Source organism: Mus musculus, chromosome 2 (genome assembly GCF_000001635.26).
Source record: "Mus musculus strain C57BL/6J chromosome 2, GRCm38.p6 C57BL/6J".
In the NCBI taxonomy this organism is placed as follows: Eukaryota; Metazoa; Chordata; class Mammalia; order Rodentia; family Muridae; genus Mus; species Mus musculus.
The window spans coordinates 176,753,915-176,814,862 of NC_000068.7; the positions used below are offsets into that span (position 1 = coordinate 176,753,915).

General features: G+C 39.9%; 1 protein-coding gene and 1 pseudogene across 3 annotated transcripts; one reads left to right on the forward strand and one right to left on the reverse strand.

The window, feature by feature from the left end:
• On the reverse strand, positions 522–1,816 carry Gm14390 (predicted gene 14390; annotated as a pseudogene).
• Gm14295 (predicted gene 14295) lies at positions 44,265–60,178 on the forward strand. Of its 3 annotated transcripts, XM_030245890.1 has the most exons (5): positions 44,265–44,804; positions 48,267–48,321; positions 53,448–53,574; positions 53,781–53,841; positions 54,996–60,178. In XM_030245890.1, the coding sequence occupies exons 2-5, from the start codon at positions 48,319–48,321 to the stop codon at positions 57,307–57,309; spliced, it is 2,505 nt and encodes an 834-aa protein (XP_030101750.1). In that variant the 5' UTR covers positions 44,265–44,804; positions 48,267–48,318; the 3' UTR covers positions 57,310–60,178. The 3 variants fall into 3 exon arrangements, with proteins under 3 accessions (XP_030101750.1, XP_030101746.1, NP_001191986.1); XM_030245886.1 differs by lacking the exon at positions 48,267–48,321; NM_001205057.2 differs by lacking the exon at positions 54,996–60,178 and having other exon boundaries at positions 44,686–44,804; positions 53,781–54,790.
• The last annotated feature ends 770 nt before the right edge of the window (positions 60,179–60,948 follow it).

Consider the following 60,948-nt stretch of genomic DNA (forward strand, 5'->3'; position numbering starts at 1 on the left):
TTGAACTCAGAAATCCACCTGCCTCTGCCTCCCAAGTGCTGGAATTAAAGGCGTGCACCACCACGCCCGGCTTAGTCGGGGCTTCTATTCCTACACAAACATCATGACCAAGAAACACTTGGGCAGGAAAGGGTTTAATCCAGTTTACACTTTCCACATTGCTGTTGATCTCCAAAGGATGTCAGGACTATAACTCAAGCAAGACAGTAAGAAACATCTCTTGTATCCCCTTGGTCTCCTTTGTATGATTATTTTCATGATGATGATTTAGAAATGCTTAAAGACTTCCCCATATTGAATGCATTCATAGGGTTTCTCTTTCATAATGATGAAGATTTGGGAAATCTGAAAAGGTTTCACCATATTATATTTCCAAATTTCTTTGCAGTATGGATTGTTTCATTGTGAAGACTCTAGAAATATTAAAAAAGCTTCACCATATTAAATACTCTCACAGGATTTTGTCTCTATTATGATTTTTGTGTGTGTCTTTGAATATGACTCATAAGTATAGGCAATGCCACATGCATTACAGACATAGGGTTTCTCACCTCTGTCTACTTTTATGTATTTGAAGATCTTTATGTACAAGGCTTTGTCCCTTTGATAACTTTCATAGGGTTTCTCTCAACTCTGTCTTCTTTTATTTACTTAGAGACTACTGTGACTTATAAAATGTTTACCACATTCTTATATTCATAGGGTTTCTATCCAGTGTGTATACTTTTGTGTTGGGAAATGACTCTTTTGTACAATGACTTTACCTAATTAGTGATATTCAGAGGATTTCTTTCCACCTCATGTTCTTTACGGATTTGAAGATGATTGTGATGTAGAAGGGCTTTAGAACATTGATGATATTCATAGGGTTTCTCTCCTGTATGTATTTCTTTATATATTTGGAGACCACTGCTTTGTGAATAAGGTGTAAAAGGACATTGCTAACATTCAAAAATCTCTCTCCTATACGTGTTCTTTTATGATTTTGTTCATGACTGCTTTTTGAAAAAGTATAACTACATTGGTTGAAGTCAAAGCATTTCTTTCAACTATATGTGCTTTTATGTGTGTAAAGACGATTGGTTTTTGAAAAAGCTTTACCACGTTGGTTACATTTAAAAGGTTCCTTTCTGGTATGTGTTCATTTATATACTTGGAGAACAATGCTTGCTGCAAAGGTTTTATAACATTAGATGCCTTCATTGAGTTTCTCTCCTGTATGTGTTCTTTCATGTCTTTTGAGGTTACCACTATGTATACAAGCTTTACCACATTGGTTACATTCATAGGGTTTCTCTCCTGTGTGTGTTCGCTTATGTATTCGGAGGTGACCACTTCTTATAAAAGTTTTACCACATTGGTTACATTCATAGGCTTTCTCTCCTGTATGTGTTCGCTCATGTATTTGGAGATTACTGCTTTTTGTAAAGGCTTTACCACATTGTTTACATTCATAGGGTTTCGCTCCTGTATGTGTTCCCTTATGTATTCGGAGATGACAGCTTATTACAAAGGCTTTACCATAGTGGTTACATTCATAGGGTTTCTCTCCTCTATGTATTCGCTTATGTATTTGGAGGTCTCCCCTTCTTATAAAAGCTTTACCACACTGTTTACAATCATAGGGTTTCTCTCCTGTATGTGCTCGCTTATGTATTTGGAGGTCACTTCTTACAGCAAAGGTTTTACCACATTGGTTACATTCATAGGGTTTCTCTCCTCTTTGTCTTCGTTTATGTTTTTGGAAGTCACCACTTCCTGCAAAGGCTTTACCACATTGGTTACATTCATAGGGTTTCTCTCCTGTATTTCTTCGTTTATGTATTTGGAGATGACTGCTTATTATAAAGTTTTTACCACATTGGTTACAGCAATAGTCTTTCTCTCCATTATGTGTTCTTTCATGCCTTTGTCTAAGACTCTGATATGCAAAGGCTTTACCACATTGAATAAACTCAGAGGGTTGCACTGCAGTACACTTTCTTTCATGCCTACAAATACAATTGGCATTCGTGAAATCTTTCTCACATTGATTGTACTGATGAGTCTTTTTATCTGTATGAATTTTTTTTTATAATTTGGCTTCATTGAAAAGAGCAATCTAATGTTAACATAATATGACTTTTACATTCAAAGGTTTTCTCCTTCATTATGGATTGTTTTACATCTTTGAGGATACATGGAATGGGAACAGTACTGATTATCTGGCTCACATTTATAGCATACTTTTAAAAGGTTATTCACATATTTGAAAAAAAACAGGAAGAACTCTGCATTCACAAATTTTTTTAATAATGAAAGTAATACTACATTTGGAACATGAACAATTGCAAACAGAAGAAAATTTCTACTACCCTAATTCTTATTGTGATTTTTCATCAGTTTGAGTTGGTATTTGTCCCCAATAATGTTGGAAAACTAATTATTTATAAACTTATAGCACATTTAGAATGTCTACTCAAAGTGTGGTATACTGCATATCCTCTAATCATTTTGGAAAAGTGAAAGGTGTGTGGCTTCCTTCAATGCCCCAATGCTCACAAGGCCTGTATCCATCCTAACCTATGACATGCATATCAAAAGAGAATAACAAATGAATAAGTTCCATTTTATATTCACACAGCTGACTTTTTTTCACCACAGAGATGTGGTACAGAGTTAAGGTTTTACCACAAAACGATTCTTGAATCTTATAAACTGTCCATCTTACTAAATTTAGCAATGTTATTACAAGTATTTCATTAAGCTCAGATATACTATGGATTATTTGCTTATTACTAGGTTTTAGACATATACTTGTCACCTAATCACTGTGTGTTCCTTTTGCAATAGCTAAGCGATATGAGACTGAAGAGACTTGCACTTGTGCAGCATGGCTCTACTAGGCTTGATTTAAACACTAATATATATATATATGTTAAGCCATTATTTCTCTGTCTTTGAATTAATGGAATGCCTTGCAAAGTATAATTACATACATTATAATTACATACCTGCTATAGACATATATGATTTTATTAAATTCAGTATACATCCATAAGTGAAAGGTGTGCTTATTGTACCCTAATGGTTTTCTTTACAACCTGTAGCACACGCTAAACTTTCTTTATAGGCATTTTATCATCAGCTTGAAGAGTAAAATTACCTTCCATGACTTCTAGAAGTTTGAAAATAGTCTTCACTTGTATGTCCTTCCCAAATGTAACCTAAACCCAGTACTAGAGAAAGTATGTTACATTATTGGAAATTAGGCAACATTTAAGTTACTAACTCCCTTGAACTTTAGAACCATGAGTGATTTATTCACCTTATTCTTCTTCATTCTCAATTGAAATTACAAAAACAAATAACAATAACATAGACATTTTACAAAGCAAATAAAAAAATCATAATATTACCTATAGCTGAGAGATTCCTATAGGTCTCTAGCATCACATCTTTGTAGAGATTCTTCTGAGAAGGATCCAGTAAAGCCCACTCTTCCTGAGTGAAGTTCACATGCAGGCCATCATAGGTGACTAAATCCTAAAAGATTTGAAGCGTGTGTACGTAAAAAAAAAATGTGATACCGGCAAGAGTGTAAATGTGTACTTCTAAATGAATACTTGCTGACTGCCCTGCCCACCCACATAGTACTTTTTATCTAGTCTTTCACAGTTGGACAACAAAAACTTAAGTAAATAAATGATCTCTGGGAACCTGATGCCATAGTATTAAGATGTTAATACATGGAACCATGCAGAATGTTGCTAGACCTTCCCTCATTTTTGCTCCCTGAGACCCAATATGCAAGAGTGCCCTTAGGAATCAGTTTCCTCTCACCTGTCCATGTTACCTGCAGATACAAAAGAACTTTTCCATCTCCCCTTTCTTTCTTGCAACATGTATCTGTCTTAGCCCACAAGTATGGGCAGACACACCCTCCTCAACCATAGTCAGTCCTCCTTAAACAGTCCATCTTAAGACCAAGCCCACTATCTCTTACCCTAGACACATTGCTCATAGCAGCCCACAGAGCAGCAAAACAATATCAGGGAAAGCTTCTTCTGTCCATTTCCATGTGACCAATTTTCAACTTTTCTTAAATAACTAAGGCAAATACATCAGGAACAATGTGATCTTGACCAATGTTACCTATACTAGTGTGTGTATAGAAATAAAATAAAATCATATTTCATGACTCCAATAAAAATAACTCAAAGTGACTCCTAAACTTTTATAATTCTGACCCTACAGATACTACTGATCTGTCTTCCAAACAGAGAGGCCCCATGCTCCAGAGCTCTCTCTGTAATTGTAGATGGTCAGAAAGTTGGGCTATGGCTCTATAGGTGCTCATGACCCTTAGTAATTTCAGGCAAAACCAGCCCCACTCCAGCCCATATACAAAACAATGCTTCCTTCCATATGCATCATGTTCCAATCTTTCCTATCCACTCACCCAGCACCATCAACACCTGAGAAACTTCTGCACGTCAGAAGCTCCTTTTGTAACCAAGAATTGAAGTTCTGTGAATCATGCCATTTTGACAAAAGGTAACAGAAAGGTAAAAGGAATCTAATCAAATATTTATGAAGGATGATCGCTGTCAGCTCCTTACTACTAACTTCTAAACTTTTCATAAAAATAATCACACAAAACTGAATACAGAAGGGTCAGGAATTCTAGAAATCAAACCATTGCATTTCCAATGCTGTCCTTCTGCACAAAAAGGCAATGTCTCTACATACACTGCATAGTGACATTTAAGTTCCATACCTTCCCACTCCCATGGCTACCGAGCCTCTGGGACCCCTGTAAAACCACACTCAGGAAGAGTCAAAGGACAAGGGTCTCTGCTATGATCACTACATGGACCAACAGAACCACACTCTGACCCACAGTCCATTTAGAACCAGCAGATCAGACTCAATTAGCTCTGCAGACTTGCTCCTCCTGTACTGTCAATGGAGATTACTATAATAACCAGGAAATGGCTTGTAGTCTTCTAGGCAGCCTTTAACACATGCATCTGAGGAGAATCCTGTAAAGATCTTGCAAGATACCTTCTTCTAGTGTTTCTGATTGTTAGGCGTGACCATAGTCCCTCATTAGCTTGGAAAACCCAGCTGGGCCTCAGGACACCAGCAGCTCCTTCACCATTGGATCACAGAGCAAATGACTCAAAGAGCTGAAACCTTCCAAGCTCTGCTGTTCCATCCTACATGTGGACATAGCCCTAGTCTGAAAATTTTACATGTAAAAGAATGTTCTAGTACTGCAGACCAAGTATTTTATATTTAAAAGGTCCAGGGTCCTTTCTTTTTATATTTAATTATGCATGCAATGTCCTGTGCAGCCATCTCTATTTCTTAATAGGAAAGTCTTGCAGCTGAACTGAAATAAAATTCATACATTAGCAATAATTTAAAAGTAAAAGTGACTATGTATTTTAAAGCTAGAAGCAGTTAATGGGAGAGAAAAGGGAAGACAAAGAAGAAATAAAAAGTAAAGGATAGGTTCCTTCAGGTCATTGCCAGCACAGACGCACCTTGGGCACAGAGTCTGCGGACACCCCCAAAGTCCCCAGAGGACCCCCCACAGGATCTTAAGACCTCTGGTGAATGGAACACAACTGATGCTCCAATCCAATTGCACAGGACTTGAGACAGCATTAATTAGGGAAGCAGAAAACCAGGCTGACCAGGGTCACAAGTCCCTTACAGTTGGCACTGGCACCAGCACCAGGGCACCTTGGGTGGGGAGTCTGCCCAAGTACAGGGGAACACCAGGGCCAAAAAGTGGGAGTGGGTTGGTAGGGGAGTTGGGTGGAGGGTTTGGGGACTTTTGGGATAGCATTGGAAATATAATTGAGGAAAATACGTAATAAAAATATTTTTTAAAAAATGTATCAATGCTAAAAAAATCATAATAGAGACAAAATCCTGTCAGAGTATTTAAAATGGTGAAGCTTTTTTAATATATCTAGAGTCTTCACAATGAAACAATCCATACTGCAAAGAAATTAAGGAATATAATATGGTAAAACCTTTTCAGATTTCCCAAATCTTCATCATTATGAAAGAGAAACTCTATGAATGCATTAAATATGGGGAAGCCTTTAATCATTTCTAAATCACCATCGTGAAAATAATCATACAAAGGAAATCAAGGGGATACAAGAAATGTTTCTTACTGTCTTGGTTGAGTTACAGTCATGACATCCTTTGGAGATCAACAGCAATGTGGACAATGTAAGCTGGATTAAACCCTTTCCTCCCCAACTGTTTCTTGGTCATGATGTTTGTGCTGGAATAGAAACCCTGACTAAGACAAAATGGTATCAGGAGTGGGGTATTCCTGTGACAACCTGACCATGTTTTGGGAGAACTGTGGAAGGACATTGGAACTTTGGGCCAGAAGATCCATTCTGTGTTAAGAACTCTATGGGATGTTCTGTAGGAGCTTGGAAGATAATGTTGAGAACAGTGCAGAAGATGGAGGCCTGGCTTGTGAAATTTCACAGCGAAAATTAAAGACTCTTTTCAGGGTCATTATAGTTTTGATTTGTGAAGTTTCTGGTTAGCTAGGGCTGAAGAATCAGCTGTGATTAACAAGATACCAGAACTCCTAGAGTGAAAATTTTGCATTGCTGGGGCTATTGATGCTGGTTAATTGGAGCTAAAAAATTAGCAGAGATTAAGAAGAGAACAGCATCATTGAGGTGGCATCTTCTGGGAAGTGTTTTCTGAGAGCACAGAGGAAGTGTTCTAGAGATAGCCAAGGTTGTATCTTGTGCTGTGGCTGCACTTGGTAATGTGTAAGAGTTACCCAGGTGGTACTGGTTTTGAAGGTATAAAGGGATCATGCAGAGCAGCTAAGGCCCAGCACTGTGAGAGGCCATGGAAGGCCATGGGTGAAGGTGCAGCCTCAGGTGCAATTGATGGCCCAGAAATTAAGGGGTCATGCAGTGTTTTGGAGATGCCAGAACCATGAATCACCACCAAGAACAGCAGCAGCAGTAAAGTACAGGCATCTGGAGCCTAGAGGACAAGCTGTGTGCTACAAAGGACAGGGCTGGAGAAGTGACCCAAGCCCTTGGAGGAGCCCAAAAGATCGTGAGTTGGATCCCAGACATTGGACAGTTGGAGTTTAATTTTTGCTTTTGATTGTGACTATGCCATGATAGTTTTCCCTCTTGAAGGGAGAAAATATTTTAGTGGATTCCATAGGTAACGGACTTTTAGTTGGAAAAAGCTTTGGTTTTTAAAGGATATTGAAAATTTTAAAAGGATTGAACTTTTAAAATGTAAAGATTGTGGGACTTTCAAAGTTGTGTATATCTTGGGGATGAAGAAGAAACTAAGGATTGAGGCTTAGTTCTGATGTGTTTGTGTGTCAAGTTGACAAGGTGTCAATTGTACTGGCTAGTTTTGTGTCAACTTGATACAAGCTGGAGTTATCACAGAGAAAAGAAGTTCAGTTGGAAAAATGCCTCCACGAGATCCAGATATAAGGCATTTTCTCAATTAGTGATCAAGAAGGAAAGGCCCCTTGTGGGTGGGACCATCTCTATGGGATAGTAGACTAGGGTTCTATAAGAAAGCAGCCTGAGCAAGCCAGGGTTAGCAAGCCAGTTAAGACACATCCCTCCATGGCCTCTGAATGATCTCCTGTGCCCTGACCTGCTTGAGTTCCAGTCCTGACTTCCTTGGTGATGAACAGCAGTATGTAATCATAAGCCCAATAAACCATTTCCTGTAAAACTTGCTTCTTGGTCATGATGTTTGTGCAGGAATAGAAACCCTGAATAAGACAGTGGGTATAAGGTCTTATTTGTAAAAATAGATTAGACAATGAAGATATAAAGAAAGAAGTATTAAAAAAAAGGAGGAACAGACAGAAACATTCCTTCCAAATATAGCTTCATTTTCACACCAATCAGGATTTAGGGATAAGGGCTTATGTAGATTACAGTGTCTACTGTTATAGAATAAGGGTCTTATACTTTAACCAATCATATGGATTTGTTCTTTGGTGGTAAAAAACAGGTGTTATGTTTTGAGGAGCACAAACAAGATGAAAAGCAAAAAGCATTGTTAGAGACAGTCATTATGACTGTTAGAGACTGTTAGAGACAGCCACAATACCCCATGCCTGGAAACTTGAACTTATTTTCACCATATGAGTAAATGCAGGGTAATAACAAAAAGGCAATACTTAGGGCCTGGTGTTTGTTTGGGTTTGGTTTGGTTTTTCTGCTTATTCCCAATTGAGTATTGGTTCTCATGCTACTCGTGTTAAATTGTTCCCAAATTGCATGATAATCCTGTATTGGGACACTGAGATTCCCTGCCCCAAGCTGATTGTAAATGGGAAACAAAAGTGCCAGCAGCTGATGGCTAAGCAGGAGACAAAGGTGGGACTTTTGGATTCATGACAAGGGGAACAAAGAGGATCTCCATGCCAGTAAAGGAATTGGATGCCAGCTTGAGAGCTGGGAAAGACAGAATACCAGCCTCATAACAGCTGGGAAACAGTGACTCCAGTATCCCCTCCTCTGATTGATTCTGGGGAAGCAAAGATGGGCTATAGATTTTAGTAATTCAGGACTATCACAGAGAAGCCCTTAGCAATGTGGGTGTTTGGGAGTGTCCCAACCAATAAGCTGATTTGGCATATTAAATAAAGCTGTTTGTCTTTCATTTCAGACTCCAAAGCACTAGCAAGCTGAGCTAGGAATTTACACAGGTGGCATCCTATCGGAGAGCAGAGTAACCAAGTTAGTCTACAGGAGGCATCACACCTATAGGCTGGAACTTAGTATTAAAACTAATTGGAAGCCGGGCATGGTGGCATATGCCTTTAATCCCAGCACTCGGGAGGCAGAGGCAGGTGGATTTCTGATTTCGAGGCCAGCCTGGTCTACAAAGTGAGTTCCAGGACAGGCAGGGCTATACAGAGAAACCCTGTCTCAAAAAACCAAAACAAAACAAAAACAAAAAACAAAAAAACAAAAATAAAACAAAAACTAATTGGAGATTCTCAAATGAATACCAAATGTTAAGGTGTGAAATTAATGGATGTGGAAAAGTGAATTCTTAGCAGATTTGCTGGTTTGGCTTAGCCATCTGGTTTGTCACCAGGCTGTGCAGGTTCACAACCAAAAGAAAAGTTGAGCTGAATTGGTAGGCATAATTCCTGGGTTCATGGAATGAGTTGGGACTCAGCAAAATCCCCAAGGCTGATCCAAACATCCTTCTTGGACTGGTTTTACCATGGGCCCTTCTCAAAGATTTCTGTCTGTCTCAGATAGTTTGAGATTAGAGGTGCAGTACAAAGATACATTCTGGTCAGAAACAGACAGAGGTAGATGGTAGAGACTGCCCAGAGCTATAATCAGAAAAAAGAATTGAGAGAAATCGATGAAATTTTTTAAATTGCTTTTAAGGATAAATGAGACAGTGGTAATTGTTTAAGAGTGTCTGTGGAGGGCCCTAATGTCTCCAGAGGACTCTCCACACGGCTGGCACACCAGCACACCCAGGTTCTTGAAATCACTGGTGAGTGGAAAGCTACATCAGTTCGAAAAAATCCAGATGTGGGAAGCCACATGTGCCTTTGCAGGCCACATGTGCCATTGCAGGGTAACCGCTGGCTACCATGCATACGTAGGCAGTAAAGTTTTTTTGCCAAGATGAGGTTTTGAGAATTAACCAATCAGATGAGAGAGAAGCTAACCAATCAGATGTGAGACATGCAAATGAGGTGGTAAGCATAACCCATGCATAACCAATCTGGGTGTGAGACACGCCTCTCCTAGGCCTATATAAGCAGCACCAGTTCTGGGCTTGGAGTCTCTTCACCTCTGCAATCAAGCTCTCCCAATAAAGTGTACAGAAGGATCCTGTTGCAGCATCATTCTTGCTGGCCAGTCGGGCACGCACAAGATCCAGAGGGTCTTGTGCTAGCAGGAATAGTGACAAAGGACAGCACCCGACCAGCGGCTGGGGTTACTTTTGGTTGGCGCCACCCCCCACGCCCCCCATGCCATCTTCGGCATGATCTTGGCAGAGGGCCCTAAGGTCCCCAGAGGACTCTCCATGCTCCAGGCCCCCTAGCACACCTGGGTCCTTCAGATCACTGGTGAGTGGAACACAACCTAAGTTACAAAAAAAAAAAAATCCAGAGGGTCTTCTGATAGTAACAACAGCGTCAAAGGAAAAAGGCAGGCCCTAGCACACCCAGAATCTTGGGATCACTGAGACCAGTTTATGCAGGAGAGCAGATGGAGAACAGAAGCAACCAAGCTTCTTGGACAGGGTCCCTTCAAGCCTTCATCCTCAGCAGGAAAACAAAACTGACAACCAGACCCCTGGACACCTTCCCTGACAGAAGAGAGTCGGCCTCTAGGGAGGGCTCTGACCTCCAGAATCAGGAGGTGAATCTGAGTTCCAGACTTCTGTGCACCTCCTCTGCAAGAGGAGAGCTTGGCGGCAGAGTGGTCTGACCACTGGGACACAGGAGACAGTTGGTCTCCCTGGAGTGCTGACAAGCTAAAGAATCACAGGAGGAAAAAGCTCCATTCAGGGACAGCTAGAACATCTAGCACCAGAGATTACCTGATGGCAAAAGGTAAATGAAAGAGTCTTACTAACAGAAACCAGCACCAATGGGCATCATCAGAACCCAGTTCACCCACCACAGCGAGTTCTGAATATGCCAAGACACCTGAAAAGCAAGATTCAGATCTAAAATCATATCTCATGATGCTCGTATAGGATTTGGAGAACCACATTAATAACTCACTTAAAGACATTCAGGAGAACACTGCTAAACAGGTAGAAGACATTAAAGAGGAAACACAAAAAATCCCTTAAAGAATTACAGGAAAACACAACCAAAGAGGTGATGGAATTGAACAAAACCACCCAAGATCTAAAAGTGGAAGTAGAAACAATAAAGAAAACTCAAAAGGAGACAACTCTGTAGGTAGAAACCCTAGGAAATAGATCAGGAACCTTAGATGCAAGCCTCAGCAACAGAATACAAGAGATGGAAGGGAGAATCTTAGGTGCAGAAGATTCCATAGAGAACATGGACACAACAATCAAAGGAAATGCAAAATGCAAAAAGATCCTAACTCAAAACATGCAGGAAATCCAGGATGCAACAAGAAGACCAAATCTACTAATAATATGTAGATGAGAATGGAGAATTTCAAATCAAAGGACCAGTAAATATCTTCAACAAAATTATAGAAGAAAACTTCCCTAACCTAAAGAAAGAGATGCCCATGAACATACAAGGGACCTACAGAACTCCAAATAGACTGGACCAGAAAATAAATTCCTCCCAACGCTTAATAAGCAGAACAAAAATGCACTAAATAAAGATAGAATATTGAAAGAAGTAAGGGAAAAAGGTCAAGTAACATATAGAGGCAGGCCTATTAGAATTATACCATACTTCTCTCCAGAGACTATGAAAGTCAGAAGATCCTGGACAGATGTTATACAGACCCTAAGAGAACACAAATGCCAGCCCAGGCTACTAAACACAGCAAAACTCTCAATTACCATAGACGGAGAACCCTAAGTATTCCATGACAAAATAATAATGGGAAAATACCAACGGAAGGACAGAAAATACACCCTAGAAAAAGAAAGAAAGCCTTCAACAAACCTAAAGGAAGACAGCCACAAGAACAGAATCCAACTCTAACAACAAATATAACAGGAAGCAACAAGTACTTTTCCTTAATATCTCTTAATATCAATAGACTCAACTCCCCAATAAAATGACATAGACTAACAGACTAGCTACAGAAACAGGACCCAACTTTTTGCTGCTAACAGGAAACCCATCTCAGGGAAAAGGACAGACTCTACCTCAGGGTAAAAGGCTGGAAAACGATTTTCCAAGAAAATGGTACAAGGGAACAAGCTGGAGTAGCCATTGTAATATCGAAAAAAATCGACTTACAACCCAAAGTTATCAAAAAAGACAAGGAGGGGTACTTCATTCACATCAAAGGTAAAATCTTTCAAGATGAACTCTCAATTCTAAATACCTATGCTCCAAATGCAAGAGCATCCACATCTATTAAATTAACTACAGTAACGGTCAAAGCAAATATTGCACCTCACACAATAATAGTGGGAGACTTCAACACAACTCTCATCAAGGAACAAATCCTGGAAACAGAAACTAAACAGAGACACATTGAAACTAACAGAAGTTATGAAAAGAATGGATTTAACAGATGTCTACAAAATATTTTATCTCAGCACCTCATGGCACATTTTCCCAAATCAACCATATAATTGGTCACAAAACAGGCCTCAGCCGATACAAAATTCTGAAATTATCTCACACATCCTATCAGATCACCACTGACTGAGGCTGACCGTTAATAACAACATATATAATAGAAAGCCAATGTTCACGTGGAACCTGAAGAACACACTACTCAAGGAAGAAATAAATTAAGAAATTAAAGACTTTTAGAGTTTAATGAAAATGAAGCCACATCATACCCAAATTGATGGGACACAATGAAAGCAGTTCTAAGAGGAAAACTCATAGCATTAAGTGCCTCCAAAAAGAAACTAGAGAGAGCACACACTAGTAGCTTGACAACACACCTAAAAAGTTCTAGAACAGAAGGAAACAAATTCACCCAAGAGGAGTAGATGGTAAGAAATAATCAAACTCAGGGCTGAAATCAACCAAGTGGAAACAAAGAGAACTATATAAAGAATAAACCAATTTAGGTGCTGGTTCTTTGAGAAAATCAACAAGATAGATGAACCCTTAGCCAAACTCACTAGAGGACACAGGGACAGTGTCCTACTTAACAAAATCAAAAATGAAAAGGGAGACAACAGAACCCGAGGAAATAAAAAACACCATAACATCCTACTACAAAGACTAAACTCAACAAAACTGGAAAACCTGGGTGAAATGGACAAATTTCTAGACAGATGCCAGGTACCAAAGTTAAGTCAGGATCAGATTAATGACCTAAACATTCCCGTATCTCCTAAGGAAATAGAAGCAGTCATTAATAGTCTCCCAACAACAACAACAACAAAAGCCCAGGACCAGATAGGATTAGTGCAGAGTTCTTTCAGCCTTTCAAAGACCTAATTCCAATTCTCCTCACACTATTCCACAAAATAGAAACAGAAGGTACTCTACCCCGTTCATTCTGTGAAGCCACAGTTACTCTGATACCTAAACCACATAAAGACCAAACAAAGATAGAGAGCTTCAGACCAATTTCCCTTATGAATATTCATGCAAAAATACTCAATAAAATTCTCACTAACTGAATCCAAGACCTCATCAAAACAATCATCCATCATGATCAAATAGGCTTCATTCCAGGGATGCAGGGATTATTTAATATACAGAAATCCATCAACGTAATCCACTATATAAACAAACTCATAGACAAAAACCACATTATCATCTTGTTAGATGCTCAGAAAGAAGTTGACAAAATCTAAGACTCATTCATAATAAAAGCCTTGGAAAGAGCAGGAATTCAAGGTCCATGCCTAAGCATAATAAAATCAATCTACATCAAACTAGTAGCCAACATCAAAGTAAATGGAGAGAAACTGGAAGCAATCCTGCTAAAATCAGGGACTAGACAAGGCTGCCCACTTTCTCCCTACCTATTCAATGTAGTACTCAAAGTCCTACCCAGAACAATTAGACAAGAAAAGGGGGTCAATGGTGTACATATTGGAAAGGAAGAAGTCAAAATATCACTTTTTTGCAGATGGTATGATAGTATATATAAGTGATCCTAAAAATTCCACCAGGGAACTCCTAGACCTGATAAACAGCTTCGGTGCAGTAGCTGATTATAAAATTAACTCAAAAAATTCAATGGCCTTTCCCTACAGAAAGGATAAACAGGCTGAGAAAGAAATTAGGGAAACAACACCTTTCACAATAGTCACAAATAACATAAAATACCTTGGTGTGACTCTAACTAAGGAAGTGAAAGATCTGTATGATAAGAACTTCAAGTCTCTGAAGAAGTGAACGAAGATCTCAGAAGATGGAAAGATCTCCCATGCACATGTATTGGCAGAATCACTATAGTAAAAATGGCTTGCCAAAAGCAATCTACAGATTCAGTGAAATCCCCATCAAAATTCCAAATTAATTCTTTAGTGAATTAGAAAGGGCAATGTTGGGAGCAAAATAAGAAGGGTATGGAGGGCCCTCCAGGGCCCTAGGGAGAAAGTGGGATAGGAAAAATATGCCCACTGTCCCGCCAAAGTTTCCCTATTCTCTAGTCAGTCAGGCATGGGAGGGTGCCTATCTACCTATCCATTCATCCTTGTGTAGGCATTCCTCTATCCCACTCTTCAGGGGGTGGTCAAGGGACAGCCCTGCCTGGGTACTCCCCTGGAGCTAGTTTGCTAAAGCCACCAGGGTTGTAGGATAGAGGGAAGGGGAAAGAAGTTCCCAACACTGACCAGAGTGCACAGAGGAACTTGAAAGAGCAGAGCAGAGACTCTATGTTTTAAGAGCTTTATTACAGAAATGCAGGGGAAAGAAAGAAGGTAGAAAGGAGGGAGGAACGGAGGGAGGGAGGGAGAAAGAGAGAGAGAGAGAGAGAGAGAGAGAGAGAGAGAGAGAGAGAGAGAGAGAGAGAGAGAGAGAGAAGGAAAGAAGGAAAGAAGACAAAAGGAGGAGAGAGAAGTGGTGAGAGAGGTGAGAGGACAAAGGGATAAGAGGTTAAATGAGCGAGGTGGGGGCTGAGCATCCCTTTTTATGGTCTACACTGTTGCTAGGTAACTGGAGAGGAGTCTAGCCTGAAGGTCAGAAGCTTGGGCCATTGCTTACATGACTACTGACCATACTTCTGTTGTGGGGGCTGTGGGATGTGGTACCTTAGGCAGGGGCCAGAGTACCAGGATCATGAGGGAAAGACTACCGACTACCATAACATGTAGGTGAATTATGACCATCAGGGTTCAGAGCTCAGCTAGACTGGAGACCAGCCTGCAATTCCCCACAGGGCAATTTTCAAATTTATCCAGAATAACAAAATACCTAGGATAGCAAAAATTCTTCTCAATGATAAAAGAACCTCTGGTGGAATGACCATGCCTGACCTAAAGCTGTACAACCAGGGAATTTTGAGAAAAACTGCATGGAACTGGTACAGCAACAGACAGGTAGATGAATGGAATGAATTTGAAGACCCAGAAATGAACTCACACACCTATGGTCACTTGATCTTTGACAAGGGAGCTAAAATCATCCAGTAGAAAAAAGACAGCATCTTCAACAAATGGTGTTGGTAATACTGGTGGTTATTACGTAGAAGAGTGTGAATTGATGCATTTCTATCTCCTTCTACTAAGGTCAAGTCGATGTGGATCAAGGAACTCCACGTAAAACTAGAGAAACTGGAACTTATAGAGGAGAATGTGGGGAAAAGTCTCAAAGATATTGGCACAGGGGAAAAATTCCTGAACAGAACAGCAACGGCATGTGCTGTAAGATCAAAAATTGATAAATGGGACCTCATACAATTGCAAAGTTTCTGTAAGGCAAAAGATACTGTCAATAAGACAAAAATGCCATCAACACATTTGGAAAGTATCTTTACCTATCCTAAATCAGATAGAGGACTAATATCCAATATATAAAAAGAGCTCAAGAAGTTGGACTCCAGAAATTCAAATAACTCTATTATAAAAAAAAAAAAAAAAAAAAAAAAAAAACAAAAAAAAAACGGGGTACAGGGCTAAACATAGATTTCTCAACTGAGGAAAACCAAAGGGCTGAGAAGCATCTGAAAAAATGTTCAACATCCTTAACCATCAGGGAAATGCAAATCAAAACAACTCACCTCATACCAGGCAGAATAGCTAAGAACAAAAATCAGGCGACAGCATCTGCTCTCAAGGATGTGGAGAAAGAGGAACATTCTTCCATTGTTGGGGGGGATTGCAAGCTGGTACAGCCACTCTGGAAATCAGTATGGTGGTTACTCAGAAAATTGGACATAGTACTACCTGAGGACCCAGCTATACCACTCCTGGGCATATATACCCAAAAGATGCTCAAACATATAACAAAGATACATGCTCCACTATGTTTATAGCAGCCTTATTTATAATAGCCAGAAGCTGGAAAGAACCCAGATGTCCCTCAATAGAGGAATGGATACAGAAAATGTGGTACATTTATACAATGGAGTACTACTCAACAATTAAAAACAATGCATTCATGACATTCTTTTTGGAGTTTTTCCTCCTCCTCCTCCTCCTCCTCCTCCTCCTCCTCCTCCTCCTTCTTCTTCTTTTTGGTTTTTCAAGACAAGGTTTCTCTGTATTGACCTGGCTATCCTGGAACTCACTCTGTAGACCAGGCTGGACTCAAACTCAGAAATCCACCTGCCTCTGCCTCCCAAGTGCTGGGATTAAAGGTGGGCTCCACCACTGCCCTGTGACTTCATGAAATTCTTAGGCAAATGGATGCATCTGGAGGATATCATCCTGAGTGAGGTAACCCAATCACAAAAGAACACACATGGTATGCACTCACTGATAAACAGATATTATCTCAGAAACGTAGAATATCCAAGATACAATTTGTAAAACACATGAAACTCAAGAAAAAGGAAGACCAAAGTGTGGATACTTTGAACCTTCTTAGAAAGGGGAACAAAATACCCATTGAAGGAGTTATAGAGACAAAGTTTAGAGCTAAGACAGAAGAAAAGACCATCCAGAGACTGCCCCACCCGGAGATCCATCCCATGAACAACCATCAAACACAGACACTATTGCTTATGTCAGAAATCTTTTGCTGACAGGACCCTAACATAGCTCTCTCTTCTGAGTCTATGACAATGCCTGGCAAATACAAAAGGGGATGCTCACAGTCATCTATTGGATGGAACACAGGCCCCATAATGAAGGATTTAGAGAAAGTACCCAAGGAGCTAAAGGTGTTTGCAAAACTATAGGCAGAACAACAATATGAACTAACCAGTACCCCCTACCCAGAGCTATGCCTCTAGTTGCATATGTAGCAAAGGATGACCTAGTTGGCTATCAATGGGAGAAGAGCCCCCTTGGTATTGTGAAGATCATATGCCCCATTACAGGGGAATGCCAGGGCCAGGAAGCAGGTGTGGGTGGGTTGAGGAACAGGGCGGGGGGGGGGGTATAGGGGACTTTGGGGATGGCATTTGAAATGTAAATGAAAAAATATCTAATAAAAAAAGTGGTTGAGTATACATGGAATAAGGTAATCCAGGCTTTGATCTCAAATGTAGGAAACAAAGGCATGAAGATAGAGTGATAACTTACCACAATAAATAATTAGAGGTGTTAATTTCTACACAATGGAAAATGAATCGAAAAACTGCCTTAAAGAAAAATTTAAAAGTCTATGGTATTATGGGAGAGAATCTATATTTGTGCTAATAGCAAGGAAGAAATTGCCTTGGACCTCTTCCAGAGTGATATAGCTCAGATGTGACAGGGGAAGACCCCCTGAAGATCTTGGCTACCAAAAATTAATGTTTGAGAAAATCCAACAGGCAGGCACCATGATTTGCTGTTTCCTACACATGGGAACAGCCCTGTAACTAGCCTAGACATGTAAAGTCGCTAGCCAAAACTTCAGCTAAAATTAGAACATATATATTATTGGTTATGGAACACTTAATATTCATCGTCATCCATCCTATGACATGAATGAAGATTTATTATTGATTAAATTAACACATAAAAGAATAGTTGTCTTTCACCTGCTCTAACGAGGAGCAAAAATTAATTCTTAACTGATCTGTGCTCCTTTCACATTCCATATGAATATCTTAATAGAACTGAAATCATTACTGTAAGATTCACATTTGCAGAATGTGCCCCGCCAACTAGATTCATTAGTTGGGATGTTGAGTTGACCTCTTTTTCCAGGTACCTGCCTCCTTATACTGTTTCCAGAGACTTGCTTCCAGAACAGTTTCAGAAATTGCTGCTGATTCAAAATGGACTTGATTCATCCAACCTTTCAGACAGATAACTGAACTTCAGTCAAAACCTGAGTGTTCTAAGCATGCAGAGACTGGAAAACAAATGCTTTCTTAATTCTAACCAGGTTTTCTAATTTTCGCACCCCTACTCACCCCTTTAAACTCAGCAGGACGACATTGTGCAGTCTTGTCATGCTGATCCCTGACTTTTGGGTGTGGTTATTTTATAAATTATGGTTTGGTTGTCATTTTAAGGGATGAATTAATATCTTTTTTTCTGTTCTAATTATATGAGATGTGTGTAGCCACATCATGTTTGATACTTACTGGTTTTAATAGTAATATATTTACTCCATGTCTCCATTATGGAGTATTGGCTTATAACTCATTGGGTATGATTAAAAATTTGGAACACTGGTAAGAGAAAGTTACCTTAAAACTGGTAACTCAGGGATGGAGTCATTCTAAACAACAACTAATGACATGAGCCAACCCAGGAAAGCAGGTCTCTAAACATACTTCTAAATGAAAGTAATATATTATGTAATTCTTATCCTAGAACTAAACTAATAAAAATGGATTAAAAAGAATATCTCTTTTATGAGGTATTAAAACTGTACTGTCATGCATTCATATATATGAACTTGAAAACAAACTTTGTAATGGCAAAGTAATGCTCTTGGTATTGATTTTAAAGAGAACAGATGGTTTGCACTGATAAAAACTGGGTTTTGCTTTCCAAAATTATGGTTATGCTATAATATTAAAAAGAAACTTAACAATAGAGATTCACTGCCAATGTCCCATTAGCTACAGTATTCAATTTGATCACAAGCTCAAGAGTGTTAACTCACCCATATTTGAAATTAAGAAAAAAATCAATTCCTATGCTTAGGCTCTTCCCAGGACAGAAGACCATCAACTTCTGGCTACCTGCAGAAGAATCTGGCTGCTTTAAGATTCACATTTGGTAAGATCCTTACCAAAATAGCACCAGGAGAGAGCTAGTCTCCCAGGAGTACTGAAACACCTGTGAGTACAGGTAAAACCATTACTACTGGTCACAGGGACCCTCCTGAAAGCCTCAGGACACAGAAACCTAGAAGCAGCCTGGGACAGGAGCCTTGTGGTTTCTGTCAGGAAGCCCTTAAAGAGGAAAAAAAATCCCTTAAAAAATTACAGGAAGCCGGGCATGGTGGCACACACGTTTAATCACAGCACTTGGGAGGCAGAGGTAGGTGGATTTCTGAGTTTGAGGCCAGCCTGGTCTACAGAGTGATCTCCAGGACAGCCAGGGCTATATAGAGAAACCCTGTCTTGAAAAACCAAAAAAAAAAAAAAAAAAAAAAAAAAAAAAAAAAAAAAAAGAAAAGAAAAGAAAAGAAAAGAAAAAAAGAAAAAAGAAAAGAAAAGAAAAGAAAAATTACAGGAAAACACAACCAAACAGGTAAACAGGTGAAGGATAGGAACAAAACTGCCCATAATCTAACACTGGAAATAGAAACAATAAATCATAAAGGGAGACAACCCTGGAGATAGAAAACAGGAAAGAGATCAGGAGTCATGGATATAAGCATCACCAACAGAATACAAGAGATACAAAAGAGAATCACAGGTGCAGAAGATACCACAGAAAACATTGATTCAACATTCAAGAAAATGCAAAAATGCAAAAAGCTCTTAACACAAAACATCCAGAAGATCTAGGACACAATGAGAAAACCAAATCTAAGGATAAGAGGTATAGCTGGACAGTGGTGACACACACACACGCCTTTAATCCTAGCATTTGGGAGGCAGAGGCAGGTGGATTTCTGAGTTTGAGGCCAGCATGGTCTACAGAGTGAGTTCCAGAACAGCCAGGGCTACACAGAGAAACCCTGTTCCTAACAAAACAAAACAAAACAAACAAACAAACAAACAAAGAAACAAAAAGATAGTAGGTATAGAAGGGAGTGAAGATTCCCAAATTGAAGAGTCAAGAAATATCTTCAACAAAATTATATAAAAAAACGCCCCTAACCTAAAGAAATAGATGCCCATATACATACAAGAAGCCTACCGAACTCCAAAGAGATTGGACCAAAATAGATATTCCTCCTGTCACATAGTAATCAAAACACCAAATGCACTAAACCAAGAAGTAGTAATAAAAGCAGTCAGGGAGAAAATGTCAAGTAACTTATGAAGGCAGACTTATCAGAAATACACTAGACTTCGCACCAGAGACTATGAAAGTTAGAAGATCCTAGAAATCCCATACAGATGCTCAGAGAACACAAATGCCAGCCCAGTCTACAGTCCGCAGCAAAACTCTCAATTACCATAGATGGAGAAACCATGATATTCTGTGACAAAACCAAATTTACACATCAACTTTCCACAAATCCAGGTCTACAAAGGAAAACAGATGGAAAATGCCAACACACGGAGGGAAAGTGCACTCTAGAAAAAGCAAGAAAGTGTTCTTTTGCCAGGCTTGGCAGTGCATGCCTGTAATCCCAGCACTTGAGGGGCAGAGGCAGGGGGATTTCTGAGTTCGAGGCCAGCCTGGTCTACAAAGTGAGTTCCAGGACAGTCAGGGCTATACAGAGAAACCCTAGTCTGGAATGAAAAAAAATGCTTTAAAGAAAATTTGAACACATTTGTGGCAGAGCAAACACTTAGATTCTTTTGAATGTGATCCATACAGAATTCTGGGATTGTTCATGCACATATGACAATTTTAGACCTGGGAAATAGGATTATACAATAAGGACACAGGAATTTAATGAAAGTACATGGGTGAGAAAAAATTTAAAGGTTTTGAACTTAAATTATAGGTCAAATGTTAACAGGGGATAATTGAAAAACCTTATCTCAGACAGATGATAGAAATTTATGTTAATTCAAGTTATATAATCATAAAGGGGACATATTTAGTGACAGATACATTAATCTCTATAGAAAGGAAAATTTAAGTATATAGTTGAATAAATAACTTAAGTCTTGATCACATGGAGGTATTTACCACCCTGCTTGAATCTGGAACTTTCTTTGAACATGCTGGCCTTAAACTCTGGGATCTGTTTGCCTCAATCTTCTGGGATTGAAGGTATGAACTACTTTTCCTGGGCCTAAGATTTTCATGGTCACTATGCCTCAAACTCTTCATGTCAAGATGCAATCTGAAACCTATGCCTTCTTGCCTCAGGATCTGGGTCACATGTGTAGCCTCCATTTCTGGGTTCTAGTTCATTCCATTTATAGTCTAGTTGACAAACAGGAATAGCCATCATGGGCACATGTAATAAAATAGCAACAGGACAGTAGAAGTACTGTGCAGCTCTCCTTTATTTTTTATAACATTTGAATCCTGTTGCCTAATCCACATCTCACTGTTCTTGTTTTAGTATTAAAATAATCGTTTAGCCATGCATGGTGGCACATTCCTTAATCCCACCAATTTGTAGCTAGAGGCAGATGGATATCTGTGAATCTGAAGCCACTCTGGTCTACACACTGATTTTCAAGATGTCCAATATGCTCTCACACTTCATGTGGGCAGCCTGTCATCTCTGTCACCATCTGAGTAGTACCCTGGCTTTCCTATTGACACCCAAAGGCCCTATTAATTTAGGGAGCCTCTATTTACTTACAAAGTAATGCAAAGTTTTGTTTTAGTTTTGCACCTTCCCATTTATTCACAGTGTGCTGCATGGCTCTTTTCAGTTATGAACTTTTGCTTCATTTTATTAAAGGCTTATTTTGCATTTGTTGCTAAGGCTCCTCCTCAATCACCGATGTAATAGTTCCACAGATTCAATATGAAGGCAGTCTTAGTTGGGTGTCCATTGTTGTGAAGGGGCTCCATGAGCAAGGCAACTTTGATAAAGGCAGAATTTATTTGGGTGTCTAATCGGTTCAGAGGTTCAATTCAATATCATCATTGCAAGAGGCATGCCAGCATTCAAGCAGACATGATGCTAGAGAAGAAGCTGAGAGTTCTCCATCTTGTACGAAAGTTATCCAGAAGACTGTCTCCCAGGCAACTAGGAGGATGTTCTCTGTGGAGAGCCGCAATAACATTTACCATCTTAAGATGGCGCTGGCTCCGCAGTGCCTTATGCCACCTAAACAAAGAACAAGCTATATGCACATGTGCTAAAAGCAAAAACCCGCCAAAAGTTACCAGCCCATTTCCAGGCACCAGTCCATCCCCCAGGGCACTAGCCCAACCCCTGGGGTGTTTAGCCTATCCCTAGGGTGCATGAGAATCCTGGATGTTGCTACCAGTTCTAGTTTAGACACGTCACCAAAAAGTATTTAAGCCACACACTTTCTGAGCCTTCTTTGTCTACCTCACTATGTTATTGAAGTAAAGTTAACCACGGAAGAACCTGGCGTGTCCTGTGTTTATTTCCTGTGGAACAGGGATAAGCTCAGGATAGTTCTCAAAGCCCATTCCCACAGTAACACATTTCCTCCAACAAAGCTATTCCTCCTAACAGTGCTGCTTTTTGAGCTAAGCTTATGCAAACACCACAGAGCCCATCATGCATATATGGGCAAACCATACTTAACTGTAGTCTATAATTCCTCTCTTCTTCTCAAACATGTTTACCCCTACAAATAACCCCATCTTTTTCTGTATCCATACATTGAAACATGCTGACCTCCTTTTGAACTTGGTCTTCTCACATGGTAAACATGAAGATCTTTTGTTTCCAGTGGTGAGGAGACATTTACAATTCTTGTCTATTAATTCCATGTTGATGTTTTAACATAATTTTTAGAATTTTTCTTTTTCCTTCTTGAAGTCTTCTCAAAGATTGGGCATCCTCTACACAGTACAGAGTATATTGGAGCTAGAGAGTTTACTCTTTATATAAAGCTCTTGCACTGAAAGAGCATAACATAAAAACTAGGCCTTAGGCCCAGGCTTGAGAATGTGACCTTTGTGAATCAATGCTCCCAGGTATGCTAATCATAAAACAGATAGCAACATTCCTTGTGACGCACCTGCTTCCTGGGTTCTGAGAGTGTTCATTCAAAGAAAATCACCATGACCCACCCTGACCATGGCTGGAATCCGCTATCCAAAAGTGCTATTGCTAGAGGTTCATTGTAACTGTCTTGACTTTCCACTTCCTTGTAATTCTTAACTGGTATTTTTGGTGTTTTTCTCCCCACCCCTTTGAGTTGTGGTTTCTTCCTTTAAATACCCCCTTACCCAGATACTCGGGGAGCCACGGTTCTCTACCCCTGTGTGGTTTATGACCGTGAGCCCGAGAGCACTCTTGATAATAAAAGTCCTCTTGCAGTTTGCAGTAAGACCTTTACTCATGAGTGATTTGGGGTGTCACCTCTCCTGAGTCAGAACGTGGGGGAGTCCTCACGTTGTGGTTCTTTCACAAGCATCAACACAGGGACCCAAGTTCAGATCCCAAGTACTCACATAAAATCTGAGAGTGGTAGCACTTGCTGTAATCCCAGCACTGGTGAGGCAGAGACAGGAGCAACCTCAGGGCTTGCCTGCAAGCTAGTCTACTCAGGTTCAGAGAGAGAACTGGCTGAATACAGAAGGTGGGGTCTGAATGAAGAAGGCACCCAGCCTTGATCCCTACATGCATGTGAACATGCAAGAACTAAACAGAGAGATAATGAAACTAACAGACACTATGAATCAAATAGACTTAACAAACATCTATAGGATGTTCCACCCAAACACAATGCAATATAACTTCTTCTCAGCACCTCATGAATTCTTCTCCAAATAGAACCATGTAGTCACCCACAAAGCAAGTTTCAACAGATAAAGAAAATTGAAGTGGGGCTGGAGAGATGGCTCAGCAGTTAAGAACACTAACTGCTCTTCTGAAAGTCCTGAGTTCTAATCCCATCAACCACTTGGTGGCTCCCAACTGTTGTGAATAGCCCTGGAGCTAATTATATTAGATGTTAATTCCATTCTCCTGTGAGTGGTTGTGAATAAGGAATGAGTCAGCACTCGGGTGATTTCCTGTAAACCTGCTTCCCACCTTCATTTGTAAAATAAAGGAGAGCTGATGATTGGGCAGATAAAAGGGAAGGTGGAGCAGAAGGTGAGAGAGAGAAGAAGGAGAAAATTTGAGAGGGAGAGGATGCAGAGGAGGAGGAAGAAGAAAAGCAGAGCAGAAAAGCACATGGCCTAGAGAAACCCAAGTTCTAAGGGGTCTCATAGATGGAGAAGATGGTTGTGTAGCAGTAGATCTGCCCAGTCTAAGCATACAACTTGTATTCATATTAACTGTGTTGTGTTATCATTGACAGGGCATATTTGGGTTGGAGATTTACCACAACATACAACTATCCAGAATGAGACCTGATGTCCTCTTCTGTTGCATCTGAATACAACTATAGTGTACTTACATATAATAATCAATAAAACTTCAGGCTGGAGCAAGCAGATTCTGAGCCATCATGGCTGATCAAAGTAAGCAAACTTCACTCCCAGCAACCAGGTGATGGCTCATAACCATTAGTACAGCGACATTGTACCCATATACATAAAATAAATAAATCTTCAAAAAAGAAAAAAAATTGAAGTAATAGTATCATATCAGACAATATGAATAAAGCTGGATTTCAATAACAACAGAAAACCTAAAGCCTAAATACACTTGGAGATTGAACACCTCAATGATCTCTGGAAATGAAAGAAAAAAAAAGATATTAAAGACTGTATAAAATTAAATGCAAATGAAGGCAAAACATACCAAAATTTATGGGACACAATGAAAGCAGCCCTAAGAGTAAAGTATATAGTGCTAAGTGCCTGTATAAAGTACCTCCAGAGCTCATATGTCTAGCTGCATATGTAACAGAAGATGACCTAGTCAGCCATCACTGGGAAAAGAGGCCCCTTGGTGTTAGAAACTTTATATGCCCCAGTACAGGGGAATGCCAGGGCAAAGAAGTGGGAGTGGGTGGGTAGGGAAGCAGAGCTGAGGAAGGGTATTGGGAACTTTCAGAATAACCCACCGAGACTAGTATGAGTAGGTGAGAGTGTGGACTACAGAAGCTAACAGCTTCTGGGATAGGCCCTGTTTTGGGCCTTCATCTTCTGCCAGGAGGCAGGTTCAAATGCCAGATATCAGTGCACCTTCCCTGCAAGAGGAGTGCTTGCCTGCAGAGAGTGTTCTACCCACTTAAACTCAGGAGAGAGCTAATCTCCCAGGTCTGCTGATAGACGATAACAGAATCACGAGAGGAATAAGCTCTAACTAGAGACAACTATAACAACTAACTCCAGAGATTACCAGGTGTCGAAAGGCAAATGTAGGAATCTTACTAACAGAAACCAAGACCACTCACCATCATCAGAACCCAGCACTCCCACCTCAGCCAGTCCTGGGCACCCCAGCACACCCGAAAAGCTAGACCCAGATTAAAAAGCATATCTCATAATGATGGTAGAGGACATCAAGAAGGACTTTAATAACTCACTTAAAGAAATACAGGAGAACACTGCTAAAGAGTTACAAGTCCTTAAAGAAAAACAGGAAAACACAATCAAACAGGTAGTAGTCCTTAAAGAAAAACAGGAAAGCACATCCAAACAGATGATGGAAATGAACAAAACCATACTAAACCTAAAAAGGGAAGTAGACACAATAAGGAAAACATAAAGTGAGACAACGCTGGAAATAGAAACCCTAGGAAAGAAATCTAGAACCATAGATGGGAGTATCAGCAAGAGAATACAAGAGATGGAAGATAGAATTTCAGGGACAGAAGATTCCATAGAGAACATGGGCACAACAATCAAAGAAAATGCAAAATGCAAAAAGATCCTAACTCAAAACATCCAGGAAATTCAGGACACAGTGAGAAGACCAAACCTACGGATAATAGGAGTAGATGAGAATGAAGATTTTCAATTTAAAAGGTCAGTAAATATCTTCAACAAAATTATAGAAGAAAATGTCTCTAACCAAAAGAAAGAGATGCCCATGAACATACAAGAAGTCTATAGAACTCCAAATAGACTGAAGCAGAAAAGAAATTCCTCCCGATACATAATAATCAGAACAGCAAATGCACTAAATGAAGATAGACTTTTAAAAGCAGTAAGGGGAAAGGTCAAGTAACCTATAAAGGCAGACCTAGTAGAATTACACCAGACTTCTCACCAGAGACTATGAAAACCAGAAGATCCTGGACAGATGTTATACAAACACTAAGAGAACACAAATGACACCCCAGGGTACTATACCCAGCCAAACTCTCAATTACCATATGTCTTAGTTAGGGTTTTACTGCTCTGAACAGACACCATGACCAAGGCAAGTCTTATAAAAAACATCATTTAATTGGGGCTAGCTTACAGGTTCAGAGGTTCAGTCCATTATCATTAAGGTGGGAGCATGGCAGCATCCATGCTGTCATGGCGCAGGCAGAGCTGAGAGTTCTATGTCTTCATCCAAAAGCTGCTAGTGGAAGCATGACTTCCAGGCAACTGGGGTGAGAGTTTTAAGCCCACACCCACAGTGATACACCTACTCCAACCAGGTCACACCTATTCCAACAAGGCCACACCTCCAAATGGTGCCACTCCCTGGTCCAAGAATATACAAACCATCACACCATAGAAGAAGAAACCAAAGTATTCCATTACAAAACCAAAGTCACACATTATCTTTCCACGAATCCAGCCCTTCAAAGAATAATAAAGGGAAAACCCAAACACAAGGGGGAAATTATGCCCAATAAAAAGCAAGAAAGTAATCCTTCAACAAACCTAAAGGAAGATAGCAACAAGAACAGAATGCCAACTCTAGCAACAAAAATACAAGGAAGCATAATTACTGTTCCTTAATATCTCTTAAAATCAATGGACTCAATACCCCAATAAAAAGACATAGACTAACAGACTGGCTACATAAACAGGACCCAACATTTTGCTGCTTACAGGGAACACATCTCAGGGAAAAATACAGACACTACCTCAGAATGAAAGGCTGGAAAACAATTTTCCAAGCAAATGGTCTGAAGAAACAAGCTGGAGTAGCCATTCTAATATCGAATAAAATCAACTTCCAACCCAAAGTTATCAAAAAAGACAAAGAGGGGCACTTCATACACATCAAAGGTTAAATCTTCCAAGAGGAACTCTCAATTCTGAATATCTATGCTCCAAATGCAAAGGCATCCACATTTATTAAAGAAACTTAAGATCCAAGCACACATTGCACCTCACACAATAATAATGGGAGAGTTCAACACCCCATTCTCATCAATGGACAGATCCTGGAAACTAACTAAACAGACACAGAGAAACTAACAAAAGTTATGAAAGAAATGGATTTAACAGATATCTACAGAACATTTTATCCCAAAACAAAAGGATATACCTTCTTCTTGACACCTCATGGTACCTTCTCCAAAATTGACCATATATAATCAATCACAAAAACAGCCTCAAAAGATACAAGATTATTGAAATTATCCCATGCATCCTATCAGATCACCACTGGACTAAGGTTGATCTTCAATAACAACATAAGTAATAGGAAGCCAACATTCAGGTGGAAGCTGAAAACAACACTCTACTCAAGGATAACTTGGTCAAAGAGGAAATAAGGAAAGACATTAAAGACTTTTTAGAGTTTAATGAAAATGAAGCCGCAACATAACCAAACTTATGGGACACAATGAAAGCATTCCTAAGAGGATCATACATCATGATCAATTAGGCTTCATCCCAGGGATGCAGGGATGGTTTAATATATGGAAATCCATCAACATAATCCACTATATAAACAAACTCAAAGACAAAAACCACATGATCATCTCATTATATGCTGAGAAATCAATTGACAAAATCCAACACCCATTCATGATAAAAGTCTTGGAAAGAGCAGGAATTCAAGTCCCATACTTAAAAATAATAAAAGTAATACATAGCAAACCAGTAGCCAACATCAAAGTAAATGGAGAGGAACTTGAACCAATCCCACTAAAATCAGGGACTAGACAAGGCTGCCCACTTTCTCCCTACCTATTCGATATGTACTTGAAGTCCTAGCCAGAGCAATTCGACAACAAAAGGAGATCAACGGGACATAAATTGGAAAGGACGAAGTCAAAATACCACTATTTGCAGATGATATGATAGTATATATAAATGACCCTAAAAATTTCACCAGGGAACTCCTAAACCTGATAAACAGCTTCAGTAGCTGGATATAAAATTAACTCAAACAAATCAATGACCTTTCTCTACACTAAGGATAAATAGGCTGAGAAAGAAATTAGGGACACAACACCCTTCTCAATAGTCACAAATAATACCTTGGTGTAACTCTAACTAAGGAACTGAAGATATGTATGATAAGAACTTCAAGTCTCTGAAGAAAGAAACCAGAGAAGATCTCAGAAGATGGAAAGATCTCCCATGCTCATAGATTGGCAGGTGCAGTATAGTAAAAATGGCTATCTTGCAAAAGCAATCTACAGATTCAATGCAATCCCCATCAAAATTCCAACTCAATTCTTCAATGAATTAGAAAGGGTAATTTGAAAGTTCATCTGAAATAACACAAAACCTAGGATAGCAAACTCTTCTCAATGATAAAAGAACCTCTGGTGGAATCACCATGCCTGACCTAAAGCTGTACTACAGAGCAATTGTGATAAAAACTGCATGGTAATGGTAGAGTGACAGGCAGGTAGACCAATGGAATAAAATTGAAGACCCAGAAATGAACCCACATTTGTTAAGCAGGGATGTTAAACTAGCTGAAACAGTTCTGAAGTTACCTTTTCTATAACATTTGGGTTTAACCTTGCTCTGCTTGCTCTGTCCCAGTCTGATCCTGAACTCAGGAATCTGTCTGCCTTTAAAAACATTAAAAAAAAAAAAAAGCTGAATGGGAGAATGGGATCTCCTGTGATCACCACTCCCTAAATCTCTTTATCTCCTTCCTTGGTATCTTTCTGACAAGTTAGCTACAAGACAAGTGCTTTTCTTCCTTTAGATTTGTGAAGACCCTCATGATTCAAATTGCATCATTATTTTTTGAGGAATTAACATGTTTTGAACCCATGTTTTTATATGTCTTTTCCAAGCTTTAAAGGGAAGTCCCAAAGGTCCCAGCATTTACCATTTTGCTGAAACATTAGCCACACCTTTGCCTCCTGGACTTGTGATCACCATGCAGTCATTAGCTTTAACTGGGAGGACATTGGACATTGCTTAAAGGAATATGTACATATTATTGTTTTGATTTGATTTGATTTGATTTGACTTGTTTTCTTTCTTTCTCTCTCTCTCTCTCTCTCTCTCTCTCTCTCTCTCTCTCTCTCTTTCATTCTTTCTTTCTTTCTTCCTTCTTTTCTCCTTCCAGAGATAGGCAAATTTCTGAGTTCAAGGCCAGCCTGAGTTCCAGGACAGTCAGGGCTATATATAGAAACCCTGTCTCAAAAAAAAAAAAATTTAAAAAAATTGAGCACCAACATCTAGGCACAATATTATTGGTAAAATAGTGCACCATTTAAACTGATTGGTCTTTAGGGAATGAGGTAACTAGAATGTCCCACATCTGAAGGTGTACAAAGGTCTATCCTGTGGAATGTGTCCCCACCCCTAGGTTGGTCCCTGCCCTGTGGTCTGAGGAATGTTAATGGCCTCTCCCTTCTGTAAGGGCAAGTGTTTCATGACCTTCCCAAAGTTCCTGAGCTGACCTTTTCAGGGTCATCAGCCTTTTTCAGCTTTTCCCTACTTCAACCACAGGAGTCCCTGACTTCAAACCATTGGATGGGTGTAAGTATCTGCTTAGTCAGCTGCTTGTTGGTCCTCTCAGGAGGCAGCCTTGCTAGGCTCCACCCTATAAGCACACTGTAGAATCAGTAACAGTGTCAGGCCTTGGAGACCCCCCATGAGAAGGATCCCAATTTGTTCTGGTCACTGAACTGCCTTCCCCTCAGTCTCTTTTCCTTTTTTGTCTCTGAAGTTCTATTAGAAAGGAACAATTCTGGGTCAGAATGTTTGACTTTTGGATGGCAATCCCATCCGTCCATGTAATGTCCAGTCATTATACTGTAGGTGGATTCTACATGTTCCCTCTCCCCATTGTTGGTCATTTCATCTATGGTCCCTCCCTTTGTGTCTTGGGATTCTCTCACCTCTACCAGGACTTTAGTACAATCTAGAGATCAAGCTTCCTTGATGATGATGACTAATCATTTTGATTTTTTCTAAAGCACTTAGTATAACAGCCTTTTTTAATACACAGAGAAACCTTTGCATGTGGAAGGTTATACATGTGGTTACAGCATCTTCCCAAATTTTGATGTGAGAAGGAAGCAACAAAAATACCTTTGATAATCAAACATATTCATCTGACTCTATGATTCATTTTGAGCAGAAAAACTTGATCATTGGAATTTCTTTAGAAATATTTTTGGGAATTCCTTTCCAGTACAAATATTTGAATGAAATTCTGCACACAATTGGTGGTATTTGATGAACATAAAGCATTTAAAATACAATGTCATGAGCAGGGTCATGAGGTAGAACTATGTCAAGTTTTCTCAGAAACCACCAAATTGATTTTTAGAGTGGTTGTATAAGTTTATAATCCTAACATCAATGAAGGAGTGTTCTCCTTGCTTCCCATTCATGCCAGTGTGTGTAATCTTTTGAGTTTTTTGATCTTAACCATTATGATGGTTATAAAATGGAACCCCAGAGTTGTTTTGACTTGCATTTCTCTGATGAGTAAGGGCTTTGAACATTTCTTTATTTTTCCAAAAACATTTTTTATAGATATTTTCTTCATTTACATTTCAAATGCTATCCCCAAAGTACCCTATACATTCCCCACGTCCTGGTCCCCAACCCACCCACTCCCACTTCTTGGTCCTGGCATTCCCCTGTACTGGGGCATATGATCTTCACAATACCAAGGGTGTCTCCTCCCATTGATGGCCGACTAGGCCATCCTCTAATACATATGCAACTAGAGGCATAGAGCTCTTGGGGTTACTGTTTAGTTCATATCGTTGTTCCTCCTATAGGGTTGCAAACGCCTTTAGCTCCTTTAGTACTTTCTCTAGCTCCTTCAGTAGGGGCCCCATATTCCATCCAATAGATGTCTGTGAGCATACACTTCTGTATTCCCAGGCATTGGCATAGACTCACAATAGAGAGCTAAGTCAGGGTCCTGTCAACAAAATCATCCTGAGTGAGGTAACCCAATCACAAAAGAACTCACATGATATGCACTCACTGATAAGTGGATATTATCCCAGAAACTTAGAATACCCAAGATAGAATTTGCAAAATACATGAAACACAAGAAGAGGAAAGACCAAACTGTGGACACTTCGCCCATCCTTAGAATTGGGAACAAAACACCCATGGAAGGAGTTACAGAGACAAAGTTTGGAGATGAGATGAAAGGATGGACCATCCAGAGACTGCCCCACCCGGGGGTCCATCTCATAATCATCCACCAAACACAGACACTATTGCATATGCCAGCAAGAATTTGATGAAAGGACCCTGATATAGCTGTTTCTTGTGAGGCTATGCCAGTGCCAGGCAAACACAGAAGTAGATGCTCACAGTCAGCTATTAGATGGAAAACAGGGCCCCCAATGGAAGAGCTAGAGAAAATACCCAAGGAGCTGAAGGGGTCTGCAACCCTATAGGTGGAACAATAAAATGAACTAACTACTACCCCCAGAGTTCGTATCTTTAGCTGCATATGTAGCAGAAGATGGCCTAGTCGGCCACCATTGGGAAGAGAGGCCCCTTGGTCTTCCAAGCTTTGTATGCCCCAGTACAGGGGAAACACCAGAGCCAAGACATGGGAGTTGGTGGGTAGGGGAGCATGGGGGGAGGGGGGAAGCAACGTTTAGGGGACTTCCGGGATAGCATTTGAAATGTAAATAAAGTAAATACCTAATGAAAAATTGGAAGGAAAAAAGTCTTTCACCAGGGATTGACTGTTGAACGTATTGGAGAGGTTGGCTATTTTACCTTCAATTTTTGGTGTCAATGGCAAGTGCTGTTCTCTGTCTCTTATGGAGGCACCATCCAAATTTTTTGTTCTCTTTGTTGCCATATGACAATGTTTCCAGTTTTTTTCTCTTAGTTGAAACAATTGTGCCTAAATGAGTTCTAATATTACATGGATATGTTTAGCTTTTCTGTTTTTAGGGACTGTCTCTCAGTTTTATACATTATGTTACACAGAAGACATCGTTTTCTTCACTATGAGTATTTTCTGTATATCCATTTGATAATATCTGACAACAAATAGGTTCTTAATGTAGGTGTGAGTATTATTTTATTTAACACTTTTGCTTAGTTATTACTCAGTTTTCCGTTGACTTCATACTGTCAGAAAGCTGGGGTTTCTATGATAAGCATTCATCAGATTGAAATACTATTTATTGTGTACTATGACCAATGCTCAAGAAAAATACAGAAAATTAATAAACAGAAATTTGAGGTATATGAGCCTAGATAATGACTTAATTAATTTGTTTTTAATAGATTTTCAAATGTTAAAATGGCATTTGTGGGCTGGAGAGATGGCCCAGTGGTTAAGAGCACTAGTTGTTCTTACAGGCATCCTGAATTCAGTTCCCAGCAACCACATGGTGCCTCCCAACCATCTGTAATGGAATCCAATGCTCTCTTTTGGTGTGTTTGAAGACCACTATGGTGTACTCATTTACATAAAATAAGTAATTAAATCTTTAAAAAATGGCCAAAAAAAAAAAAAAAGAACTGAATGATCCTTCCAGTCCACTAACCCCCTTTCAATAGAATAAAAGAGAATACAATACAAAAAAGATTCAAGATACAAGGACCAGCTTTGAGGACAACTGCAGGAAGGTAGTGGCGTTTGTAGGAAAGAAGCTATGTTGGGGCTGGAGAGATGGCCCAGCAGTTAAGAACACTGACTGTTCTTTTGAAGGCCTTGAGTTCAAATCCCAACAACTACATGGTGGCTTGCAGCCTTCTATAATGACATCTGACATCCTCTACTGGGGTGTCTGAAGACAGGTACAGTGTACATACATAAAAATAATAAATAAATCTTTTTTTATTTTTTTTAAAAAAGAAGCTATGTATGCAGGAGGTGACACAGCTAGAGGAGTGGGGTTACCTAAGACCTTAGAGTCAGGGCAATTTTATCATAATCTCAAATTGCTGAACAAGAAGCTATAAGTTTTTGTGTTTTCCCTGCTGAATTTTGGTCTTGTTTGGTCTGTTCATTCTTTCCTATCCTCTGACTTTTTTCTGGTAAGGTGTGTTTTATTATAACACTGTATGTTGGAAACATAATGGCTCTCTTAAGGATATGGTACAGTGTGGTCAGATAAAAATAGTTTTTACTTCTGAAAAAACTTGTAGTAGTTAAATGAGAGTGGTTCCCATAGACTCATATGTTTGAAAACTTACGTTTAGTTTGTGCAGTTCTTTGGGACAGAGAGAATACATGTGGCCATTTTGCAAGAGGTCTGGCACATGGGTGCATTTTCAGGTTTTAACATCTTCTGACCATGCCCATATTGCTAGCTACCTCTTGCCTGTGGTTCAAAATATGAATTCTCATCTCTGCCTGATGCCATGTGTTTATGCTGCCATGATTGACTCTAACACTTTGGCATTGTAAGCCTGATTTTATACCTTAAGTTATAATTTGTTTGTCCATGCTGTGTTTTTTGATAACAATAGAAAAGTCAATATACACACGTGTTGTATGGAAGGTCAGAACCCAGAAAGTCACCCCTTCCAACTATAGGAACCAGGATGGGATATTGTTCAAACTTTACCTCTAGAGCAGTTATAATCTGTCCTGTGTCTTTGAAGTTAGGAATAATCCCAAGATTGACAATTATAGACTTCCCTGAAGAAGCAACCCCTTTATGAACATTCTCCTTTACTTCTAACCCAACCAATACCAAATCATGATTCAGTCCCATCTTGTATTGAAGACTCTCATTTAAGTAATGGTGGCCCAAAACACAGGATTAAATATATACTACTCTTTATTACAGATCCAATAGGTGTTTTAAATTGTAGTTTATTTACTGAGTCAAGGTCAGCTGCATTCTAAATGAGAGCCTGTCTCAAAATAAAAAGGATGCTAAACAATCCAAACATATATATATATATATATATATGGTTTTTCGAGACAGGGTTTCTCTGTATATCCGTGGCTGTCCTCGAACTCACTTTGTAGACCAGGCTGGCCTCGAACTCAGAAATCTGCCTGCCTCTGTCTCCCAAGTGCTGGGATTAAAGGCATGTGCCACCACCGCCCATCTCTAAACTATATTTTTTAACAGCCAGTTGAAGACTATTCTTTTTCCTGTTCCAAATTAATTCTAAAGAAAAACATTCAGTAATTTCTATGCTTACTATGGTATTTTCTCTAATCATGTTCTATGTTAAAGGACAACTTTTCGTTTTGACTTGTTTTTCCCCAATAATCTTGAGATTTACATGGTGTAAATTGTTTCCAGTGTTCATGGTATGCTTTTAGAGCTGCCAGGTTTTTAACTAAATTACTAACTGCAAAGCAATTCTAGCTTTGTAATCAGCTACTATGAACCTTGGCCTTGAGTTTAAATATAAAATTTCCTGTTTTTTCACTCAGGGCTGCTATTCTCTCCTAATTCTGAGGAGATTGCAGGATTGGCCTGGAAATAAAAAAAATTTTACTTCACATCTGTTGGGAGATATTTAGACAACACTATTGTCCTGATCTCTAAATTGGGCCTCTCCCCCGAGAAGAAAAGGGGGTCAAAAGCTGGCCACGTACACACCATTGCCGATGTTCTGACCACACCCTGATACCACCAAGTTCCTGCTTCCCCAAGTAACTGCCTAAAGAATGTGCAATTCTATTGACCCCTCCCCCCGCACTGATAAGTACTTCTCCTTTTGCTTGTATTGCCCCACCCCTCCGGCTGATAAGTATCTGTACTTCCCCTTTTGCTTGTGCATTTAAGCCTTGGGCCTTTCTCAATACATTGGGGTCTTGATGCAATCCAGAACGTTTCCGTGTCATTATTTGCACAAGAACCTCGTCTCTCTCTACCACCACCCCCCCCCAATTTGGTTTTTAGGAGAAGGTCCCCTCAAGACCCTCGAATAAGTGGACCTGCTGGACCGGTCAAGTGGCCCCAGACATGGGGCACAGGTACGACCACCATCCAAACAATGGATTAAAGAGGTACCACACAGACAGTGAGACAGTGGGAGAGTCCCCCACCACTTCACTAGAGTGTCACGGATGGACATCGGACAACGGAGAGGTAAGCCTAGGCATTCAGTTGTTGTCCCATTAACCATGGGGAAGGTTCTGTCCAAAGAGGCAGTCTTTATTCAAGATATGAAGGGTTCTCTTAAGGAGAGAGGGATAAGAGTTAAAAAAAAAGGATTTAATAAAGTTTTTTTTTGTTTTATGGACGAGAGATGTCCATGGCTGGTATTGAATGGTTCCGAAATACACCCTTTAACTTAGAATAAAGTAGGCAAAGATATTAATGCTTTGATAAAACAAGAAGCTGTCCCTGAGTCCTTTTTTTAGCAATTGGGGAATCATCAGAGATCTCCTTAAACAGGCAGAAGAGGGTGGAGAAGGTGCTCGCCTCCTAGTCCTTACTGAAGATTTTTTAGAAAACTCCCGATCGCCATCTCGCAAAAGCGAAGCTAAGCTGCTGGCGCACAGTATCTATATTAGAAGGTTTAGCAGGGGAAGGCTACTTGATACCCAGTGAATGAAATAAAGTTGTTCAGTCTGTCCTCACTAGAGACAAATATTTAACTTGGAAGTCAGAGTTTAGGGCTGCCCTGAGAAGTAAAAGTAAAAGTTTAGATATAAATGGTATGATCAAACTTTGTAATGAGGTAGATGTGTTTTCTCAACAAGATTCTAAGTCTATTAACCTGGCCATTGGGGCTGCTCTACAACTAAATAAAGGAGAAAAAACTTGCTATAGATGCAACCAACCTGGACATTTTGCTAGAGAATGCCCTACACAAAGACAGAACACCCTAGTAACGAAGGTCCAGGGAAACGACCAGAGGGCCCCCCTGCGAGGCCTGTCTCCCCTAATAACAACTGCAGACAACCCCCTACCCCCCACGGGAGATTGTGCAGGGTTTCAGCAGAAAGCACATCAAGCTCGAGAGTGCGGCCTTCTTCGCCCCGAGCCCCTCATGGCCTCGGCCCGTGCCAGGTGAGCCCGAGGGGCCCGGGAGCAGCCTAGGTCCCTACCTTGGCAGACGCCAGGAGCCCTCGCCCTCAAGGCAGCCACCAGGTAGGCCTGAAGGCCAAGGCTGGGCCTTCGGGGCTTCTGCGGCCTAAGGCAGAGGGTCTGAGCAAGAACACTGTGCCATCGCAGGCCCGCCCATGGCCAAGCACACAGACCTGGATAAACCGAGGCCTCGATGGGCCTGGACAAAGGTGTGGGGGGGGCTCTTCCACTGATTTACTGTGGTCTATATTAAATGCTTCTGCTTTAGCCTTGTTGGATGAGACACAAAGAGATAATGCGTCAGAATTTAAAGATTGCTGGATGTGCTTTTCTGCTTCCCCACGCCCTTTTAAGAGGGCATAGCCTTATTTGGAAATTTTACCCTGCTTTCAGATGCTAGGCAGCTTCCCTTTGAGTCAGTTCAGCTTACCTTGACAAAACTCTCTGGCGTAGGAAGTTGTGTGTTGGGCCAGGCATGCTTCCGCGAGGCCCTTGCTAGAGATTTGCAGTAACATGTTTTGAGTAAATAAAAATGGCTTTTAAAGAGACTTCATAATGGTCAAAATATAGCTCAATTATTACTGTTACCTTATTTACAACTCCCCAATCCTACATTGTGTCAAAAAATTCATAGATTAGGTTTTATTGGAAGTTAAGAAAGCATTTCCTAAAACATATATAATTCATTTTGCCGATGGTGTTTTTGTTGGTTGCAAAAAATAGAGAGCGTTTTTGCAGATGGCTATAAAATATTTGACTAAGTGTGCACTGATAATGGCTTCAAAAAAGATTTAGCATGGTAAACTTTTAGGGTATTTGAGACATTTAGTGTATAGAGATTGTGTGTTTTCTCAAAAATTTGCCCTCAGATTAAATAAATTAGAAGTTTTAGATGCTTGCCAGAGCTGTTAGAAAATTTTGGATTTTAATCTTGGTTTGACAAGCTGCCTCTTACAAGCAGGAAAGGAAAGGAAGGGATAGAGGAAAATGGATTTTAGAACTCTCCCAGGGACAGAGAGAAATCGGGGGATGCCCTGTTTTATTCTCTCTGGCCCCTACAGGAGAAGTTCTCTACCCTCTTTCTATTGTCTATGTTTGGTGCACCAATCATGTGTCAATTCATGTAAGTTTTCTGTTTCATTGTCTGAATGATTGTTTCGTTGTCTGAATGACTGACTGTTTTATGTTTCATGTTAAAGAAAAAAAATGGTTAAAACTTTACCTGCTAAATCACTCTCAGTTTGCACAACTGAGGATCAGAGGCCCCTCCCTTTAGCCAAACATCAAGCACAGCAGGAGAGGTCCTGCTGAAAAATTTGTTTTTAAAGAAAAGGAATCTGCAAACTCTTAGTTCTAAGGCAAATAAGTTGATAGTTGTTTTTTTTCCCTAAAAAATTCTCTACAATTTTGTGAGTATTGTGTTTAGCAAATGACAAAGTGTGTTTTTATCTTATAAGTATAGCTATAAAAAGTAAAATTCTTTGATTGATCTAAATTTATAAGATTCGTGTAGCCACTTCATTTGGGTTTTGACTGGTCTTAAAGGTATAAATATAATCTGCATATCTTGGTCATAGAGAATTGGCTAATAAGTTATTTGGGTATGATTAAAAAGGTATAACACTGGTTACAAAGTTAGCTTAAGTAGTAACTCAGGGCTAGAGTCATTTTCAAACAAAAGCACCTGGCATAAACCCGCCCAGAAAATTACTCCTCTAAAGATACTCCTAAATTGACATAATATTTTATGTAATTCTTATCCTAAAAGGAAGACTTATAGAGATAAGTTTTTAAAACAATGTCTCTTTAATAGAACATTAAAATTTACACTGTCATGCATTCATGAATTGGCAGCCAAACTTCGTAACGTGATAGTGATGTTTCTAGTATTGATTTTAAGGAGAATAAATTGTTTAAAATTGGGTCTTGCTTTCCAAAAGTTATAGATATATTCTAATATTGCAACGGAAACTTAAAAATTATGGTTAAAATTGCCAGTGTTCCATTGACTGCAGCTTGAAGATTGATTTCAAATTTAAGATCTTTATTTCACCTGTATATTGTAATTAAGATAATTATAAGAGTAATCATCTTTAAAAAAGAGTATCAAAAATTAGAGGCATAGACAGTTAAATTGTTCCTCTAAAATCGGTCCTTATTACAGGAAGGCCAAAATGCTCAGATTAAAAAATATTTTATGTTTGAGTTAATGCAGGGCTCAAGGCAGCCCAAAAAAAGCTTGTAACCTTCTTTTATCTTGCAAACAGTGCCTGACAAAGTTTGCCCTGTGTTCAAGGGAATTTTCAGATGTTTAAAATAATGCTTAAATTCGAAGAGTTTTGCTTTTAATGAACTGGTGATCACTAGATAATTTTGCCTGTAGGTATGGCTAACATAGCTTTACAATATGTAAGAAATTTTTATTGTCTGCTTCAATACAAGAAACAAAGTTTAACTCTTTCAGTATATATTGTTTCCTAAATGAAAATTACTCTATTAGCCAATGCCTCTAAAGGAAAGTTTAAAGTTCTGGGGAATAATTGTTGCTCCATAAGATTCAGAGGCAATATTTTTAATATTTAGGGTTTTAGTTATACTGGAAAATTGTGGTAAAATTTGCTTTAAATTTTTATTTTCAAAAGCTTCCAGGAGATGTTAATTGGCTAAAGACCTTACCTTAAACTCACCACAGGAGAACCTAAGCCTTTGTTAGGTGCTATCAAGTGAGATTCAAATTAACTGGTGAGAACCAAAAAGGCTTTAAGAGAAAGTAGAGGAAAAGTCTATAATCTATTGGTATCGATTATAATTGGTGGTAATCAAATATTAGCTACATATTCTAGTTATTGTTATTAAATGTGTCCACAGCTATTCTTTGGCAGGAAAAATCATTAAAGTAAAATCATTCTTCTTCACCTTAAAGTTTTAACATCCTATTATAAAGCTGCTGTGGTGCTAATTAAGAATTCCTTGTTCCAAACAGCAATTGTTTATTGCAAAATATTGATATTTGACCTATTGCATACCATCATTTTAAATAAAATTGATACTCATCCTAAAAATAGGTTAAAAATTGCTTATATACATGCTTTTGTATCTTCTATAAATTCATGCATGCATGCATCCCATTTACTGTATTTAAAAACAACCCTTCTATGGGAAAAAAGTATATGTGAATTGATCACATGTTTATTCTTTCGAGTTTCTGCCTGCTTCAGCACAGATAATTAAATTATGTGCTGTAGATGGTGTTTTAAAATGTAAAAGATTGCCTGTAAAAGATCTCTTAAGACAATGCCACGCTAGATTTATATCCCAGGTAGATTATGGATCTTATACAAAAATAATTGGCCATATAATCTCATTCTTTCCATCATCAAAATAGTAATGGCTTAAAATACTAATTTGGTACTTCAAATAAATAAATAAATAAATAAATAAATAAATAAATAATAAATAAATAAATATGCATGTCATATTGTAAAGATTTGCTCTCAGTGTCCTCAGTTTCTACCTGTTCCACACATTGGTATTAATTCTCGAGGATTTATACTTCATCAATTATTGCAAAAGGATACTCATTTTTAATAAAAAAATATACACATGACTATTGATACCTTTTTAGTCTTTCTAATTACAACTACTTTAACAAGAAAAACAACTAAAAGTATAGTTAATCATTGCCTGTGTTGATTTTTTTTCTTGGTGTTCTAAATCAAATTAAAACTGGCTATTACAACCCAAGATTTGAGATGTTTTGTCAACAGTTTAATGTTACACATGTTACTGAGATATTTTATGATTCTCAAAGACAAGGTATTATAAAACTTTAAAAACTATATCTTCTTTAAAAACAAAGAAGGGGAGAAATTATATCCCCGTGCACATTATTTGGATCACATTTTTGTTTTTGGAAAAACTGGATATAATAGTGTCTAGGGCAGATAATAAGGATCTACTTATTGGCACATGCCATGATCCTGTTCAGATACTTAATATGGGGAAAACAGGGAATGTTTCTGTTTTTTCCACAGAATGCTTACAAGAGCATGCTAGCTTCCAATGTGACAGGCTGACCTGTGACCTGTGAGTGCCCTGACAGTGGTGACCAGAAAGCTGTGTTGAGTGCACAAAAGAGGAGAAATCTGAGAGCAGCCACTTACAAACAGATAAAGAAACTTCATATCTCCACCATGGGCTGCAGCAAGGGGTACCAACCTGGTGCCAACTTAAAATAAAAACAACTAAAAAAGCTGACTAATGAGGCAAAAAGACTGGTACAGAGAATGTACAAGATGCTTTTATCAGAGACACTGTTTGTGGCCATTCAGGCGAGATCCTTATAGCTATGAAAGTTTGTGTACCTTACCTATATGCTTATTGTTAGATAACTTTAAGAGATAAGATCGCCAATCTTGGCAAGTCTTTTAATATTCATTATAATTCTTGTCAATCAATTTATTGTGTAGATCCTAATTTAGATAAGAAATCTACTGTTATGGTTTTGTAAGAGACCTGCTTATGTTTTGCGACCTATTAGAGTTAGAAAATGATCCTTGGTTTAATAATCTGAAAATGCAAACTTTAAAAAGGTATCTACCACAGCTTTAGATTAGCAGCTACATGCTGCCCATTGTGTTAATGATAAGCATAGAAATATTTCCATAGCTTTGTCAGAGCAACATATTATATAGATAAAAATTTGGAGGCAAAAGATAGCATCCTAGTTAGTCCTTAAGCTGACCATGGGCTTGGAATTCAGAAAGAAAGTTGCCTATTCAGTGACATTCAGAATTACCTCTGGCATTACACTATCACTTTGAATAAAAGCTAGGTTACTGCCTTACACAGGAATCTACTATCACCTAAGAAGAAGGAAGTTTAAGACCTAAAGAGGAACCAGAGTAGATACTTAGAACTATAGATAGCTGAGTTACACCCATACACACGTATTTTCAATGCCCTAGGAGAAAGGTGGACTACTAAAACTGGTTTTCAACCTCCCCCTGACCTTGTTGCCCTCCCTTTTAGGGCCCCTATTGGGAATCCTATTATTGATCTCCTTCGGTCCTTGGGCATTTCAAAAATTGACCCGATTTGTTAAATCTCAAATTGATTCATCTCTTTCAAGTACATTTGTTTCAGTTCATTACCATCGGCTGGACTTTGGCGATAACAAGCAGGTTACTAGAAAAGAGTCAGACGTAGATACTGCTTCATCACCCTCATTTAAGGGAGAGAGACTCAATTTCCATAAAATGCTTAAGTAAGATCATTCCCCTCCCCCTAAATTCGGCCATCAGTCTCATGCCACAAATCATTTATAGATTGCCGTAGTCTGTGCTTCCGACATGGTAATATACGTTCTCGCCACACTGGAAACTAAACAGTCCTCCCAGGCTAGACACATAGAAAAGTTGGAACTTGAAGCAGTCGCCCGTGAGAGTTGTAAGACTAAGTACTGCACAGAGATTAGTCTGGAAGCTGTTAGTCTCTGAGAGGCATGTCTGATTGCATGAAGGTAGAGTGCCCTAGGGTCCTTCCCCCAAGAAAAATGGCACAGGAGCAGGTCAGGGTTACTCTGGGTAAAAATCTGTGGGCATGAGAGTCAATCCTGTATATGGCCCCTAACATTGCACACTGGGGATCAGGCCTCTACCTCTACCCATGGAGCTTGCTTCGTTCCTAAATCCCTTTGCTGGCCCAGGTTATACCCAACAGACTGGGACCATTAATTCAAGCCTCATAGATGACTTGTCCTTGGGTCCTTCGTGGTTTTAGAGAATCACCCAGTGAGCAAACAGACGTTTAGGCGATCGTTAAAAACGTGGCTACAGATTTATTATACAATATGCCTTTATAAAAATATTAAAATGGGGGAGATGTTGGGAGCTATTAAGACAACTCTTGATCTCTGAATTGGGCCTCTTCCCCCGAGAAGAAAAAGGGGTCAAAAGCAGGACACTGACACATGGATTCCGAGAACCAGGGGATGTTCCAGCCCTAGGTCATCACCGATGTCCTGACCACACCCTGATACCACCAAGTTCCTGCTTCCCCGTGTAGCTGCCAAAAGAATTTCTATTGCCCCCCTCACATAAGTACTTCTCCTTTTGCTTGTATTGCCCTACCCCTCCCACTGATAAGTATCTGTACTTCCCCTTTTGATTGTGCATTTAAACCTCGGGCCTGGCTAATACATTTGGGGGCTTTGATGCATTCCAGAACGGTTTCCGTGTAGTTATTCGCACAAGGCCCTCGTCCCTCTCCATCCCCCATTTGGTTCTTAGGAAGAGGTCCCCTCGAGACCCTCGAATACCTGGACCTGCTAGACGGGTCACAAAGGCTGACAGATTACTGATTTCAGGATCAGCCTGGGAAAGAGCAAATTTAGTCTCATGTGTGGTAGAAATGGTAATTTCAGGCCTGGGTTGCACCCAGCCAGTTTGAGCTTAGCCTTTATGCTTCACAGAGGCAGGCAGATATCTGCTTTTGTAAGTTTAAAAGAAAATGTGTGCTTGCTATCTCATAAGAATTAAGTTCCTGTGGACACAGGATGCTATTTTAAGACCATCAAAAAGAAACCTGGAGTAAATGGCTGGGTTGAGAGATATAATAATAGATTCTGGTTATGGTATGCAGGAGATGAACTATTGAGTGAATTTTTTAGAATAGCAGGAGATAGCTGCTTGGTGAAGAGTCTCCAGCAGAACATAGACAGAGAGCTGTCTGGAGACCTGCAGAGCAAGCAGATCAGAAAGAAAACAGAATACAGCGAAAGAAGGATGGAAAGCTGTCTCCTGCAGAGCATAGACTGACAGCTTGGTCACAGGACTTGACTACCAGTCCTTTGTTTTCACGCTCCCAGATACCCCTTCTCTCTCTACCACTCTCCAAGCCCAGGCTTGGTCCTTGGCAACAGAGGTACACTTTGATATCATTAATCTTAAATCTAGATGTCAGGATTTAGAGCAAATGTACCACTTATGTAACCATCCAAGTCATTGCCACGTACCAGCTTATACTCAAGTATTTTCATAGAAGTGTAGCTACAGATGAGTGAACTCCAATTTGAGTGCTAGGAAGTGAAATGGGTTTGAGCAGTGCTCTTAACAACAACTGAATGATCCCTGTAGCCCACTAACCTTCTTTCAATAAAATAAGAGAGAGTGCTATACATTATAGATTTGAGATACAAACACCAGCTTTGAGGAAAGCTGAAAGAAGATAGTGACTTTGAGGAAACAAAGCTCTGTGTGCTTCAGGTGACAGAACTAAAAGAGTGGGAATACCTAAGACCTTGTGACTTATGCAATTTCATCATAATCTCAAGTTGCTGAACAAGAAACTATTAGTTTTGATGGATTCCCTGTTGAATTTTGGTCTTGTTTGTTCTGTTTATTGTTTATATGCTCTGATTCTTTCTGGTAAGGCTTCTTTTGTGACATTGTATGTTGAAAGCATAATAGTCTCTCTTTAGGATATGTTAGAGTCATGTTAGATAAACAGGTGTTTTCACGTTTGAGGAGACAGATGGTAGTTAAATTAATATGGCTCCCGTAGACTCATAAGTTTGAATACATGTTTCCTAGTTTGTGGAACAGTTTGGGAAGGAACACAGGTCTGCCTTTTTGGAAGAGGTGTGACACTTGGGTGCATTTTCAGGCTTTAACATCTTCTGACCACGCCCATATTGCAAGCTCCCACTTTCGTGGAGTTCAAATTATGAGTTCTCAGCTGTCCCTTGATTTACAGCTAAGACCTGTACTACAAGATGTACTTTCCAGATGCATTTATATCCTACATTTTTATAATTTATGGATGATTGTGGATGACTATGAGGTAAGAATGCCCTTCAATATCTCAGTTTTTACATTTGACCATCTTCAGAAAAGGATTTAACTTGATATTCATAGGAGTTGGCAAACCTATGTGTAAATGTGTCTAGATTCCCTGAGTAAAATCTCAATGCTCCCACACTTGAAGAAATGCATTGCAAAATCTTTTGAAGCTAATCTGATTTATTGACTGTGAGAGCCATCCAACTTGAATCCAGGAGGAAGAAGTGGAAATACCTTCTGAGTGCTGTGATTGGAGCTCAAGCAAGCTCCAAATTTGCAAAGCAGTGAGCATAGTGTTACTGCCCACATGGGGGTAGAAGCAGGCAGTTGAATAGCAGGGATGTGAAGTCTTACGTTCTCCCAGGGGCTTGATGGGAGGACAGACCGGTAAGCAATTGGACGAGAGGTTCTTGTGCTAATGAACTTCAAATCTACAGATCTGGAAAACTTTTGGCCAAAGCTGGAACCTCTATGCTGTGTCTCTTTAACACACTCTAACCCTAAGGGTGGTGCTCATGTCACTCAAGACTCAATAGCCAATCAGAACCTCCACATGGACCTGCCAGTCAGAAGAGGAGGCGGTTCTTCCGGGTCAAGCTTGCAAGCTCCTTTCTGTAACTCAGCAGTCATGAGAGTTTCTGTGTGATGTGTTATGCGTGACTCTACTGGGTGTTGTGAGAGGAGGTTAGTCAAGCTCAGAACTCCAAACATGGTAAGTGCCAGGTCATCTCCTGCGGTGCCGTCGGTGTGGGGAAAAGAGGGGAGTGGGAGAGCTCACTTCCAGCCAGAGTTCCAGTGCTCTGGGCAGGCAGGAGCAGGAGGACTGCAGGATGCTTTCCACATGGCCCCGGTTGGCTCTCTGGCCTTGGGAAGGCACGGACCCAACTCGGTGGGTGGTGGACAAGGGCAGCTCTAGGCACCAGGTTCCCAGCATCCAGCATCCCACGCGGGATACCACGGAAGAGCTTAAGACAGAATGGGGTCCCCGGGCTGGAACTAGGCTTCGGGGCCAAAAGGAGGAGAAGTCGGGGAGAGGGGTCGCTGAATGCTTCCCACGCGAGCGAGAGTCCTTGGTCAGGTCCGGGGCTGGAGTACAGGATGGCCTTCTGGCGGGAGGTTTTCTTTTTAATTTTTGTTACTGTGTGAATTTGATTGCAGTTTGGCTGCAGGTCTTCCCAAGTATGAAGCAGAGATGGCTGCACTGGACATTGCCTGTATAATTTAATAATGTTCTTTAATTGCAAAGAAAGGCTCTGTGCCTTTAAAAAGGAAAATAAGTGGAGTCAGGAAAATTCTAGTGAATGCAAATTTCCCAGACTAGAGCTCTGTCTGCAACTGTGGCGGAATTGCTGAGCCAGGAAAGCTTCAGCTGTCTGAATCATTTGCTCTGTGATCTTACAGTGGAGGAGCTGCTGTTGTCCCAGTCCCAGCTGTGTTTTCCAGGCTAATGAGGGACTCTGTCCATGCCTCTCTATCAGGAACCCTAGTGGAAGGTAGCTTGGGGTTCTTTATGGGAGTCTCTTCAGAGCCATCTGTTGCAAACTGTGAAGAAGGCCAAAAGCCATGTCATGGTGATTGTAATTGTCTCCTTTGCCAGGCCAGGAGGAGCAAGTTTACTGAGTTATCTGAGTCAGATCTGCTGGTTCCAAGGACTGTGGTTCTGTTGGTCCATGTGGTGATCATAGCAGAGGCCCTTGTCCTTTGCCCCTTTCTGAGTGTGGATTAATGGGGATGTGGGAAGCTCAGTAGCCCTAGTAGCTTGTGGACTTGGGTACCAAAGGTTTTCCACGGAGATCTCTTGCCAGCCTTGGTGCGAGGGTTCCAGCAAATACAAAGGAATGCAGGCAGGGAGCGGAAGTTGCAAACCCACTTCTGCAGTGCCAGTCAACTCTACCTCCCTCTCTGCTGTGCCATGCAGTAATTCTGTGCCTCCCTGCACTGAGTAGGGTCCCCAAGTCCACTGGGGGCTTGGTCAGTAATGTTTTTTTTAGATACTTGGCAGTTCCCTTGTGCAGGGTTCTTTTATTAGACTTCTCCTGAATTTGTCCCAGTGTATTCTAGCTTCTGCAAACTTCATAGAGGTCTCCATTTCTTTCCACTTATCCCTGTAAGTAGGATACAAGATGCTACTCTTCTTTTTTTTTTTTTTTTTTTTTTTTTTGATTTTATTTTTGAGACAGGGTTTCTCTGTATAGCCCTGGCTGTCCTGGAACTCACTCTGTAGACCAGGCTGGCCTCGATCTCAGAAATCCGCCTGCCTCTGCCTCTCAAGTGCTGGGGTTAAAGGCGTGCGCCAAAACGCCCGGCTGATGCTACTCTTAAAAAGTTTACTTGGCATAAGACATAGCTTGTGTAAGCTGTCCCCACTGCAGCTGTTGTAAATTCTACCTTCTACTTTTGCTATTTTTCTCATCTCCTGCGACCTCCAACTCAGGAACCCATCTCTGAGAAATGGCTTGCTATTTCAGGGCTCTGAGACACTTAATAAGTGATTCTGGGGGTCTTTGCTGTGTAAATCTCCTAGCAGTCTTAAGTAGGACTTGTAATCTCCAGTCCATATTAAAATTGTTCAAAATAACCTGGGGACTGAACAGGAAAGAAACTTATGGGTGAGAGCATGTGTGGAATCCAAAACCTGTTTTTGGCTGCCTGGTCTTTGAGCATTAGCCGCAGCTGAATCCATGCTGTCATTAAGACATTTTTCCTAATTAATATTTTAGTTTTATATGGAGAGATTTTTTCTGGGGTGACATGTTAGTTCTGGGAGAGCTGTCTCTTCTTCCCCATATAGAGATGTTTCTAAGACAAGCTATTTTGACTCAGGTAGCCTTGATCCTGGTCTGCTGCTACCCAGGACAATGGCCTTGCTTTCCTCTTGATATAAATTCCTAAATTCTTGAGTTAAAGAATGTAGCAAAAAAGTGTTTTATAATTGCTCATTTGAGTCATATAATGAACCCTCCATTTCTTCCACCTTTAGATAAGAACGGGAGCAATGGTTTACTGTTATCTCTGTCAGGTGAAACAGGGCGGGAGATAGCTTGATCATAGATAAAACCATAAGAGAATCTGCTCCAGGTGTCACCATTCTAGAGAAGGATAAGAGTCAGGCAGGGTGAATAATTTTGTAATTTAACAGCATGTATTAAATAATGCATGATATTAAATAAAATTAGATTGGTGGGTGCTTAGTTTGTGCAGGTTGGCTTGAGCCAGTGATAATGAATTTCTGTTTTAGGATCTGTACTATATAGATAGAATGTATCAGAAATGTAAAACACATGCCATTAGCTGGAGCTCTGTGTGTCAGATTATAGATCTCAGTAGTTAACAAAGCACATAGGAACAAGGTCAAACACTATCTTATTAATGCCATTCCTTCTACCAAGAAAGGCCTGATCTTTTTCAAATCAGTACAGTGATATATTTTTCCAAATATAGGTGTGGGTTTGTTGTTGTTATGTTTGTTTTACCAACCCACTGAGGACAATGAGCTGATTAACAAGAGTGCTCCACAGTGTCTGACATGTGTCCTGCTTTGCTCTGAGCCTTGTCTCATAGCCATTAGGTGGAAAGTACTTGCAATTTACCTGAACCCAGCCTGAAGCCACAAAACAAAGTTTGTGTCCAAAAAACCCTCTTCAGTTGCTAATATTCTGGCACTGACCACCTGTGGACAGTTTGGTAACTCCAGTGTCAGCTGATTAATGGGATATGCAAACTATCCAGCTTGATTCCAGGAGGAAGAAGGGAAATTGCCTCCTGAGTCCTGTCATTGGAGCTCAGGCAAGCTCCAAAGCAGTGAACTCAGGGTCACTGACCAGAAAGGTGGAGAGGCAGGCAGGTAAGCAGCAGGGATCAGGAATCTTAGCCCCTCCCAAGGGCTTGGCGGGAGAACAGACAGGTAGGCTATTGGAGGAGACACATTGGTGCTACTGAACTGGAAATCTGCAGATATGGAAAAGGATTGGCCCAGGCTGGAAACACTATATTGTGTCCCTTCAGCAAACTCTAACCCTAAGGGTGTTGCTCATGTCACTCAAGATTCAATAGCCAATCAGAACCTCCACATGGAGCTGCCAGTTAGAAGAGGCAGTGACTTCCGGGTACCAAGCCTGCAAGTTTCTCTGTGTAACTCAGCTGATCTCAGTGTTTCTGTGTGATCTGTTCTTAGTGTCTTCGCTGGATGCTGTGAATTTAGCTCAAGCAAGCTCAGAACTTCACACATGGTAAGTGCAGTGTCATGTCCCACAAAGAGGAGGAGCTAGCATCTTAGCAAAGGATGCCTGTGTACTAGGTCTTCCCAGAGCCAGGATGGTAAGCATCAGCCAGACAGATGGGGCCACCTGTGAGGTCTTTTGTGGACCTAGTCTCTCCTTTTGGACCAGGCTGTGGCCTCTGAGTAACTTTATTATAAGACTGCACTGGAAAAAACCTTTGTGGCAGGGGCTTGTGTGTGGAAATACACTTGGCAGGATGAGAACCAGAGGAACAGCTTACTGTGTACACTGTCAGGTAAAACAGTGCTGACAAGAGCTAAGTCACAGACCAAAGGAAAGGGGAGTATGCTGCAGGGGCCACTGTTATCGAGAAGGGCCTGATTAGGGCAGTGAGAATGATTTTGTAATTTCACAGATTGTATTAATTATGCATGGACGTATATAAAACTAGATTCGTGGGTGTTTAATTTGGGCAGGTTAGCTTGAACCAGTGGGTAATGAATTCCCTTTTTAGGATCTGTATTATGAGATATGTGCAATCCTTGGGTGACATATTTAAGTGAGCCCACAAATATTAAACACATGACATTATCTGTAGCTGTGTGTGTCACATTGTAGACATCAGTAGTTAACAAAGCACTTAGGGGCAAGGTCAAACACTATCTTATTAATGCCATTCCTTCTACCAAGAAGGGCCTGGTCTTTTTCAAATCAGAACAGTGATATATTTTACTAATATAGGTGTGGGTTTGTTGTTGTTATGTTTGTTTTACCAACCCAGTGAGGACAATTGTTCTGATTAATGCACTGAGTGCTCCTCAGTGACATGTGTCCTGCTTTGCTCTGAGCCTTGTCTCATAGCCATTAGGTAGAAAGTACTTGCAATTTACCTGAACCCAGCCTGAAGCCACAAAACAAAATCTTGTGTCCTAAAATCCCTCTTCAGTTGCTAATATTCTGGCACTGACCACCTGTGGACAGTTTGGTAACTCCAGTGTCAGCTGATTGATGGGGTATGCAAGCTACCCAGCTTGATTCCAGGAGGAAGAAGGGGAAATGCCTCCTGAGCGCTGGATTTGGAGCTCAGGCAAGCTCCAACCTTTCAAAGCAGTGAACCCAGGGTCACTGACCAGAAAGGTGGAGAGGCAGGCAGGTAAGCAGCAGGGATCAAGAATCTTAGCCCCTCAGAAGGGCTTGGCAGGGGATCAGACAGGTAGGCCATTGGAGGAGACACACTAGTGCTACTGAACTGGAAATCTGCAGATATGGAAAAGGATTGGCCCAGGCTCGAACCATTGTGCTGTGTCCCTACAGACACTCTGACCCTAAGCATGGTCCTCATGTCACTCAAGACTCAATGGCCAATCAAAACCTCCACATGGAGTTGCCAGGCAGAAGAGGAGGTGACTCTTCCAGTTACTAAGCCTGCAAGTTTCTCTGTGTAACTCAGCTGCTCTCAGATTTTCTGTGGAATCGGTTCTTATTATTTTTACTGAATGCTGTGAGGTTAGCTCAGGCAAGCTTAGAACTTCAGACATGGTAAGTGCAACTTCATCTCCAACGAAGTGGGGTGAGCAAGCATCTTAGCAAAGGATGCCTGTGTAATAGGTCTTCCCAGAGGCAGGATGGTAAGCCTCAGCCAGACAGATGGGGCCACCTGTGAGGTCCCTTGTGGACTTAGTCTCTCCTTTTGGACCAGGCTGTGGCCTCTGAGTAACTTTATTATAAGCCTGCATCTGGACAAAACCTTTGTGGCAGGGGCTTGTGTGTGGAAATACACTTGGCAGGATGAGAACCAGAGAAACAGCTTACTGTGTACACTGTCAGATAAAACAGTGCTGACAAGAGCTAGGTTACAGACCAGAGGGGAGTATGCTGCAGGGGTCACTGTTATGGAGAAGGACCTGATTAGGGCAGTGAGAATAATTTGATAACTTCACAGATTATATTAATTTATGGATATAGTTTAGTAAAATCTGATTGGTGGGTGTTTAATTTGGGCAGGTTAGCTAGAACCAGTTAGTAATGAATTCCCATTTCAGGATCTGTATTAGATAAACATGTGCAATCCTTGGGTGACATATTTAAGTGAGCTCAAAAATGTAAAACACATGCCATTACTTGTAACTGTGTGTGTCACATTATAGGTCTCAGTAGTTAACAAAGCACATAGGGGCAAGGTCAAATGCTATCTTATTAATGACATTCCTTCTACCAGGAAGGGCCTGATCTTTTTCAAATCAGTACAGGAATATATTTTTTCAATTATATTGATCTTTTTAAATATTAAATTTTGGTATTACTTTTCTGAATTTCATTTTCATTATGCATAGGTGATTTGACGTCTTACGTGTTTCTATTCTCCAATATTTCCCCCAAATTAAGAATTTCATTCCTATTTTTAAAGAGATTTCATATCTGTCTGTTTAGAGAAACATCTCCTGTAGCTCCTACTTTCTTTATGTCATGTAGTTAAAACTTGCTTTGAACTCCTCTTCCAGCCTCTGCTGCCCAGGGCTTGGAAAACAGTCCTACAACTGCTTTCAGGCTGGGTTCTGACTGATCAGTGAGACAAAAGACACCAGGGAATGAGTGTTGTCTAACCTCCCTGGGTTACAGGGTTACAAATTAGGGGATTACAAATAAAGAGGGACAGGTATAATGTTGAGTTCACTGACCAACTTTGAAGCTGGTCTACTTGCAGCACAGAAAAGGAGGAGGAATGAGGTAGGTGAGGCCTTTCTGCTTTGGCAGTGGTTGACATTCACCGTGAGGAGTCAAGTAATCAATTTTACACAATCAGTAAAATTCCATACTGGTCATCTTCAGGCATTTTTCAGATTAGGGCAATGTCAAATGAGATCACAGGCCCTCGTTGTGACACCATATTGCTGGCATACCTCACCATCTACCCCAGCAGTAGGACTGCCAATCTCCCAGCTGCCATTCCTTATGCAATTCAATCATTTAGGAACTGGACTTTTCATCTATCATTAATCATCCTGATCTGACTCTTGCTTCTGCCCTCCTTCCTCTCTCCACAAGGTCCCAGGTCATGTCTACTCTGTATTATCCCAGGTATAACTGGGTCTGGCTATGTTCACTCTTTTGTGTATAATATACTTTCTCCTCCACCATACCTAGGAGCAGTGATGTCTTTACATTTTATTTCTTCATTTTCTTCCTTTTTTTTTGCCCATTAAAAGTTTCTATCTTTAAAATTCATAGCCACTTTTACTTTTAATATTGTTAATGTATGAATTTGATCCCAGTTTGTCTGCAGGACCTCCCCACTATGAAGAAGAGTTGGCTGCATGCATAATTGAATATACAAAGAAAGGACCCTAGGCCTTTTAAATGGAAAATACTTGGTCTGCAGGACTAGAATATTCTTTTCAATGTAAATTTTCCAGACTAGGGCTATGTCTACTTGTAGGGTATAACAGTTGAGCTTGGAAGGTTTCAGCTGTCTGAGTCTTTTGCTCAGTGATCCCACAGTAGAGGAGCTGCTGTTGCCCTGAGGCCCTGCTGGCTTTTCCAAGTTAATGAGGGACTTTGGGCAGGACTAACAATCAGGAACACTAGGGGAAGGTAGCTTACAGGTTCTTTACAAGATTCTCCTCAGATGCATGTTTTACAAGCTGCCTGGAAGACTACAAGCCATCCCCTGGTTATTATAGTAATCTCCACTGAGAATACAGGAGGAGCAAGTCTGCAGAGCTATTTGAGTCTGATCTGCTGGTTCTAAATGGACTGTGGGTCAGAGTGTGGTTCTGTTGGTCCATGTGGTGATCATAACAGAGCTCCTCGTCCTTTGACTCTTCCTAAGTGTGGATTTACAGGGCTCCCAGAGGCTCGGTAGCCCTGGGAGTGGCAAGGTATGAAACTTAAATGTCACTATGCAGTGTGTATATACAGGAATTGCCTTTGGTGTGTAGTAGGACAACATTGGAAAAGCAATGGTTTGATTTCTAGAATTTCTGACCCTTCTGTATTCAGTTTTGTGTGACTAGTTTTATAAATACTTTAGAAGTTAGTAGTAAAGAGCTGATCACGATCATCCTTCAGAAATATTTGATTAGATTCCTTTTATCTTTCTGTTAACTATTGTCAAAATGCAATAATTCACAGAACTTCAATTCTTGGTTACAAAAAAAGCTTCTGACATGCAGAAGTTTCTCAGGTGTTGATGGTGCTGGGTGGGTGGATAGGACAGATTGGAACATAATGCATATGGCAGGAAGCAGACATTAAATTATCATTCAGCATTGTTTTGTATACTTCGGTGGGGCTGGTTTAACATGAAATTACTAAGGGTCATGAACAGCTATTGAGCCATAGTCCAACTTTCTCATCATCAACAATTTCAATGAGAACTCTAGAGCATGGGGCCTCTCTGTTTGAAGACAGATCAGTAGTATCTGGAGGGTCAGATTTATAACAGTTTCAGGGTCACTTATTTATGTTATTTTTATCGGAGTCAGGAAATATGATTTTATTTCTATACACATAATAGCACAGGTAACATTGGTCAAGTTCACATTGTTCCTGGTGTAGTTGTATTAGTTATTGAAGAAAAGTTGAAAATTGGCCACATGGAAATGGGCAGAGGAAGCTTTCCCTGATATTGTGTTGCAGTTCTGTGTGCTACTATGAGAATTATGTCTAGGATAACAGATAGTGGTCTTGGTCTTTAGACAGATTGCTTGTTCTTCGGGAGTACTGGCTATGGTTGAGAAGGGTGTGCCTGCCCATACTTGGGGGCTAAGACACAGACATGTGGCAAGAAAGGAAGGGGAGGTGGAAAAGGTCTTTTGTATCTGCAGGTAGCATGGACAGGTGAGAGGAAACTGCAGTCCTAAGGGGACTCTTGCATATTGGGTCTCAGGGAACAAAAAATGGGTGAAGGTCTAGCAGCATTCTACATGGTTCCATGTATTAACATCTTAATACTAAGGCATCAGGTTCCCAGAGATCATTTATTTACTTAAGTTTTTGTTGTCCAACTGTGAAAGACTGGATAAAAAGTACTATGTGGGTGGGCAGGGCAGTCAGCGAATACTCATTTTGAAGTACACCTTTACACTGTTGTCTGTATCATATTTTTTTATATATGCACGTATCGAATCTTTTAGGATTTAGTCACCTATGATGACGTGCAGGTGAACTTCACTCAGGATGAGTGGGCTTTGCTGGATCCTTCTCAGAAGAGTCTCTACAAGGGTGTGATGCTAGAGACCTACAGGAATCTCACAGCTATAGGTAATATTATGATTTTTTAATTTACTTTATAACATGTATGCACAACTGTTTCTTTGTTATTGTTATTTGTTTTTATAATTTCAATTGAGAATGAGGAAGAATATGATGAATAAATCACTCATGGTTTTAAAGTTCAATGGAGTTAATAACTTAAATACTGTTTAATTGCCAATAATGTAACATACTTTCTCTGGTACTGGGTTTAGGTTACATTTGGGAAGAACATACGATTGAAGACCATTTTCAAACTTCTCGAAGTCATGGAAGGTAATTTTACTCTGCAAGCTGAGGAGAAAATGCCTATGAAGAAAGTTTAACTTGTGGTACAAGTAGTAAAGAAAACCAATAGGGTACAATAAGCACTGCTTTCAGTGATGGATGTTTACTGACTTTCATAAAAATCATATATGTTTATGGCAGATATGTAACTGTTGTTTGCAAGACATTCCATTAGGTCAAAGACAGAGAAATAATGGCTTAACACATATGTTACTGTTTAAATCAAGCCTAGTACAGCCATGCTATACAAGTGTGAGTGTCTTCAGTCTTATATCGCTTAGCTATTGCAAAAGGAACACATAGTGATTAGGTGACAAGTATATGTCTAAAACCTAGTAATGAGCAAATAATCCATAGTATATCTGAGCTCAATGATATACTTGTAATAACATTGCTAAATTTAGTGAGATGAACAGTTCATAAGATTCAAAAATGGTTTTGTGGAAAAACCTTAATCTCTGTACCACATCTCTGTGACAAAAAAAAGTCAGCTGTGAATGTAATGTGGAATTTTCACTTGTTATTCTTCTTTTGATGTGGATGTCATAGGTTACAATTGATACAAGCCTTGTGATCACTGGGGCATTGAAAGAAGCCACATACCTTTCACTTTTCCAGAACAATTAGAGGATATGCAGTATAACATATTTTGAACAACATACTTAATGTGCTATATAAGTTTATAAAAAATTTGTTTCCGAACATTGCTGGGAACATTTACCAACTCTAACTGCTGAAAATAGTAATGAGAATTAAGGCAGTAGAAAATTTTTTTCTTTTGCATTTGTTCATATTCCAAATGTAGTATTACTCTCATGATAACAAAATTTGTGAATGCAATCATTGTGCAAACACTGTGAGTTCTTCCTGTTTTTTTCAAATATGTGAGTAACCTTTTATAGAAAAAGTATGTTATAAATGTGAGCCTGATAATCAATACTGTTCCCATTTCATATATCCTCGAAGATGTAAACAATTCATAATTTAGTAGAACTCCTTTGAATATAAACAAAGTAATATTATGTTAACATTAGATTGCTCTGTTCAATGAAACCAAAATTTAAAACAATTCATACAGATAAAAAGACTCATCAGTATAATCAGTGTAAGAAAGATTTCACGTGTGCAAATTTTATTTGCAGGCATGAAAGAAGTTGTTCTCCAGAGCAACCCTCTGACTTTATTCAATGTGGTAAAGCCTTTGCATATGAGAGTGGTAGACAAAGGCATCAAATTAAACATAATGGAGAGAAACACCATGACTGTAACCAATGTGGTAAGGACTTTAGAACATGGAATGTCCTGCAAATACATAAGCGAACACATACAGGAGAGAAACCCTATGACTGTAAACAATGTGGTAAAGTCTTTGCAAGAAGCTGTCATCTCCAAATACATAATCGAACACATGCAGGAGAGAAACATTATGAATGTAACCAATGTGGTAAAGCTTTTGAAAGAAGGAGTCACCTCCAAATACATAAGCGAACACATACAGGAGAGAAACCCTATGAATGTAACCAATGTGGAAAAGCCTTTGCAAGAAGTGGTGTCCTCCAAAAACATAAACGAACACATACAGGAGAGAAACCCTATGAATGTAAACAATGTGGTAAAGCCTTTGCACAAAGCAGTCATCTCCACAAACATGAGCGAACACATACAGGAGACAAACCCTATGAATGTAAACAATGTGGTAAAGCCTTTGCAGTAATCTCTACTCTCCAAATGCATAAGCGAACACATACAGGAGCCAAACCCTATGAATGTAAACAATGTGGTAAAGCCTTTGCAGTAATCTATACTCTCCAAATGCATAAGCAAACACATACAGGAGAGAAACCCTATAAATGTAAACAATGTGGTAAAGCCTTTGCAAGAAGCTGTCATCTCCGAATACATAAGCGAACACATACAGGAGAGAAACCCTATGAATGTAAACAATGTGGAAAAGCTTTTGCAAGAAGTGGTGTCCTCCAACAACATAAACGCACACATACAGGAGAGAAACCCTATGAATGTAAACAATGTGGTAAAGCCTTTGCACAAAGCAGTCATCTCCGAATACATAAGCGAACACATACAGGAGAGAAACCCTATGAATGTAACCAATGTGGAAAAGCCTTTGCAAGAAGTGGTGACCTCCAACAACATAAACGAACACATACAGGAGAGAAACCCTATGAATGTAAACAATGTGGTAAAGCCTTTGCACAAAGCAGTCATCTCCGAATACATAAGCGAACACATACAGGAGAGAAACCCTATGAATGTAACCAATGTGGAAAAGCCTTTGCAAGAAGTGATGACCTCCAAAAACATAAACGAACACATACAGGAGAGAAACCCTATGAATGTAAACAATGTGGTAAAGCCTTTGCACATAGCAGTCATCTCCACAAACATGAGCGAACACATACAGGAGACAAACCCTATGAATGTAACCAATGTGGTAAAGCCTTTGCAGAAAGCAGTACTCTCCAAATCCATAACCGAACACATACAGGAGACAAACCCTATGAATGTAACCAATGTGGAAAAGCCTTTGCAAGAAGTGGTGACCTCCAAAAACATAAACAAACACATACAGGAGAGAAACCCTATGAATGTAAACAATGTGGTAAAGCCTTTGCACATAGCAGTCATCTCCACAAACATGAGCGAACACATACAGGAGACAAACCCTATGAATGTAACCAATGTGGTAAAGCCTTTGCAGAAAGCAGTACTCTCCAAATCCATAACCGAACACATACAGGAGACAAACCCTATGAATGTAACCAATGTGGTAAAGCCTTTGCAGTAATCTCTACTCTCCAAATGCATAACCGAACACATACAGGAGAGAAACCATATGAATGTAAACAATGTGGTAAAGCCTTTTCACATAGCAGTAATCTTCGAATACATAAGCGAACACATACAGGAGAGAAACCCTATGAATGTAACCAATGTGGAAAAGCCTTTGCAAGAAATGGTGACCTCCAAATACATAAACAAACACATACAGGAGAGAAACCGTATGAATGTAAACAATGTGGTAAAGCCTTTGCACATAGCAGTCATCTCCACAAACATGAGCGAACACATACAGGAGACAAACCCTATGAATGTAACCAATGTGGTAAAGCCTTTGCAGAAAGCAGTACTCTCCAAATCCATAACCGAACACATACAGGAGACAAACCCTATGAATGTAACCAATGTGGTAAAACCTTTGCAGAAAGCAGTACTCTCCAAATCCATAACCGAACACATACAGGAGAGAAACCATATGAATGTAAACAATGTGGTAAAGCCTTCGCAAGCAGTAGTGACCTCCAAAAACATAAACGAACACATTCAGGAGCAAATCCCTATGAATGTAAACAATGTGGTAAAGCTTTTGCACAAAGCAGTCATCTCCGAATACATAAGCAAATACCTACAGGAGAGAGACCCTATGAATGTAACTAGTATGGTAAAGCCTTTGCAGGAAGCAGTGGTCTCCAATGCCATAAAAGATAAATACAGGAGAGACACCATATGAATGTAACCAAGGTGGTAAACCCTTTGAAGGAAGCAGTGGTCTTGAATATCATAATCGAACACACACAGCTGAAAAACCCAGGAATGTAACCAATGTGGTAAAGTCTTTGCAGGAAGGAGTGACCTTTAAAGAGAAAAGACCATACAGGAGAGAAACTCTATGTAGGTATCTGATGTTATAAAGCCTTTGCAGCAAGCATTGATCTTCAAGTACATAAATGAACATATACCAGAGAGGAACCTTTTAAACGTAACCAATGTGGTTAACCTTTTTCGAAAACCAATAGTCTTTACACACATAAAAGCACATAAAGTTGAGAGAAATGCTTTGATTTTAACCAATGTGGTTAAACTTTTTCAAAAAGCAGTCATCAACAAAATCATGAAAGAGCACGTATAGGAGAGAGATTTTTGAATGTTAGCAATGGTGCTTTTATAGCTTTTTCACAAAGCAGTGGCCTCCAAATATATAAAGGAACACATACAGGAGAGAAACCCTATGAATATTGGCAATGTTTTAAAACACTTCTACATCACAATCATCTTCAAATCTGTAAGGAACATGAGGTTTTGAGAAATCCTCTGAATAACACCAATTAGGGAAAGCAATTGTACAAAAGAGTCATCTCCCAACACAAAAGTATACACACTAGATAGAAACCCTATGAATATAGGCAATGTGGTAAACATTTTATAAGTCACAGTAGTCTCTAAGTAAATAAAAAGAGACACAGTTGAGAAAAACACTATGAAATGAACAAGTGAACAGAGCCTTGTGCATTAAAATCTTCAAATACATAAAAGAGGACATAGAGGTGAGAAATCCGATGTCTACAAGCCATGTGGTATTCCTTTCACTTGTAAGTCATATTCAAAGACACAAAAGAAAACAAAATGTAACAAAAGGCTGAGTGTGTTTAATATGGTGAAACTTTTTGAATATTTTAGAGTCTTCACAATGAAACAATTCATACTGCAAATAAATTTAGGAATATAATATGGTGAAACCTTTTCAGATTTCCCAAATCTTCATCATTATGAATGGGAAACCCATAAATGCATTCAATATGGGGAAGCCTTTAAACATTTCTAATTCTTTATAATCCTGAAAATAATCATACAAAGTTCAAGGGGATACAAGAAATGTTTCTTATTGTCTTGCTTGAGTTACAGTCCTGACATCCTTTGGTATGAATATCAATGTGGAAATTGTGAGTGGATTCCCTTTCCTCCCCAACTGCTTCTTGGTCATAATGTTTATGCAGGAATAGAAACCCTGACTAAGACAAATTGGTATCAGGAGTGGGGTATTCCTGTGACAACCTGACCATGTTTTGGGAGGACTGTGGAAGGACTTTGGAACTTTGGGTTAGAAGATCCATTCTGTGTTAAGAACGCTGTGGGATGTTGTGTAGGAGCTTGGAAGATAATGTTGAGAACCGTGCAGAAGATGGAAGCCTGGCTTGTGAAATTTCAGAGGGAAAATTAAAGCCTCTTTTCAGGGCCATTGTTACTTTGTGAAGATTCTGTGGTTCTGGTTAACTGGGGCTGAAGAATCAGCTGTGATTAACAAGATAATAGAATTTCTAGAGTGAAAACTTTGCATTATTGGGACTGTTGATGCTGGTTAGCTGGAGCTAAGAAATTAGCAGTGATTAAGAAGAAACCAGCATCATTGAAGTGGCATCATCTGTGAAGTGTTTTTTGAGAGCACAGAGGAAGTGTTCTAGAGATAATCAAGGTGGTACCTTGTGCTGTGGCTGGACTTGGTAGTGTGTAAGTCTTAACCTCGTGGTACTGGTTTTGAAGGCATGAAGGGATAATGCAGAGCAGCTAAGGCCCAGCACTTTGAGAGGCCATGGAAGGCAACTGGTGAAGGTGCAGACTCAGGTGAAATTGATGGCCCAGTACTGAAGAGATCATGCAGTGTGTTGGAGTTGACAGGTCCATGATTGACCACGAAGAACAGCAGCAGCAGTAAAGTACATGCATCTGGAGCCTAGAGGACAAGTGGTGTGCTACAAAGGACAGGGTTGGAAAAGTGACCCAAGCCCTTGGTTCTTTTGGAGTTGTCCAAAAGATCGTGAGTTGGATCCGAGACATTGGACAGTTGGAGTTTAATTTTTACTTTTGATTGTGACTGTGCCCTGATGTTTTTCCCTCTTGAAGGAAACAAGTATTTTAGTGGATTCCATTGTAAAAGGCTTTGGATTTTGAAGGATATTGGATATTTTAAAAGCATTGAACTTTTAATATGTAAAGTCTGTGGGGCTTTCAAAGTTGTGTATATCTCGGGCATGAATAAGAAACTAAGAGTTGAGCATTACTAGTGATGTGTTTGCGTGTCAAATTGACAAGGTGTCAATTATACTGGCTAATTTTGTGTCAACTTGACACAAGCTGAAGTTATTACAGAGAAAGGAGCTTCAGTTGGGAAATGCCTCCATGAGATCCAGATGTAAGACATTTTCTCAATTAGTGATCAAGGGGAAAGGCCCCTTGTGGGTGGGACCATCTCTCTGCACTGGTAGTCTTGGGTTCTCTAAGACAGCAGTCTGAGCAAGCCAGGTGAAGCAAGCTAGTAAAGAAACATCCTTCTGTGGCCTCTGCATCAGTTCCTGCTTCTTGACCTGCTTGAGTTCCAGTCCCGACTTCCTTGGTGATGAACAGTAAGCAGTATGAAAGTGTAAGCCAAATAAACCCTTTCCTCCCCAACTTGCTTCTTGGTCATGATGTTTGTGTAGGAATAGAAACCATGAATAAGACAAGGGGTATAAGGTATGGATTGTAAAAAAAAAGATTAGACAATAAAGAAATGAAGAAATAAAATTAATTTTTTTTTAAAAAAGGAGGATCAGACAGAAACATTCCTTCCAAATTATACCTTTATTTTCACACCAATCAGGATTTAGGGATAGGGGCTTATGTAGTTTACAGTGTCATCTGTTATATATTATGGGTGTTATAGCTTAACTAATCATATGGATTTGTTCTTTGGTGGTAAAGTACAGGTCTTATGTTTTGAGGGGCACAATGAAAAGCAGAAAGCATTGTTAGAGACAGTCATTATGTTTTAAAAAGAAAATATGAGTAAAGTGAGGTTGGATCTCCACAATACCTAATCCTTGGAAACGAACTTAGTTTCACCATATGATTAAATTCAGGATAATAACAAAAAGGCAATACTTAGGGCCTGGTGTTTGGATTTGATTTGTTTTTCTGCTAATTCCCAATTGTGTATTGATTCTTATGGTACTCTTGTTAAATTCTTCCCAAATTTCATGATAATCCTGTACTGGGACACTGAGATTCCCTGCCCCAAGCTGATTATAAATGGGTAACAAAAGTGCCAGCAGCCAATGGCTAGGCAGGCAACAAAGGCAGAACTTTTGGATTCATGGAAAGGGAAACAAAGAGGATCTCCATGCCAGTAAAGGATTTGGATGCCAGCTTCAGAGCTGGGAAAGACACAATACCAGCCACATAAAAGCTAGGAAAGAGTGACCCCAGTGTTCCCTCCTCTGATTGGTTCTGGAGAAGCAAAGATGGCCTCTAGATTTAGGAAAT

Excerpts from the sequence above, each read along its gene's own strand:
- Gm14295 (XM_030245886.1), top strand. The coding sequence starts at position 44,745 with ATGCGTGACTCTACTGGGTGTTGTGAGAGGAGGTTAGTCAAGCTCAGA. Across the intron at positions 44,805-53,447 it reads AGCTCAGAACTCCAAACATG|GATTTAGTCACCTATGATGA; the intron begins GTAAGTGCCAGG and ends CGAATCTTTTAG. Across the intron at positions 53,575-53,780 it reads CAGGAATCTCACAGCTATAG|GTTACATTTGGGAAGAACAT; the intron begins GTAATATTATGA and ends TACTGGGTTTAG.